General features: G+C 41.4%; 2 protein-coding genes across 2 annotated transcripts; one reads left to right on the top strand and one right to left on the bottom strand.

Annotated features, from left to right (window-relative positions):
• Positions 1-561: 561 nt before the first annotated feature.
• On the top strand, positions 562-4693 carry LOC102506525 (MAGE-like protein 2). The gene is given in 2 exon segments (XM_014566463.2): positions 562-2128; positions 2130-4693. Coding segments are annotated over 2 exon segments (3549 nt in total). The 5' UTR covers positions 562-671; the 3' UTR covers positions 4222-4693.
• Positions 4694-38808: 34115 nt separating this feature from the next.
• On the bottom strand, positions 38809-40913 carry MKRN3 (makorin ring finger protein 3). Its single transcript, XM_006195903.3, has one exon. The coding sequence runs from the start codon at positions 40787-40789 to the stop codon at positions 39287-39289; it is 1503 nt and encodes a 500-aa protein (XP_006195965.2). The 5' UTR covers positions 40790-40913; the 3' UTR covers positions 38809-39286.
• Between the last annotated feature and the right edge of the window lie 31176 nt (positions 40914-72089).

Genomic DNA, 72089 nt, shown 5'->3' with positions numbered 1-72089 from the left:
ACTCGACAATCTCTCCCCACTACGAGCCCCGCGACACCAGCGATTTCCCACTTCCCCGGGACAGCGACTTCTCTCTCACTCTTACATTAATTATAGCAGCTGCCTACTATGACTGTTGCATCGTGCAGTGTGTGTGTATGTATCTATATCTATCTATATCTATATCTATATACATACATATATATATTTTATATCCCTCCGGCCCGGGTTTTGCCATATCTGAGCTCAAACCACGCCATCTCCCCCCTCATGGACGCCTTCCATGTTCCCAGTGGTCTCTTCCCAACTCTATACCACAGTACAGTGATTTCTAAAACATAGGTCCGGTCCTGTCACTCTCCTGTGGAAACTCATCCATGGGCAGTCCGATTAGGCTGCAATTGGGGACCGGACAGTGCGGGGAGGGATCTTGTGTCAGTCAGGATTCCTGGTAGACGCCCCTCTGCACTATCCACTTGTGGTGGTCGGGGGCGGGGAAGGGGCGGGATTGAGCCCCCTTCCCCCCTCCTCCTTACTGCGGAAAGCTGCAGAGCTAAGGGCGCTCACTTCCTACTCACCAGTCAGCGGGGAGGAATCCTCTGAGCAGCCACGTAGGCATTCTCTTCTCTCTGGAGGAAAAGGCCCAGCAGCTGTCGGAGGAAAAGGCTCACCAGCTGTCAGAGCGAAGGGACATGTCGCAGCTAAGTAAGAATTTGGGTGATTCGAGTCCCCCGGCGGAGGCCCCCAAGCCTCCGGTCTATAGCCGCCCTACGGTTCTGATGCGGGCCCCGCCCGCTTCCTCCCGGGCTCCGCCAGTCCCTTGGGATCCACCTCCGATTGATTTGCAGGCTTCACTGGCCGCTTGGCAGGCACCTCAGCCTGCCTGGGAGGCCCCGCAGGGCCAGCCGCCTGCCCCAGTGGCTCCGATGGCCCAACCTCCATCCCTAGGGGCTCCGATGGTCCAGGCTCCCCCTCTGGGAGGCCCGATGGGGAAGCCTCCGACTCCCGGAGTCCTGATGGTGCATCCTCCCCCTCCGGGAGCCCCGATGGCCCAGCCTCCGACTCCGGGAGTCCTGATGGTGCATCCTTCGGCTCCCGGGGCCCCCATGGCCCATCCTCCTCCTCCTGGGACCCCGATGGCCCACCCTCCTCCTCCCGGGACCCCGATGGCCCATCCTCCCCCTCCCGGGACTCCGATGGTGCATCCTCCCCCTCCTGCGACCCCGATGGCGCATCCTCCCCCTCCCGGGACCCCGATGGCGCATCCTCCCCCTCCGGGGACCCCGATGGCGCATCCTCCCCCTCCGGGGACCCCGATGGCGCATCCTCCCCCTCCGGGGACACCGATGGCCCAGCCTCCAGCTCCGGGAGTCCTGATGGTCCAGCCGCCTGCTCCGGGAGTCCTGATGGTCCAGCCGCCTGCTCCAGGAGCCCCGATGGCCCAGCCTCCGCCTCCAGCAGCCTTGATGGCCCAGCCTCCACCTCCAGTAGCCCCGATGGCCAAGCCTCCTGCTCCGGGAGTCCTGATGGTCCATTCTGCAGGGTCGAGAGCTCAGATCGCCCAGCCTCCAGCTACAGGAGCCCCGATGGTGCAGCCGCCGGCCCCACCTGCTCAGCCTATGGCTTCTTGGGCCCCACAGGCTCAGCCTCTGATCCTGCAGATCCAGTCACAGGTTATAAGGGCTCCTCCACCGGTTCCCCAGGGCCCGCAGGCCCCGCCGGCGCCGCTGGCCACACCCCCGGGCTGGCAGGCCACCTCGCCGGGGTGGCAGGCCCCACCTCAAGGCTGGCAGGCCACGTCCCTGGGCTGGCAGGCCACGCAGGTCACCTGGCAGGCTCCGACCATTGCCTGGCCGGCGCCTCCACCTGTGCGCCAGGGGCCACCACCCATCCGCCCGGGCCCGCCACCCATTCGCCCGGGCCCCCCGCCGATACGCCAGGCCCCACCCCCAATCCGCCAGGCGCCTCCCCTGATCCGCCAGGCACCGCCACCCATCCGACCTGCCCCACAGGTACTGGCCACCCCACCACCACTCTGGCAGGCTCTGCCGCCCCCACCACCACTGCGGCAGGCCCCGCAGGCTCGGCTGCCCACCCCGCAGCTGCGGGCGGCCCCACCGGTGCGAGCGCCTCCACCAATTCGGGTGGCCCCCGCCAGCACCTCAGGTGCCCACGGCGCCTCCTGCTGGCCCCCAGGCGCCCCCAGTGGCCATGCCGGCCCCTCTCCCGGCCCCACTGCCTGCCCCCCAGGCTGCGCACTGCCCACCCATCATCTGGCAGGCCCCCAAAGGCCAAGCCCCGGTGCCACATGAGATGCCGACGTCGATGGAGTTCCAGGATGTGCAGCAAGGCCAGGCGCTGACCTGGCAGGCGCCAAAGGCCCCCGGGCAGTTCTGGCAGCCCCTGCCCACCCAGGAGGCCCAGAGGCAGGGCCCACCGTTGGTTCAACTGGAGCAGCCCTTTCAGGGGGCCCCAGCCTCCCAAAAGGCCCTGCAAATCCAGCTACCCCCCCAGCAGGCCCAGCCCTCGGGTTCGCAGGCAGAGCTGCCATCCCTGCAACCCCAGCCCTCCTGGCAGGGCCCCCCTGCAGCCTCGCAGGGCCAGCCCGGAGCCCCCTTAGCAGGGGCAAATTTTCCCATGGGCTGTGATAAATCATTGATGACTCCTTCAGGAGAATCCAGGGCCTCTTCTATAGACCGAAGGACCTCTTCAAAGGAACGTAGGACCTCTTCGAAGGAACGCAGGGCTCCTTCGAAGGATCGCATGATCTTTGCTGGCACCTTTTGTGCTCCAAGGGCAGTGCCGACTGCCCGGGCGCACCTGCCTACGCCCTGGAAGAACTTGCCTGGGGCATCAGAGACCTTTACTGCCACCCCGAGGGTCTTTCCAGCTACCTCCCAGTTCCAGCCTGCCTCTTCGAATGCCTTTCAGGGCCCCTCTGCCAGCTCAGAGGCCCCAAAGTCACTGCCATTTGCTCTGCAGGATCCCTTTGCCTGCGTCGAGGCCCTGCCGGCAGTTCCGTGGGTGCCACAGCCCAATGTGAGTGCCTCGAAGGCGTCCAAGGCAGTGCCCACCATCCTGCTGGCCACGGCAGCTGCCCCCAAGGCAATGGCCACCACTCAAGAGGCCTCGAAGACCGCCGCTGAGCCTCCGCGTCGGTCAGGCAAAGCCACCCGGAAGAAGAAGCACCTGAACACGGAGGAGGATGGCAGTGGCCAGATGCTGGGCATGCGCAACTGGCAGCCCCCTCGGCGCTGGGAGAGTGTGGACTTGAATGAGTGGGGGGTCCTGGGTGGCTGGGAGGGCCCGAGCACCTCCCATGGTCTGAGTGGCTGGGAGGGTCCTAGCACCTCCAGGATCCTGAGTGGCTGGGAGGGGCCCAGCACATCGTGGGCTCTGAGTGCCTGGGAGGGTCCGAGCACCTCCAGGGCCTTGGGTCTCTGGGAAAGCTCATGCAGCCCTCAGTCCTTGGTCATCTCTGAGCTCCCCAATCTGGCTCAGGGATTCGGTGCCCCCCAGGATGACCCCACACTGGAGAGGCAGCCACTGTCTCCCTTAGATGAGAGGGCTAATGCACTGGTGCAGTTCCTCTTGGTCAAGGACCAAGCCAAGGTGCCCATCAGGCGCTCAGAGATGGTGAGATTCGTCATCCGTGAATACAAGGACGAGTGCTTAGAGATTATCAACCGTGCCAACCACAAGCTGGAGTGTGTTTTTGGTTATCAGCTGAAGGAGATTGATCCCAAAAACCACTCTTACATTCTTGTCAACAAGAGTCACAAGGGGGGAGCGGGGCCGTCCTACCTGGACCGGCCCAAGTTAGGCCTCCTGATGGTGGTCCTGAGCCTCATCTTTATGAAGGGCAATTGTGTCCGGGCGGACCTGATCTTTAATTTTCTGTATAAATTGGGGCTGGATGTCCGGGAGACCCACAGTCTCTTCGGAAACACAAGGAAGCTCATCACCAAAGTGTTTGTGAGGCAGAAGTACCTGGAGTACAGGCGGGTCCCCCTCACTGAGCCCGCAGAGTATGAGTTCCTCTGGGGCCCCCGAGCATTCCTCGAAACCAGCAAGATGCTTGTGCTGAAGTTTCTGGCCAGGCTCCATAAGAAAGATCCACAGTGCTGGCCGTTCCAGTACTTGGAGGCTGTGGCAGAGTGTGAGTCTGAAGATGCTGATAAGGATGAGCCTGGCCCCGGTGATAACGCCGATGACCCCACCAGCAGCCCCCCTCCCAGCTAATGTGGTTTAGCAGCTACCTTCTCTCTCATTGTTCCTGTTCCTTTGGGTCCCCGGCCAAAGGCCACTGACAGGGTGGGGTGGGGGGGACGTTTTGTTTCTGGTGTTTATGTTCCAGTTCTTTCTCTGTGTAAGTTTGGACTTCAACTTGCTTTCGTATCTGCCAAAGCTTTGTACATTTTTCACGTGGTGTTGATTTCAATCAGCTACTGTTCTCTTTGGTATTTTGGCATCTGTATTTTTTAAGTGAGATCTGTGATTCTCCTGTTTTGTGTTATAATTGTTATGTTTTTTGGTATCAGAGTTGTGCTGGCTTTGTGAAATGAATTGAGAAGCTCTCCATCTCATTCTGGTACAGATGATGTAGCATCGAACTAGGCTGTTCTTTGATGTTAAAAATGACTCATCAGTTAAAGCTGTCTGCAGAAAAATAAATATCTATATCTATATATATAAATATAATTTCAGCATAACATGGAAGTGTTTGTCTTTATTCTAATTTTTATTCCAGATGGTGGGAGCCAAGTTCACCCTACTCTCAAAATGGAGCTGAGCATCAAGACAACGATCAGGGAGAGTAGGAACCATGGTGACAAAGCTGTTTTTCAAAGACAGTGCTACACGCATCACAGCGATGCAGTGATTGTTTTGGGTGGTGAGACGTAGGATTGCCATAAAAGCAGGGTGAAAACTTTACAAGTCAGCGAGGCTGAATCAAGAAGAGGTGGTCTATCTCCTCTGATCTGATCCTCGCAATGGTCCTTCAAAGTAAGCATCATTCCTATTTTCTAGGTGAGTGTATAAGGCTCAAGTAGATTAATTAAATGGGACATGTCAGTGCCAGGAAGGTCAGTAAATTTGTACTGTGAAGCATAAAATTTTCTTAAGGTTATGTGGGAAGGGAGGATCACATGCCTACAGGACTACAAGAATCCAGATTTGTTCGTCACATGGATGTCCAGCAGCTCAGGGAATTTGGGTTTATCAACACTTTGACACTGACATTGAAACATGCTCCTTGAAAAACATCCAGGTTTATAACAGGGAAGAGGAAATACCAGACTTCAATGAATTGGGGATCCTGCAGGGTGCTGGTGGCTGGTGGGGGGAAGGATGGGGACCACATGGGGGTCCAGCCTAAGCCCCTGGGAAGAGGTCATCAATCATAACACACTGGGGACGTCAGCCTGCGACGTCGGAGGCTTCTAAATAATGGTAGTTAGCCCTTGCGTGCAGGCCTGGTGTGGGAGGAAAGGTGATGGGGAAGTGAACCCACCTGAGTGTTTTGGAGAAAGATATTCATGCACACTTGACTGGGCTGGTGTATGCAAAAGGATACCCCTGAAGTTACTACTCTTTCCCGGTGGATGGGGATCATCAGCTTTGCTACTGCATCTCCACTGTCCTGGAAGGATCCAGAACCCCACCCTAACCCGCCCTTCTCTGGGTGGGGATGAATTTCCAGAGGAGTAAATGGCTAAAATGGTATTCTCCTGCCACCTAGTGGCACGTTACTGTTCTGCCGCTCCTGACGCCGCGCAGTGCAACCCGGGCGGCGAGGATTAACTTCACACCCCAAACATCTGGGTTTAGGTTAGTACTTGATTCACAACTTTCGCCCACAATTTTACCTACATTCCTGCCCAAACGTTTCCCTTTTTATGTCACAGGACAAGGTGAAACCTCTTCTCCAAGACCTAGCACCTAGGAAGTTGAGATTCCAGACGGGAGATGAACTCAGGATGGAGAGTCTGTTCTGAGCACAGAGCTGTGCTTTCTAGGATGACTGCCTCCACCCCAGGACCTGCCCGGCTACAGGCCGTCTGTGGCAAGTTGTCCAAGTGGTCTTCCAGAAATTCGGAGGCGGTTTCTTGTAAACTCCGCGGGTCTGAGAGTACCCTGCTTCTGTCCCAATCAATCTTCGGTAATTTTGACACCAACAAGTACCCATTGAAGTTAACAACATCGTCCCAGCCGAACACCATCCCCAAAAGAGGCCTTGCTGGGCCAGGAAATGGGCATGTAGGTCTGGTATTTCTCTTTGGTTTTTACTTTATTTATTGTTATTTTTTAAAAGAGTTTTCTCCAAATCATTTACTCATGGGGGACTGTTCATCTTTGTGGAAAAAAGTTTGGAAAGTGGCCTCTTATGACTTTGGTCCCATGCTTAAGATACAGTCTACTCCACGGCAGAAAGGCTCATCTCCCATTTGCAGTTCTCCATCTCATTTATCTTATAACCTGATATAAAGCAAATCACCTTATCTAAGCAATGCCAGGGGCTGAAGACCTGGCCTGAATTAAAATGTACTGAGAGATAAATTACAGCAGTAATAAAATTTTAACAGGAAAGAAAAGAAATCGGCTGAATAGTCAACTGAAATGTTTAAGAAAGAACTGCTGACATGATGAAATCAGGAGGCGGAAAACAAAAACCCAGGAAAATGTGAAAATACACGGTAAGAAGCAATGGGAGAAAGTCCGAGACCCATTATTTCAGAGTTCTAAAATGTAGCTATGTTTAGTATGAAGATTTTTATTATGAAATGAAGAAAAAAATAAAACCTCTGTAAACTAAATGGACAAATGATATCAGGTGACAAAAAAATATATATATATATATAAATGGAAAGTGTCATTGAAAACTGTTCCACCACAATAGTATAAAGACATAAATATAGACCAGTATTCCAGCTTTCATGTATTACATTGGTATAGGATAAAGTAAAAGCTCATGGAATATCCAGAATAAAGTTTTTATAAAACTGGCACCCTTATACACTACCGATGAAAGTATGCATTACTACAAGTTGCCTTGAAATAATTCAGCCAACAACATCTTCAAGAGATTTAAAAATGTTAATGCTGTTTTATCTAAACATCCCTCATAAGGGAATATATTGAATAGAAAACAAATCTGCAATAGAGGCAAAGGCTTTTTCACACAGAGAGGTGCTTAGGAGAGTGGAGGGGACTTATGATGAAATGCACACCTGTCCCCCCACACAAACACACTAGTGTCAGTCAAGGTGGTCCAGTGAGTTTTCTGTTGAAAAGACCCAAGGCTTCTTTAGAAAATGACTTGCAGTTTTCTCCCTCACAAAATTATGTGCTGCATATCAGAGATATGACAACCTGCACCTGGAAACTCTGAAAGTGGGTTCTAGTAGACCCCCAGCAAAGTGTGGACTGTAAATAAGTTCATTTATGTCATTGTTTTGGATTCCACATGTAAGTGATATCATATGATATTTGTCCTTATAAAATAGATAAATAAGGTCCTACTGTATACCACAGGGAACTAGAGTCAATATCTTGTAGTAACGTGTAAGGAAAAATTACGTATATATGTATAACTGAATTAGTATGCCATACAGCTGAAACTAACAGAAAACTGTAAATCAACTATACTTCAACTGCAACCAAAAAGTGCCAGGGAATAAGCTCAGTAAAAGCCATTTCATATTAAACTGTAGACTCTTAAAGAAGAGACATTTAAAGTGTTTCTCAGAGTGATGAAACCAGTGCACTGTTTTAAAGGATGTCAGTTATAAGCCAGTTAATATTTCAGGGTGTTTACCTAAAAATGATGCTCTGAATTTTAGGGTAATATTACTATAAATAAGCCTTTCCTCCCGAGAGCAGGAGAGACAAGGAAGCACCAGTTGCTTGTGCAAACCAAACATAAAGCTACGTGGTCAGCAGACAAGAATGCATCACTGCAGCTGGGATGAACAGAGGACCCTCTGTGGCATGTAGCACATTTACCCTCAGAGTTAGAGACACACCCACACCACGTGGCACCTTCCTGTCCATTGCCAGAATACTCAGAAGGACATGGGAGCAGCGCTGACTCTCCTGCCTCTGGGTACTGAGGTGGGAAGCCCCATGAAAAAGACAGCAGGACGCCCCAGACAGGGTCACTACCCTCCTACCAGCACCATTCGGTTCCTTGGCCCAGTGGCATTATTTCACTTTTTAAACTCTGGAAACACAGCTTACTTCTAAGAAAACGGAACTTACCCCCTAAGATTCTATTGGTTCCCTACGCTAACTCCTGATTGGCCCATTTCTCTCATTCCTAATTGGTCCATTTCTCTCACTTCTGATTGGTCCATTTCTACAAAGCTTGTTCCTAATTAGTCAGTTTTGTTACACCTTATTTGCATATGATGTTGCAAAGTGTAGACTGGGAGCCTATAAAAGCCTATGTAAATCTACAGATGGGGTCCAGGAGTGTTAACTCTTTTGGGCCTGCTGGCATAATAAACCTGAATTCTCCAACCCTCTGAGTGATGCTTTGTCTCTCACCCAGATCCAGATTGCTGTCACAACTGAGCTGTAACACACTTTGCTGCAACACTACCAGCACCTAAACTGGGGGCACCTTTTCCCCGTTTGGTCAGTCTACCAGACCTGCCAGTTTTGCCACTTCACATGGCCACTGTCCTCCCTTCTTTCCATTCCTGCAGCCACTATTTCTTGCCTGGATTTGGCAGCTGCCTTTGAGTGGCCCCTACCCTCAGCATTGCCTCTCATGCAAACAGCTGCATTGGCTGCCCAGATCATAACACTTTATTCTGTCTAAACCACTTGATGGCTCTGAATATTCCCCAGAATTAGACATAGCCCCTCCTCAGCTCATGTTCCTCATCCTGTGGGTCAAGGAGCATCAAGTTAGAGGTGGTTTCATCTAAATTGGGATTTACAAATGAGGCAATGAGGCCAGGGGTCCCTCTGCTGGGTAGTAAGAGGAACTCCTGTGTGAATTGTATTCTGCATTGACATCCAGGTGTGTCAGCAGGATAAGTCTTAAGGAGAAGACCCTGGCTTTTAGATTACAGAATTTCTGGTTTCTCTTGGAAAGTCCTGGGGCACTAGAGAGACATCTGGCTTCTCTGGAAAGAATCTCTAGGGAAGGAATCTCAGGAACCCATCTTTAGAGCACAAGCCACACTTCCCTGAGTGCAAGCAATTTCTTTCTTCCAAATTGTCCAGAGGGTCCCATTGTGAATCCCACGAAGAGAATTCTAACACTACTAGCCCATTGGTCCAAGCCCCTAGGGCTTTTAGATTCTGAAAGTTATACTGGCCCCTTTCTGTTTTGAGAGATGACACCTTCAATACTAGTCCCCTCCTGTTTGCTTGATGGCACTGCAGGAATCACTCTGGTTTCTCAGGGGGATACCCTTCTCGTTGCAAATGAGTTTACTCTGCCAACTGCCAGTGCTCCTCCCAGGGAGTCTGTCTGTCTTTCTCTGCCCTCATTTGTTCAGACTAACTTCAGCTTGAGAACCACACTTAACAGAGGGATTCTTGTTGTCCACCTAACCAGCAATGACCATGGAAGCATTTTCTAGATCTAGTAGACTTCCTAGGGTGTGCTGTGTGGTGGCTCAGAATCTCCTCTGAAATAGAGCTGGCTAGGGCCACAAAGCTTTGGGATTTGAGTGTTGGCTTTGTTGGCTTCTGAAAGACATCCTTAAAAACATTTTTTAAATAATTATAGATTCATAGGAAGTTGCAAAGATTATACAGGACAGTCTCATGCAGCCTTCGTCTGATTTCCCCCCAGTGCTTACATCTTACAGAGCATCAAAACACATTCAAACATCAAAAGGACAACATCAAAGGACACTGACGTTGGCAGTATGTGTATGTATGGTTCAGTGACATTTTATCACAAATGTGGATTCTGTAAACATCACCGCAATCAACATACAGAACTGTTCCATCACCACAAAGACTTCTCTCTTGCAATTCCTTTATAGTCAGCACATCCCTTCCCCTGCAAACCCTAATTCCCGGCAATCACTGCTCCCTTCTTCCATAATTGTGTCAGTTTGAGAACATTATATACATAAAACCACACCCTTGATGTTGGCGATTTTTCACTCACTATCATACGCTCCCTATCCATCCAGGTGGTTGTGTGTACCAATATGCAGTTTATTCCTTTTCAATGCTGAAAAACATTTACCTGTGAAGGCTATTTTGGTTGTTTCCAGCTTTGAGTTGCTAAAAGGTTGCTGTGAATGTCTGAGTGCACGTTTCCGTATGGACATACATTATCGTTTATCTGGGATAAATGCCTCTGAGTAATAGCTGAGTTGAATGGTCACTTTTTAATGAAACTACCAAAATACTTTCCAAAATGGTTGTAACATTTTACATTCCCACCGGCAACATATGGAGACCCAGTTTGTTCGTCTCCTCACCAACAATTGGTGTAGCCACTTAAAAAATGAAGCTGTCCTAAAGGGTGTGTAGTAAAACCTCACTGTGGTCTTAATTTACATTCCCCTCAAGGCTAGAGGAATGGAACATCTTTCCATGTTTTGTTGTTGTTGTTTTTGTTGCTGTTGTTATTTTTATATCCTCTTTGGTGAAATGTCTGTTCACCCTCCTTGTTTATTTCCTAAATGATTTTTTAAAATTTTTTTAATGTTGGATTTGGAGTGTTCTTTATGTATTGTAGATCTGAGTCTTTTTATTAGATAGGTCGTTTGCAAGAATTTTTTCCTATGCTGTAGTTAGCTTTTCATCATTGTCACAGAGCCTTTCACACAGCAAAAGTTTTAAATTTTATTGACTTTCAGTTTCTTGATTTCTTTTTGTCTGTGTATCATGCCCTTGGTTTCATATTTAAGTACTCTTTACCAGACCCTAGGTCCTAAAGATTTCCTTCTATGTTTTCTTCTATAAATTTAATAGTTTTATAGTCTATGTTTAAATCTATGATCCATTTTGAGTTTATTGTGTATAAAGTATGAAGTTTAGACTAAAAGCCTTTTCCTTTTTTTTGTTTTTTTTTTGGGGGGGGAGGTGCTATGCATGCACAGTTGTTCCTGTAACATTTATTGAAAAGGCTATCCTTTCGGGATCTATTTGCTTTTGCACCTTTGTCAAAAAAACCCACTTTGGCTCCACTTGTGTGGGCTGTTTCTGTCCCCCTGACCTGTGTACCTGTCCCTCCACCGATGCTACACTGTCTTGATTGCTGTGGCTCTGGAAGTCCTGGAATCCAGTGCAGTGACCCTCCCCACATTACTCTTCTCTTTCAAAATTGTCTTTAGCAATTCTAGAGCCTCTGACGTTCAATATCGATTTTAGAAGATTGTCTACGTCCACAAAGAATCTTGCTGGGATTTTAGTAAGAATTTAGTTAAACCTGTATATCAAGTTGAGGAGAATTAACATTTTCACCACGTTGAGTCTTTCAGTCCACAGACACACTCTCTCTCTACACTTATTTGGATCTTCGGTTTCTTTCACCAGCATCCTGTATTTTTCAGTGCACAAGTCCTGGATGTTGAGCCAGCTGGTGCCTGTGGAAGCCCTGTGGCCCCCAAACCTCCAGCCCTTAGGCGTCTGCCTGCTCCTCTTCAGGAGATAAACTGGTGTGTGTTTGCCTTGGCACCATTAACAGCCCTGGGAAATGGCTAACTTCACTGCAGCTCAGACTGACTTGTCTCAGCCCATGTCTCATCCTTATCGGAATCATAAATCCCACTGCCTTGCTTATGTCAGCCCATGTCTCCATCTTACTGGCATCATAAATCCATTATCTTCCTATGTACCAAAGTCCCTTACCTCACTTACAGGCAATCAGAAGCCTGTTCCCCATCCCTTTGTGTTCACAGCCCCTTCCCCAATAAAAGACCCTGCACATTCATCCCAGCAGACACGCAAGTACCTCTCGTCTGTGTGGCCCCCTGTTGCCTGCAGCAGCATAACTATTAAACTTTTTTCCTTTGTTCTTAAATCTCTCCTTGCCTTTGGTAAATTCTTTTACCACCCACACGCCAGCCCACCATGAGTCCCCCAACAGATATGTGTGTTAGATTAATGGCAAAGTATTTCATTCTTTTTTGGGTAACTGTAAATTTTAATGCATCTAAATTTCAGGGTCCACCTGTTCAGAGCTCGTGTGCATGAGTGCAGTTGACATTTGCTTGTGGCTCTTGTCGCCCGCAGCCTTGCTGAACTCTCATGGTTGAAGATACCTTAGGGTTGTCCATGTAGCATGGTGTCATCTGCAAATAGGGACAAGTTTTATTTCTTCCTTCCCTATTTGTATGCCTTTTGTTTTCTTTTATTGCTTTATTGAGCTGGACTGCAAGTAACGTGTTGGACTGAAGTGGTGAAAGCAGACACCCTGGCCTTGTTTCCATGTTGGAGGAAACACTCCATCTTTCACTGTGAAGCACAGTGTCACCTAGAGGTTACCTGACCCTCTTTATCAAGTTGAAGAAGCTCTCTTCTACTCCTATATTTCTTAAAGATTTTATCAGGAATGGGGGTTAAATTTTGTTAATTTTCTTTGCATTGATTGCTTTGATTGTGTGAATTTTTTTCCCTGTTTAGCCTGTTAATGTGATAGATTATATTCATTTATTTTTTAGTATTAAAGCAGTCTAGCATTCTTGAACTAAATCCCACTTTTCCACAGTGTATGTATGTGTTCTTGTTGAATTTTATTTACCAATGCTTTGTTAGGGTTTTTTCATATTCATGAGGGATGTTGATCTGTAGTTTTCCATTTTTTTCTTTCTTTCTTTTCTTCTTTGGGTGGAAAGGGGGCGGGGATATTGTGTTTACCTCATTTGGTACCAGGGAATTACTAATTTCATGAAACAGCCTTTCCTCTTCGACTGTCTGGAAGAGGGTGTGTACAATTAGTGCTCAGTCTTCTTTAGATAGGACTCTCCAGTGAAGCCATTGATTTTTCAAGAGATTATTTTCTACTGTATCTCTGCTTCAGGACTGAGGGGATTCTGCTGCATGTAACCAGCATAACGTTTGCTGGAGCTTTCGCAGAGCAGAGCTCAGCCAATCCCTCAAGGTGGTCCATGAATGGGTGTCACAGCTTCTCCTTGGGAGAACCCAGGGTCAGCACCAGGCCCTCCTGCTGAGCCCTGGTTGAGCACAGAGTCCCACCTGGGCTCCTGCTTACGCTTGATGCCTGAAATTCCAAGTATGTCACAGGGGTCCCCATTTCTGCTTTTGTTGCCAAGCAGGGAGCCTGGCCTTGGCCTTGAGCTCCTGCTCTTTCTCACCCAGCATGTGGGTCATTTTCACCCTCTTGATGAATTTTTTAGTTAAAAACAAGATATTCGCATCTTTACCTAAGAGAGTTGAAATTGTTAAGGATACAATAAGGAGACGAAAGGGTTAGCAAATATAATGGTGATAAAGGCAGTGGGTTCCATAGTCTGGGGCTTACCCACTGTCATTACACCAGCTACAATGTATTTTTGAGGTTTGCCTGTGATGAGTAGGCTGATAGCACACATTTGCAACTCCACACCATCATCCTGTTACCCAGTGGCATGTTTCTGCAGAAGTACACTGTATGTTTTGGCAAGAGGTGTATCAAGATGTCCGTTAATTTATTTCCATATTAACCAGTAGGTTCGCAGAGATGGCCAAAGGCAATAGTGGGTAAGCAGAGCTTATATCCAGATGAACTGCAATTCAAGAGTCTCGTGTTTCTGCTTCATGGGTTGACCACTCACCCTTGGAGGAGGAGAGCGTCTACTAGTAGTGTGTGCACGTGGTTCTAGGCAAAGCAACAAAGGAGTGGAGGCATGGACAAAGTTCCTGTTATCCCAGAGCTAACACTGTCATGAAGAGAGATGAATAGCAAACAGATGAGGAAAAGTCAGTCATGAAATGAGAATACAGTGAATTATACAGTAGAGAGGGCTCTGTGGGAGAGTGTGATCAGAGCAGGATTCTGTGAAGTTCCTGTCTGGGTTGATCTTTTAAAGACAGAATGGAGCCAGGCCCCATAAACATCTGGGAGAATAGTATTCCAAGCAGAGGAATTAGCTGGTGCCAATGTCATGGACTGGGGACAGGACAAATCTAAGTGCACCTGGAATGGAGTGAGTGCTTGCTTCTTGCCAAGGACTAGTATGAGTGCTGGCCTGTTTTGGGGGAGACTCATACCCATAAATGAAAAGAGCAACTTGGGAACATTGATTTGCTATGCACTCCCGTTAGTTGAGATAAGGGTTAGTGCACAGCATGCCTTTGCTTGGGGATTGCACGCAGGATCCCTCGGAGCTCAGCTGAGGGTAAGTGAGCCAGGTTTGCACAGCTGGCCTTCGGGTCACCTTTGCCACTTCTTTCAGGACTGCTGGAAGATGGATGTGACCATCACTTGTTTCTAATACAATGCACACTCCCTAGTAGTTTGGGGCCATCATAAAAAGGACATATTCAAGGGAGGAATTTCTTGAAGGCATTGAGAGAAGGCATTATTCACAACTCATAGCAGTTTCAGAGATGGCCACACCAGGGTGTGAGAAGGGTTGGATGTGGTCAAGTAATTCTAGAAGAAGGGATGAACCATCTCCCTTCGAGGTGCCAGAATGACTCCAGGTGTGTTATAGAATTCCCAGAAAGGTTTGTACAGAGTTCATGGAGAGGTGGACAGTGCCAGTGGCTTCCTAGACAGGAAGGCATGTAAGGATGGTGGTACTGATTGGAGTGAATTTCCGTGCTTCTGGCAACTAGGGGCCACCAGAGACTTTGGCGCCCTTCCTAGGGACATGCTGTGTGCTGATGTCTAGAAAGAGAAAGCTTTTTAAATTTCCAGTGCATCATCTCTGCCATTCTGATCCCTGAGATAACACATCTGGGGCTCCTCAGTCATGTTAAATTCTGTACATTTTGGTAATGATTCTTGACATCTAGCAAGTGCGGTAAAAGATATAGTTATAAAGGGAACCAGGAGTCTGCAAGCATGAAAGGGAAGCAGGTTGTGTAGAGGGAGAGAATCATGTCATAATACCAATAATTTCTGGTTGTTTCAGGAGACAGTGAGGTGAAATGAGCTGTCTGAAATCAAGGTCTTGTGAGAGCCCATACTACGCTTCCTGCCAACATCATACACTTTGAATTGTTTTTATGCATCTCCATCAAGGCAATAAAAAAAAATCAACATTTTGTTTCAGCCTTAAGGTGAAGATCTGGAAGTCATCATTCCTCCGCTTAAATGAAGAAAAATCTGGACAGACAGATAATCAGTAAGTTTTCTTGGATCTATCAGAGAACTGAGGTTGGAAAGCCAACCAAACATCCTGAAATGTAGCGAGAAGGAGACCCCAGGGAAATATAGGATGGATGTGAAATTCTGAGGCAGAAGCTCTGGATGCCAGAGATAGAGGAAAGCCTTCCCTGGAGAGCAATGCTGAACCCTCCTCCTGGCCGAAGGAAGGCAAGTCTACCCACTCCAGCCTCGCTCCAGCCTTCCTGTGTCATCTAAGGAATAAAAAACCAAAGCCAACAGTTGAGAGAGCTCCACAGAGAGAGGCTGGTAGTATCACAGCCAAGAAAGAGAGTAGGAGGTGGGGAAAACTCTAGGGGAGAGAGACAGACATTCATACATACACCAGAGACACTGTCCCCTCCAAAGACTGAGACTTAACCAGAAACTGAGAGAAACCTGCTGCCCCACATTCCACCGCCACCCTTGCAAACCTCCAGTAATAACAACAGTGGGTTAGCACAAGGGTTGCAAGTTGCAGAATCTCTCTGAGGAGCAGTATGAAGGGCCCTGGAATCCAGCACCCATTCATCAAAAATACTCCAGAAAAACAAGAAATAGAAGAGGCCTTCCTTAACCCAACAAAGTGTTTACATGAGAAACGGGCTGCTGAGATCATCCTTAACAGCTGGAAGTAAATGCTTTCTCTCTAACATCGGCAAAAGGATAGACACAGATCATTGGAACAAAAGAGGAAACCCAGAAATAGACTGTCACAAATACAGTCAATTGATTTTTGACAAAGATGCAAAGGCAATTCAATGGAGAAAAGAAAATGTACTTTTTGGCAAATGATGGTGGAAAATTTCAAGTCCATATGCAAAAAGTGAAAGTTGATACTAGCCTCACACCTTATACAAAAAGTAACTCAAAATGTATCATAGAACTGGAGAGAAGCAAGATGGTGGAGTAGAAGGACACTTGTAGCTCACCTTCTCCCACAAATACACCAAAACTCACAGCTACGGACCCACTCAGCCAAACAGAGTAGAACTCTGACAGAACATCCCCCTCTTCAAAAGACAAAGATGCCAAAAATCTGGTAGGAGAAAAGGAAAAAAGAAAGAAGAAAAAGCAAAACAGTGTGGGATTGGTCCCACAGGGAGGGAGTGGCAAAGGAGGAATAACGTTTGTTTTGCTGGGTCTCCCGTCTCCAATGGAGAGGCCAATGGGACGGAGTGGGAGCTTCCTCCAAGGCTCAAATCTGCCCCAAGCACCCCTTGACTGACAGAACTGAGTTAAACAGGCACAAAGGTCCCTGTGACACCCAGCCTGAGATGTAAGCTGGCAGCTGGGGACCAGGACAGGCTACCTGAGCCAGGCAGAGGACTGGGGCGGCTGCATTGAGGCAGCCCCTGGGGACTGCAGGGTGCTGCACACCGTGGCTGGGAGGGGATATGGAGCAGAAAAACCTCAGTCCCCCATAAATTGCTAAAAAAGCAAAGCCACACAGCTGGTGTGCCCTGGGCACCATAGCCTTTGTCTCCTTAGACATATGGTGCCATTACTGGTGCTTCTTGAAAGAAGAGAGGTGGGGATCAGCCACAGCCGCCATATCCTCCTGTGTGCAATGCCCAGGTAGGGGCAGGCTGTGACCTGAATCCGCACCTGGGGGATCCACAACCTCCTAGGCAGGACTGACACTTGTTTACAGCCCAAGGCAGATAGGATCTTTCTGCCCTGGCATCTCAGAGAACTCACACAGCCAAAACAAACAAGGAGCTGAGATTTGGCACGGAGAAGGGGCGGGGCCGTTCCTTGGTCTTCCCTGAGCCCGCCTTCAGAGCGCTGACCCAGGGAGGAGCGGGCAGCTGCACAGAGCAGTGGAGCGACCTGCACTGGGAGACGGTGGGCAGAAACCCACCTTCCTGGCAGGAACACAGCTTCTGACCACGGTGCTGGGAGGGGGCGCAATCCGCCCACCTGCCTTGCTGAAGTGCAGCATCTAACTGCAACATTGGGAGGGGGAGTGACCTGCCTGTTCACTGGTGCCAGAGAGATAGGAGCAATATGAAGAAGCAGAGGAACCACTCCCAATTAGAAGAGCAAGAGAAATCCCCTGAAAGAACAATCAAGGAAATAAACATTGATGGCCTACTAGATCAAGATTCAAAAAAGGACTGATCAAAGTACTGAAGGAACTAAAAGAAATAGTGTTTAGAGATATAAAATATGTCAAAACTGAAATAGAAGCTATAAAGAAGAACCAAGTAGAATTAGTAAACTCACTTGCTGAGATGAGAGCTGACCTAAAGGCTGTGCAAAGCAGGCTAGATAATGCAGAGGAATGAATAAGTGACCTAGAAGACAGGACAACAGAGAGCACCCAATCAGAACAGCTGAGAGAAAAACAAATAAAAAACAATGAAAACAATATAAGGGACCTATGGGATAATATAAAGTGTGCCAATCTACACATAATAGGGGTTCCAGAAGGGGAAGAAAGAACAAAGGGGATTGGAAAGGTATTTGAAGAAATCATGACTGAAAACTTCCCAAACCTAAAGAAGGAATCAGATATCCAAGCACAGGAGGTTCAGAGGGTCCCAAACAGGAAGAACCCAAACAGACCCACACCAAGACATATCATACTCAAGATGGCCAGAGTCAAGGATAAAGAAATGATCCTCGAGGCAGCAATAGAAAAACAAAGAGTGAGTTACAAGGGAACCCCCATAAGGCTTTCAGCTGATTTCTCTACACAAACACTACAGGCCAGAAGGGAGTGGCAAGATATATTCAAAGTCCTGAATGAAGAAAAGATGCAGCCTAGGATACTCTATCCAGCAAGGCTATCCTTTAGAATAGAAGGAGAGATAAAGAACTTCACAGACAAGCAAACACTAAAAGAGTTTAGCAACACTAAACCCATGCTAAATATTGACAGGTCTACTCTAAATAGAAAAGAAGCAGGATGCTACAAAAATGAGAAACTCATAACTGGAAAGGAGATAACTGCCATGAATCACAAAAAGAATAAACACAAAATTGTAAAAGAAAACATCTAAATCAGTAAGAGTGGGAGAGGGAAGCAAGGAAAGCCATTGTGGAAAACAGTATGGAGATTCCTCAAAAGAGTAGGAATAGACTTACCATATGACCCAGGAATTCCCGCTCCTGGGCATAAATCCAGAAGGAACCCTACTTCAAAATGACACCTGCACCCCAATGTTCATAGCAGCACTATTTACAGTATCCAAGATATGGAAACAGCCTAAATGTCCATCAACAGATGACTGGATGAAGAAGAGGTGGTACATTTATACAATGGAATACTATTCAGCCATAAAAACTGACAACATAAAGCCATTAGCAGCAAGATAGATGTTCCTGGAGAATGTCATTCTACGTCAAGTAAGCCAGAAAGAGAAAGAAAAATACCATTTTAGATCAGTCATATGTGGAATCTAAAAAAAAAAAATTAATTAATTAAAAACAGAAACAGACTGATAGACATAGAATACGAACTTGTGGTTGCCAAGGGGGCAGGGGGTGGGAAGGGACAGACTGGGATTTTAAAATGCAGACTAGAGAAACAAGATTATACTGTATAGCACAGGGAAATATATATAAGATCTTGTGATAGCTCACAGCCAAAAAAAAAAAAAAAGTGACAATGAATATATGTATGTTCATGTATAACTGAAAAATTGTGCTCTACACTAGAATTTGACACAACATTGTAAAATGACTATTACTCTAAAAAAATGGTCCATAAAATAAATGGCAACATGTTAAAAAATGTATCATAGAACTAAGTATAAAATGCAAAACAATAAAAAAGTTTTTAGAATAACACAGAAGGAAGTTTGCATGCTTTTGGGTTTGTTGATGGGTTCTTAGATACAACAGAAAAGGAAGATAATGATGAATTGGACTTTATTAAAAATAAAATCTTTTTATCTCCAGAGTCACTGTTGAATGAATGAAAAGACAAGTCAGAGCCTCAGGGAGTATATTTGCTCATCACATATCTGATAAAGGGATTGTATCCAGAAATACAAAGAGCTCTCAAAAGTCAATAAGGAGAAGTAGAATAACTGAACTAATAAATTGGTGATAGAACGTCTCACAAAAAAAAAAAAGTGAGACTTTTATCTGCACTTGTAGATAGTCAGCAGCAAGGCTGAGTTTTACACTTTTGTTTTTCATCATACCGTTCACTATCTATACAGCTTATAAATATGAGTGTACAGGAGGTACCCTAGAGGAAGGCAATGAGTTTTTTATAACTTTTTAGCTAAAGCCCTAAAGTAAGGTTTCCCACACGTGCACATTACTATTCCTCGTCCTAAAATGAGTACTTTCCGCCTCAGGAAGATCTCTTTTAATTCCAGTTTTGTAGGACCCTGTAGCATAGCATCTTAGGCTATGAACATGTTTATCTTTAGAATGTCTTTGAGGATTATTTCCTGTTCCCAGTAAACAACATCAAAGTTTTTTTTTTTTTTTTTTTTTTTTTTTTTTTAATACTGTGGAGTGTTCCGTGAGGTCGTGGGTCTGCCAAACTGCACACTTCATTCTGTCCTGTGTCCCTTGGTCTGGGAAGTAGGTCCTATAAGCGCCATCTGGTGGCCACAGGGTAAACCAGTGGCTTTTTGTGTTTTCTGTCACTCTGAAGAACTTATTAAGCTTCACTAAAGCTATACTGAGAAGTCTAAAATGCTGAAAACCAGGGCTTGCTACAGACTGTCTGTAAGTGTCCTGAACACTTAACGTAATTTAGGAACCATATGCTTTGTGAATGTGTCGATCGTTCTATGTGTCTTACATATAATTATTCCATAAATGTACAATCCAAATGATTTCTCTAGACTCAGTTCATTAAATGAATCAGTGCAATGTATCAATATAGCCTCTGCTCCTTTTCTACTACAAAAAACTTCCTTGTGTGAGTCCCTAACATCTCTTGCTGGAATGTTGTTATTACCTCCTAAACTGGTGTCTCTGCTTCCCTCCTCCAGGAATTGTCCAGAGTGGCCCAAATTATCAGAGTAGCCCAAATTATCTTTCAGAAACAAATGTATCATAATAAGGTCATGTCTTTCCCCTGCTTAAAATCTCCCAGTGATGTTCCATCATAGTGGGGTGTGAGCGTTCACCATCATCTACGGGATCCTATACGATCTGGTCTCCACCTACCCTGGCCAACCTCATCCTGTTCATCGCCTCTTCCTTTGCTAGAAACAAGATGCACTAGTTCCTTTCTGTTTCTGAAACACACCCTCCCAGACTGACTTTTGTATGTGTCGTTCCCTCTGCCAGGAGTGGTTGGTTCCTAGACATTTGCATGGCCTTGCTTTTCTCTAAAGCCATGGTCAGAGTGGGATTCAGATCAAATACCAGGCCCTCAGAGACAGCACCCCTTCTGGACTGCTGGGATAAGTTAACACTAGCTGCAATGACAGGGAGACCCCCAGACCTCAGTGTTATGGTTATATCACACTGTGTTACGTTACACAGTGACGTGTCTCATCATGACATAGCATAGGTCACATTATCCCTGACTATGCAGATTTCAGTATGGGTTAAAGAGAGTGTAGCTTGAGAAGCTCAGCTCCATGTAATTATTCCAAGACTCAGGCACCTACTTGTGACCCCTTTTCACTTGGTTTTTTAGAATCTATGCTATTCACCTGTCAGAGGAAGTGAGAGAGTGTGGACGATTCCGTCAGAGGCTTTTGTGGACTGGACATGGCTGTGGAATTCCTCATTTCTGTCCACACTCCATTAGTTGGAACTCAATCACGTGACCTCAACTAACTACAGCTGTGGCTGGAAACGAGTCCCGGGGAGAATAGGATTTGATGACGATGAGGTACTTTCTCTGCCAAGGTAGCCATTTGGCTCGTCAGATATTCACTTTGCTCTCTCCTCATATGTTGAGCAAACTCATTTCCCAAGGAGGACAACCCAGAGTTTACCTACATATGGATCCAGTTCAAAGCTGAGGATTTCTGAATGCTGCTGAGGCCCTGCTGTGGTTCTCTACAGTCATGGACATGGGTGAAGTTATTTTCTCTCCACATCAAATAGTCAGTCTGAGAAAGGGAGAGGATGGCCACAGGGAAAACCTTTAGTTGGAAAGGCAAAGGAGACACAACGGTCAGTGACCCGTAGGGACTTACGGGATCCCACTGACCCTGATGATGGCTGTGAGGCAAGTGGGAAGGGATATCCCAGAAGAACACAGATGTGGGATGAAATTCTAACTCCTGCCTTTTTGGGTAGAAAAGGTTAAAAAAGAAAAACAGAAGGCCTGAAATAAGAAGTAAATTTCTTGACATTTAAATGCTGAACAGAGAAAGCCATGTGGCTGGATTATATGTCGAAGTCTTTATCTGAGCTTTTCACTTTTGGTCCATCCCCCAGTCTCCCATTTCACTCTGAAGGTCAGACCCCACGTGGGCACACGTCATCTACATTAAAGGAGCAGCCAAAACCCTGAGTCCACAAGATGAAACTAAAGTCTGAAAAGAAAATTCAAAGACAAATACAACTTTGTGATCTTGGGCTAACTTTTTCAGTTCTTGATAACTGAAAGAGGACTTCAGAGATGGAGAGAGTATGTGGATGCAAGAGGGGTAGGGATGGATAATGCGTGATCCTGAGAGGTGAGGTGAGGGTGGAGGTTGATGGTACAATAAAAATGGGTGTTTGTTCAGGACACGGGTCCTTCTGTAGCACGGGTCCTAACAAGGGAATCTCTCATGTTTCCCCTGGGACCTCCCTTGGAAGAGGCCAGTCCTTTAGCCATTCAGCATCTAGTCTTCTAAGTGCTTCATTGGGTGTGTCCAAAGATTCTAGGAACATGTAATTCTAGGACAGAGGGTGGGTTACTTGGACATACAGGGGAATGGCAGCTTAATTAAGAAAGACTATCCAACCATGGTCAGTTCAGAAAGATTCACATAGAAACAAAGGAGGGAGGGAGGGTATAGCTCAGTGGTAGAGTGTGTGCTTAGCATCCACGAGGTCCTGGATTCAATCCCCAGTCCCTCCACTGAAAATTAATAAATAAACCTAATTATCCCCACCCCAAAACAAAACAAAAAGAAAAGGAGTATGTACATGTCCCTTGCTCTGGACGACACCTCATATTTGTTGGAGCTCTTTGATGACCACCTGTCTTCCTTACCAGGCTGCAAGCTTTACGACAGCAAGTGTGGTGACTCCTTTTCTCACTATTGATTTCTCAGCTCATAACACAGCGCCTAACTTTTAGTAAATTCTCAGTAAGTATGAGTTGAATAAATTAGTAACTTTCCTGTAGCCATTCACCATTAAACTGAATGAGAGTCAGGCAGTGAAGCCTCTATGTGCTCTAGGTGTGCACCCATCGCAGCTCAGAGTCAAATACCCAGGATGCATATTTGAGCTCCCTGTTGAGAAATAATTGGCTGTGCTGACTGTTGTATGACTCAGGTCTTTAGGGTTGACCGTGTGGGTGCCACCGAGTCTAACAACAAAACTCATTGTCATTATCTAGAATAGATCCCTGGGTTGGAGGATGGTTGTTGGTTCTCGGGAACAAAAATCTAAAATGTATATCACAACTGAGCTCTGGGGGAACAAACTGTATAGCCTGGGCTTACGTGCTGTGACCACCTCTTTGTATCGGTAGCAGTTAGATGGGGGAATGGTTATTGAGTGGAGAGACCACCTAAGAAGTGTATAAATTAGGATATACATTTAACAAAATAGGCATGATCCATGTCCCTTGGAGCTCCCAGGCTGGTGGGGAGAGAAGAGGCAAACTTGAGATGAGCCATTGTAATATAAGTTCAATGATAAGAAAAATACGGTGGATTATGCATCACAAATTAGGAACATTTACCAAATTTAAGGAGGTTAGGGGAGGACTCCCAGCAGAAGGTTTGCAAAAAAGGAAACTTGAAAGCTGAGTAAACGGTAAGACACTCAGGGCTCAGACATTCCAAGCAGGCTTCCAAAGCAAGCCCAGAAGCCTAGGGAAGGGATAAGAGGGCATTTGAGATTGACACAGAGAGGGAGGGAGGGAGAAGATGATGTATTCAGGAGAAAGTGTCCTGCAGTCAAAGGACTGAGGGAAGATTGCTGTTGCTGAAACGTCGTGTGTGTGTGTGTGTGTGTGTGTGAGTGTGTGTGTGTGAGTGTGCGTAGGAGCTGGGATTGGACAGTACTGAATCTGGACACATAAGCAGAAGGAATACTATGAATGATCTTGTACAGCATAATAATAGGTCTGCCCTTTAATAGTAATATGACACCTCTGAAGGAGGTTAATAAGGAGAATGGTGTAATCAGATTTACTCTTTGAGAGAGAGGGAATGACATCTGTCTTTCCATGCTGTCTATTTCCCCCACCTCCAAGAGTGCCTTCCATCTGGCTGAAAATCCTGAGGCTTAAGGATAATTCATTTGGGCAATCATAAGTCACTGTCAACGTTGTAGAGGCTTTAAAAAGTAACCAAGGGCCCGGAGGGGTGAATGCACGTTTAGCATAATAAGACTGTTACACTAAGCTGGGCTGGCTTCGATACCTTTCTATGGATTCAGATTCTCATGGGGAAAACCAGCTCTGGATTTGAAAGGAGACCCTTTACCGCCCATGGAAGGAGAGTATGTCTTCCCCTGTAGGGCCAGCTGGCAATGGAAAAAACAAAAACAAACAAACAAAAACTTAACCAGTCTCCTCTCCGCCAACTACTGACTCAAAATAAACTGAACTGAAGCAGAAGTGACTAAGGGGCAGTGGACATGTGAAGCAGCATGAAAAGGGTCTTGGGGGCCAGGACCCCATCAAAAGAGAAGAGAGGAAGTGTTAGAGGAAGAGAGGGCAGGCACCCTGAATAGGGCTGAGTTTCTAGGGAGATGACTGTGGAAGGACAGAGAAGGTGGGAGTTAAGAGGTGATGGAATCTTCTTCACGTGAGATCTCCTTTCAGATCTGGGCCATGAAGCTCAGGGAATTGATGGTCTCTGTCCCAGATTCAGAAGTCTAGATCACTTCGAGGGATTGGCAGAACTCTGCAGGAGAGAAAAGCTGAAACACGCTCCATGATTTAGCAGCTGTTTGGTTTGGAGAAGTAAGGTGAGAAGCCATCTGTGTCTGTGCCATACACATACATACACAAACACATACACACATATACAGATGCATACACACATATGTATATGTGTGTATGTGTGCATGTGTGTATGTGTGTGTGCATGTGAGTATGGATGTGTGTGTTTGTGTATGTCTGTATGGGTATGTGTGCATGTATGTGTGCATGTATGTGTGAATGTGTACATGTGTGTACATGTGTGCACGCACATATGTGTGTATGTGTGTATGTCTAGATATGTGTATGCATGTGTATGCCTGTATGTATAGGTATGTGTGTATCCATGTGTGCATCTGTATATGTGAATGTATGTGTGTATATGTGTATGTGTATCTGTGTATGTGTGTGCATTTATATATATGTGCATTTGTGTATGTGTGTGCATGTGTGTATTGCACATGTGTATGTGTGTATGTATGTGTGCACATGTGTGTACTGTATGAATGCATGTGCATATGTGTATGCATAGCTGTGTGTGCATGTACATGTGTGTGCATGCATGTGTACGTGTGTGTTTGTGTATGCATTACATGTACCTGCCCTTGGTGTATGTATGTACATATATGTGTGTGTGTGCACATTCACACAGGAATTTGAAATAAATGTAAAGAGGCCATATATCCAAATCTTGTCACTCATCAGTGAAATCATAGCATCAGCAATTTCATTTAAACTCTTATTTGAAGTACTGTCACAAATAAAATTAGCATGATAATAGTTACCTTACTCTGTTGATCTTAATAGTTTTAGCCTAGATTTATCAAATCCTGCAGCTTTGTAGATTCTTTCAGCCCTGTTAAAATTAAGGATTATCTCCCATTTCTGGGTCAGACTTTGCTAAGATTCTTTTAAATCACTGAACAAAATTTTCAGGTAAGCAAGGGTCTGACTCCATACAACGGTACCTCATTCTCCCTGATTCTCTTCAAAGTCCATTACCAAGCAACTCATTCATTCAACTATTTATTTATTCAATAAAATATATTAATTTTCTACTGTGTTCTGAGACCCCTGAAGTTCCTGAACCCTTTCTCCTAACCACTTTTTTGATGATTTAGTTATAACTAATCCCTATGAAGTTCCTTGAAGTTATGTGTTGAGCCCTATGGGATCCCTTTAGGTCTCTTACTTGGTCCAACTGTGTACTTATTCACGTATTTACATTTAAGCCCTTCTTCCATCTCCTGCAGCAGCTTCAGTTAATTGGGAGACACCTCCTATGAGGCTTAACCTTATTCTTCACTGTTTTGGGCTTACCTTGCACCTGGATTACCAATCACCCTGTTTGGTGTTGGTCTCACCCTACAGATAGTGACGCTGACAGCTAGGGATGCCTGGGGCACTCACTGGGCCTACACTGCTGCTGGCAGCCCCCAGTGGCATTTCTCCTGTCTGAGCCAACTTTGTGGCTGGACCAGCCCCTGTGGTTCTCATGATTGCAAGATGTGCCTCAGCTGCAACCACCAGGGAACTCTGGACAAACGAGTTGTATGACTCACAGGTCCTGGAGGTTACACAGCAAGGCCGTGGCCACACAGCAAGGTCACAGGTAGATGGAGAAAGAAGTGAAGACTGGGACTCTGCATTTTCAGTGGTCAAGGCTGGGGTCCCTAAGGTTTTGTGGGTTCACTCATTACTGGTGAATTTATAAACATATCAGCAGGAATTAAAGCATCAGAAGGGAGAAACAGGGTCAGCAAGCAGTCAGTTATCTGGTTCAACCACAGTGTTCCAAAGAGGGGAACTTAGTGGGTAGGGTGGCCTGGCCTTTATCTAGTGGTGTGGCTGGTGATAAATTTATTTAAGATGAATGTCTTTGAAATGGATGCCCTGGCTATCAAAAGCTTAATGTCAGGCACATATATTATAATTGAAAAAGCTAACTGTCAGTCCTGGTAGAGCAATGCTGAGGACTAAGTGGTAGTCAGTAAGTGTAGAAAACACAGAGGTTTGTGACCCGAGGGATAAAACTCCGTCAAGGAGACAGTGGTGCCAGATCAGAGGGCTGGGGGAGAGAACAGTACACTGGGTGAAAACCTTACAACATGGACCCCAATATGGTCTGAAGGCATAAATTCCCAGTGCACTCCAGCTAGAAACATGGGAAGTCCTACCCATCCACTGGGTATCTCTGCTACATCATCCTAGAGGGGCAGACAGATGCATCTGTGGGCCAAGAGCTGTTTGTCTGGGCATAGAATCACCAAGGTGGCCTCGAAGGCTACTCCCACATGACTCCATGAGGAACAGTGGGTCCATGAGAAGCAGTGGGGTGATGCCTGGGTGGGACATCTCATTGAAGGGAAACTGAGGGCAGAGATGCTATTGTGAGTTAAGGTTGGCTAAAGTTACATATATCATCAGACTAAGCATTCAAGGTAGGGTGTGGGCAATTGGAGGCCAAGTGACAGGCTTATCATTTCTGATTCCCACTGAATGGGTAGCCTTCTTACTTCATTGGGTGAAAATGCTGGTGGTCTTTGTGAAGCATCTGGCCAGTGTCCTGGGGAAAATATGGGGAAAGTGTGGTAGAAGAGACCATTGTAGCGTCTGGAGTAGTCATGGTGTGGGCTTGTGGTGGCCACACGCGTCATGGCTGGAGAGTCCCAAGTAAGCACACAGCACACGGAAGCAGAAGGCTGTGTTGAGCAAGTGAGGCAACAGTCTAAACGGGCAGTGTTTGCAGGAAAGGGAGCTGTCTGGCTCAGAATGCACCTTTTGGCCTGACACAATGGAAAAATAGGCTACAATGCTGCCTTGTCACGGGCAGGGGAAAAACTCACAGTCTGGCAGGCCTCTTGGTATAGGACAGGGTCAATAGGGAAGCAACAGGCAAATTCAGCAAAATGACCTTTCGGTGGATCCCATAATTCCATCAGGGCAGTACATTTAGTCCGTTGTTCCTAGAAAGCTGTAGTCCCCATTATGGCAATCCACTGCATCCACTGTAAACCGGAGAGTGGGGCCATCTGGGCAAGTAGTGAGGTCTGTGACATGGTGCATGTCCCCAGGGTGCCGTCTCTGCTGTAGGAGCTGTAGGCACCTCCAACAGTGAACCCGGGATGGCCCACTGTCTTCAGAGATGGTGTCTTCTCAGCAGTGAGTCCTTCTCACTCCAGAGTGAGGTGCTCTGGAGTGGTGGCCATCCAGGTTGTCGGCGACACTCCCATGTGGCTATGCGATCGTGGTCTGGGGTTAGGCCAGCCTGATGGAACTTGGAGGCTTCCCTGAGGACCAACCTGCATATTAGGTGCCTGCTGCTAGTGGAACACATTGCTAAGAGCTCCCTGGGGACATCCAGAGTGCAATTAGCAAAGGAAAAGGCAGCTTCTCTTTAATTCCCCGATGAGTTTGTCCACACTACATGAAGGTTATGGGCACATGTAAAGCCCTGCTAAGGAGGATCTTACAGAGGCTGTTTGGCCATTCACGGGACTGGCCCAAGAGGCTGATTGGCAAGTCCAGCTAGCTTGCAACAAAACTTGATGTACAGAAATCCGGAGAAGAGCATCACTTAGACATCACTTCCAGAGTGACCATTGCCTGTAAAGGAATTCAATCTCCTTGCCATAAGACTTAGTGGCCTGCTGGCCTGAGCCCTTCCAACCGGCCTCCCTGACACTCTCCACTTCTCACCCTGTGAAGCAACGTCCCTAGGGGCTGGAGCGGGATTGTTTCAGCATTGTGTCCACCTGATGGCTAGGCCTGAGGGGTCTACCAGTAACCCCATCACCCAGGCTTTACAAAGGGGTAGGAATAGCTATATCTACATAGAGTGTTGACATCTGATGAGCTTGGGTTGGGTTCCTCCTGGCTGAGCCACTAGTATGTTGATTAATAGCTGAGCCTTGATGCTCTTGGTGAGAAAGTAGTGGGTACAGCCAAGACTTGTAGCTTTCTCACCGTACTCTCATCTCCAAAAATGGCTTGCATCTACCAAGCAGAGGGTTTCCTTCCCTTTCAGACACCCAAACTGTGTCCCTGGTTGGTCCCGGAGCAATGATTTCCACTCCCTTAAATTGCTAGGGGACTTAGCTTAAATGAGGCAGCCCTAAATATTGCCTCTATATTTGGGAAGAGCAGTGAGCATGGGGGAGATTCCTTTCAAAGAATCCTCACTATCATCAGGGTTTCCAATAAATGATCTTTCACTAATGTGGTGAGTGTTTGGACTGGAAGGCATTCAGTAGTTGGGGAATGTATTGAGCTATCTGGCCGTGATCAGGTCACCAGGATGAAGCACAAGGCAAGAGGACTCCAAAATCACAGTGGAAGGGGGAAGTGGATCAAAGGGAAAAATAAAAGGATATCGTCTTGGAGGACAAAGGCTCGAGGCTTGCCAGAGAGGGCCAAAGTGGAATTTTAGAGGGTGTATAATAATTGATCTGTTGGGTATGAAGGCCCAGGAGGTGAGAGTTAAGTAAGATGAGGGCCTGCGGCAAGAATCTGACCTATTTCAGGGACCACTTGGCTGAAAGGGAGTTGAGGAGTGTCTCTTTCAGGAGGCCCTTAAGATGCTCAGTGAGGCCAGCTGCCTGGGGACTGGACTGCCTGGACCCTCCAAAGAAAATTATGTTGGAGAGCTCACTGTTGAGTCTCCTGAGAGGTAAAGTGGGTACCCTGATCAGAGTCAATGTCTGGTGAGCCAAAGGGAACAAGAATACACTTAGTAAGGGAAGAAATCACTTGTTTTGAAGAGGAATTCCAGGTGGGGGTCACCAGGAGTCCCGCATCAGTGGTAGTGACCACACCTGGAAGCTCCAGCAGAAGAGGACAGGTGGCCAAAGAAATCACTCTTCCAGAGTGCCGGTCTCCCCAGGGATAGGTCCCCATCTGGAAAGCCCCCACTGCTTATCCTTACTGCTTTTTTTTTTAATGCAGTATTTACTTTTTTAATGGAGGTCCTGGGGATTGAACCCAGGACCTCGTACATGCTAAGCCTGGGATTGAACCCAGGACCTCGTACATGCTAAGCTATACCCTCCCCCCCATCCTTACTGCTTTATAAATACAAAGGTGACTGATTGCGACGTGTTAAAAGTATCTACTAAGCTCGTGGGTTCCTGGATTTCCTGTTAGTTCTTTTGTCTTTGTATTTCCTGAGGCTATGTAATTATATCTATAAACATTGAATACCCTTTTAGCTTCCAGACACATTGAAATTTTCTCACCTTTTCTACTAACACCTGTGTCTTAAAAATTAAGTTTGAAATAAATAAATTTAGAAAATCTTTCTTTTGCATTACTTGCATTTAACCCTTAATATTACTGTTTACTTTCTATTCTCTTGCTCGTTCTATGTCAATTTTCTCTTCTTTCTTATCTTCTTATAAATTTATTATTTGTATTCTCCTTTTTCTACTTTTCAGCTATTTCAATAATTTTTCAAAAAGCATCTTGTTTAGAGAGACTGAGAGGAATACAGTGTATTGAATACAGAGACCCGTGCATCTGATCTGAGCCACAGATTGATTATTACATGACAATAGCACACATGACCAAGCCCTTGTCAGTAAAGCTTATCAGTAAACCTATGCCTACATCTGTGGGGTCCCTGAGAGGCAGTTCCGTTGCCATAGTAACTACTGACAATAGTCGTTGCTGGGTCCTTACAATGAGAGTGCGCTGCATTTGGCTGAAACCGTTTAAACGATTTTTCCTCATGGAGTCTAATCAATCGTATCTTTGCATCTTTTTTTCACACAACTCACACTCATAAAGGAACCACATGCACTAACCACCGACATCCAATTTTCAGCTCTGCATTTATTTTATTTTACATACATACATATATATGTATACATTTTCTCCTGTGTGCATATTTAATTATATAGATTTTACACACATGCATGTATATGTATGTATATATCTCTATAGATACATTCATATATATTTAAAAACATATGTTCTTTCACATAGAAATAATTTGCCAGGACATTTCTATGCACATATAAGCAAAGACACCAAATATAACTATATATATAAGCAAAGACACTAATATAATGATTGCTGCCTTTACACATAAGTGATGTAATTCCATAAATGTGTGTGTATTTAATTCCCATTGTTTAGCCAGCTGCCTGCTGTTGGATTTTTTAGTCATTTCCAATCTTACACTGTTATAACAAAGGCTGCAATTAACACCCTTGTACTTGATTGATTTCATGTGTGCAGAATATACATGTAGGTCACACTTAAATAACAGAGTGGCTGGTTGAGAAGTATGCATGTGTGAATTTATGATTTTAGTGATATTACCTAGTTTTCCTCCATGGAAAGTGTACCAATTACACTCCCACAAACAATATATGAGAGTGCCCATTTCCCCAGCTGTCATCAGAGCATGCTTTCAAATGTTTGGCTATTTGACAAATTGAAAGGAGACCACTGAAAATCCAGGAAGTTCTAATAACTATGATTACTGGTGATGTTTAACGTTTCCTAAAACTATCTGCATTTAATTTTCTGTGCAAGGTCAATTCATACTTTGTTAATTTCTTTGTTTTGCTGTCTGTCTTTTGTTTAATTGGATCACATTGTAATTTATAGAAATAAGCTCTTGCCCTATTTTATGAGCCCAAATTTTTGTTGGTAGTTTGACACTTTCTTCTGGTCTCGCACATGTCAAATTTGTTACGTTCGTTTCAAGGTGGTCACATTTGTAAAGCAGTGCAGTGGCTGAGAGGACAGGCCCCGGAGTCACATGTCACCATGGTCACATCTCTTAACCTCCCTGGACCACAGTTCTCTCAGCTGCTACAGGGGGATAACAATACATTTACTTCTTAGGATGGTTGGAAGAATTAAATGAGATAATATATCTCAGGACAGAACCTGGAACATAGTAAGTTCCTTACAGTTGCTACAATTATTGTCAAAATCTCCTTCATGACTTCCGTCATTCATGTCCTAGAAAGGCATTTTTGACTACAAGACTTTAAAAGAAAAAAACCTTACGTTGTTTCTGTATATTTTTGTTTCCATATTTGCATTTGAAACTTCGATCTAACTAGAATTTATACTGGTGTAAATTATGATATCTGGAGCCCATGTATTAGTTTCCAAGGTGACTCCTGCATTTATCCAACAATTTTTATTGAGTAATTCAAGTGATTTTTAATCTTTTCATAAACTCATTTCCCATATATGTCTGTGTCAATTTCTGGACCTTTTTAATACATGTTTTTGATCTCACCAATAAAGTGCCAATACTTAACTTTTCATTCTTGCATATGATACCATGTTTTAAGGTCTCAAAGGGTAAAATGACTGCTTATTTTCCAATTCTGAAATATTCAAGTTTTACTGTTTTTTTTTCCTTCACGTGAACTTTCACAATAGATTGATTTGTTTTTATTTATTTAAGCTACACATGATCTATTTTTACTAGTCTATTTGGGAAGCCCTGATGATTTCTGAGCAGCCTTTGTGGTTATCCTTCCCGTAAGAATAGAGCATTCGGACCCAAACAGCCCTTACGGTCCTATGCTGTAAAACCTACCACGTCTGACAGCCTTCATTCTGTCTCATCTCTGTTCCCTTCAGTTCAAACTGGCAGCGTTCCTGGCTGATTAGGTCCCTGGTTTACACCCCCACTAGCCTCCTCACAACCACACCCCTGATTCTCTCTTCTGAACATGCTTCCTTATTTTCTGTAATATGGACAGTCTGAGGATTTCCCAAATCCGTATATTCTTCTTCCATTTTCCCTGTCATTTCTGTCTTCGTCTCTGCTCACATTACAGAATCAGCCGTCAGGAGGAACCAAGCTGCCGGTGCAACACTCTGTTTACAAATCTCGGCTGCTCTATATCCATTTCACTGCACACAAGTTCTGTCTGCCACTTTGTAACAATGCTCACACTTATCCCGTTGTCAAAAACATATTCCTTTTTTTCTGTCTAAGACCTCATCAGAATGGCCATCCTTATTTTTACCAATATTCTGTATATGATTTTATTTTGGGGGTGACTGTATAAGAAAACAGAAGCTTTCCCACCAGTTACTCTGAAAACACTCCACCACAATATCAGTTTTTCTAGCACACGCCACACTACTCTTCTGGCCTCTACATACTACCAGTTCCACAACCACGTCTGCATTTTTAGGTATTTGTTACAGCAGCATGCCACTTCTCACTACCAATTTCTGCCTTACATCAGTTCAGGCTGCTGCAAGTAGAAAACCACAGACTGTGAGGCTGAAACAAGCAGCACCCATCTCTCACAGTTCTGGAGGTGATGCCGGGGTGCTGGCGTGGCTGGGTTCTCAGCGAAGCCCTTTTCCTGGTTTGCAGACAGCCACATTCTAGCTGTATCCTTATGTGGTGGGGAGAGAGTGATCTTTCTCTCGTGTCTCTTCTTTTTGGGGCCCTCATCCCATTCACAAAGGCTCCAGCCTCGTGACCAAATGACGGCCCAAACGCCCCCACCTCCAAATGGGGGTTAGGGATTCACATATAAACTAGGGCGGGGGGGGCACAAACATTCAGTCCAAAGCAGTAATTTATGAGGATTCTGTCAAGCACATGATGAACTTAAAGAACTGATGCACTGATGATGCTGACTTTCCCTACCAAGCTCCACGGTGTACATTTTCATTTCTTCAAGCATTCTCTCAGGATAATTGCTGTCTCTTGTTAAAGTGGGACTTTCGTAGCTTTTTCAGGTTTATTTCTATTTCTATACACTTTAAAGTATTGTTTCCAAAAATCAGGTCTTCATTAATTTTTCTGCATTTTTTATACACAAAACTATTAAATTTCTCTTGGCACCTGGGTTTCGGAAGTTTTCCAGATAGTTTTGGATTTTCAACATACAATATTATATCATCTCAGAGAGATGAATTTGTATCCTTATTTGAACTTTTTCTATGCCTCATTTGTTTTATTTTGTATGCAACTGCATTTGTTACCAAAATAATGTTAACTGGCAGTGAAGAGAGGGGGTCTACTTGTTTTTGCCCGATCAAAGAAGATAATTACATGATTACTGCCCTTTAACTTACTAAAAATAACAATTCTGAAATATTTTATTCTAATTTTACTACTATTTTTACAGTTTTGCATCATTTTCATAATAAATCATATTTTATACTATGAACATGTTTTTCATAAATAAATCATATTTCAATAAATCATTTGATCATTCATGTGTAAATGTGGGTATACACACTACCATGATTATACTTTGGTATAAATCTCATGTTATACAATGGAATATCATTCAGCCTTAAAAAAGGAAATCCTACCATGTGCAACAACATGAATGATCTTTAGGGCCATTACACTACGTGAAACAAATTAGACAGAGAAGACAAATAGTGTATAATCTCATTCATAGATGGACTATAATAAAACCAAACTCACAGAAACAAAGAGCAGATTGTAAGCTTCCAGAATAGGGGGAGTAGAAGGTGAGAGAAATGGGTGAAGATCGTCAAAGCATACAGACTTCCAGTTTTAAGATGACTAAGTTCTGGGGGTGTAATGGACAGCACGGTAACCATAGTTAACAACACTGTATTGTATATTTGAAAGTCAATAAGACAGTAGATTTTAAAAGTTCTTGCCACACACACACAAAATTGTAAATATCTGAGATGATGGATATTAACTAAATGTAGTGTGGCAATCATTTTGCAATACACATGTATCAGATTATTACATTCTGTACCTTAAACTTACACAACTGTTATACGTCAATCATATCTCAGCAAAGCTGAAAAAATGAATAAAATAAAATAAAACCATATATGTTGTCCTCCTTTCCATTTTCCATTTGGTAATAATTTCCAAATTGTGTAAAATAGCACTGATATTATTTGTTCTTTAAAGGTTTTATGAAAACCTCCATTTTTTTTAGGTGAAACTACACACTGTGAATTTATTTATTTTAAATGGTAGGTTACCTTTTAATGTATTTTGTAGCCAATGTTTAATTACTTACATGTATCTAGAAAATTATCAGTTTCTTTCAAGTTCTGCAATTAATTGGAATCTGATCGAGTAATGTTCTTTTCTATGTTTCTTTAATAGAATCTCTGTGCTGAATTTCTGTTAGGTAAGTGTGTGTGACTGTATGTGCATTATGTGTCTATGTTTTCCTCATTTTCCTTGATAGTTAGGTAATAGTTTATTTTATAAATTGCTTTAAAAAATCAAATCAGCCTTAATATTTAATATTTTATTTTTCTCTATTATTGTTACTTTCATCTCTTTTATTTGTTTTCTTTAGTTATGTATTTTGAGACTGTGTATTTTAAAAAATTATAGACATAAACTATATATGCATACATAAACACAACATATCTTATACATCTGTGTTATACCTAAAATTATATTGATCATGAATTTAATTTTTTTTTGGATATAGAAAGATGCTCATACAATTATTTCTTTTCATGTAAGATAAATCATTTTTTCATATTCTACCATCTTTTTTTTCCTGGAATATAACCCTCTCTTTCCTGATGTACTCTTCTACTGTTTGTAATTATCTCATCTGAGATCTTTTTGCATCAATATTCATAAATGAGACTGAGCTCTCGCTGGCTTTGCATTGCACGGTATTGGAGACATTTTTATACCAATGCTAGGTGTCACTCACACGCTGTGTCAGCGACTCCTTTCTTCTGCTCTCTGGAATAGTTTACACAGCACTGCAGTGTATTTAAAGGTTTTAGTAAATTTCTGGGGCTGATGTCTTCTGCTCTTCTCTTTTTTGGGGGGTCTGGGCTGTAGGCACATTCTCGACAACTTTAATCTCTTCATTAGTAATTGGTTTGGTCTGATTTGTCTTCTAGATTGTTGTTTGGAAAATTCGTTGAAATGTTAAAATTTCTATCATATTTTCAAGTACATTTTCCTCAGTGTAACAAAGATTTACCCTCCGTTACTTCAGCGTCTTATCTCTGGTCTCTCCTATTGTTTCCTGTTTTGTTTACTTGTACTCCCTCCTTTATTTTTGATTAAGTTAATGGTTTATCTTCTTATTTTTTTTCCCCAAAGATGCAGCTTTTATGTTTCTATTTTATGATCTAATTTTTGTTTTAATCTTTCTTAATTATTTCTGTTTACTTGTGTGTTTGTGCATTTTGTGGTTTAAAATGTACAGATTTGGATATCTATTTAATTATGTGATTTGTCTTTCTCAATATTGTGTTAGCATCTAACATTAGTCTTACTCTGAGCACAGATTCAGCACTATCCTAGCCTACGTACAAATTTTCATTATATTATTCTATTCTGTAACTGATTTTGAATTCACTCTTTCATCAAATTATTTTTGAGAGAGACACTTAAAAGTAATTTTCATGTGGCAATGGCTTATTGTATGGAAATCAGGTAATGTCACCTATACTACTAATTTCTCAATTTATTTGACAGTTCAATTGTGATCTAATAGAAAATCAATTACTTTTTGTTATTTTGTTATGTTTTATTATTTTGTTAACTAGCTCGTGATCAACACTGGAATACGTGACATGCTATATATTTTCATGGCAAAAATTCTGACATGTATTAATTTATTTTTTTTGCACTAGTGCTGGGTTATTTTCCCAACACCCCTTTTCCCCTCCCGACCCCAACTTCACTTCACACTTAAGCTGTAGTTTAGTATCTGCCAAATCCCCTACATGTTTACAAAAATGAAAAATGAAGCAGGATACAGGTGTCAATTATGAACTGAAAATGTCTCCTTTTAAATCACTGAAATTCAGTCAATGGGTTTGGTGACATGTGGGAAAAAGTGGTTTTCCTATGTTAGAAAGGAGGAGTACAAGGTAAACCTTGCATACTTGTAAGTCTTTACATCCACCAAATTTAGACACTTGAAGCATAAGACGATCAGACTTGCTCCATTCTTTGTGTGGTTAGAATCACACCCTCTGAAAGGGCCCAGAGGCTGAGTCCATGAACCGCCTGGGGAAGCGGCCGGCAGAGACTCTGAACCACTCACAGAGCTACCCTTTGTCTGGCTCAAGCTCTTTGTTCCTGACTGAAACAGAGGGGGCCAGCTGTCCTCATGAGCAGGCCCGTGGGACACACTGCCCAGCCCTGGTGGTGGTGACATCCTTGCTATTTAACCTCTTTCTGAATGAGCTGATGAGGGAACAGGAAACCCCATATTTTAAAATCTTATTTCCTAAGGTAGGCAACTGTCACAAAAAAATACATATTTTTTGTCATTTGCTAGATTTTTAGGAATTGAGTCATTTTTTAGTTTTAATTGAATTTTTAGTTTTAACTGAATCATTTTTGCTGAAAAAAATTACTTGGTCTTTTTCAAATTATGAACATAAAGGTAATATTCCCACTTCCTACAAAAACAATCATGAAACAATTTTACCTTAACGTAAGTTCCAAAGATTCCCAAAGAGAAAAACTTGGTGGAGTTTTAATTCTTGTGCAAGCTTTTCTCAAGGTCACAAACACATGCAAGTCCTCCTTTTACATGCACTGTTCTAAAAATATCACCTATGCTTCAAGCTCTTTGTCCAGATTACATTTGAGTGCCACAAAAGCCTTGTAAAATAGGTAATGTTATACCCATTTCTCATGTAAAGAAACTGAGGTACAGGACATTGAAGTATCTTGCTCCAGACTGCATGGCTGGTAAGAAGCAGAGTCAGGATTCTAATTATCTTTTGTCACCCAAATCATTTTATCTTCTATTGACCTTTTCCCCACTGTATCTCCTGAATTTTGATTGTTTGGTTCAAGATACTATTTGAATAAAAATGAGGTATTTCACAATGTTAGGCAGTGTATATTAGGACAAACTTTTCAAGATTTTCGCACTCAGCTTAAAACGCCTTTGTTGACAGCACAGCCACTACTCACAGCTCGTGTCTTGAGCCCCTGGTGTCAGTCAGTCTTTGAGAGTGTTCCATCTGGCCCTGTTCTTTGGTTGTTTGCTCATCTAAGCCCACTTTACCCTGCATGACTGGGGCAGACTGCGGGGGTGGAAACATGTTTGGATTTCATTTGGAATCACTCACCCTATGTGGCAAGAATAACCAGGCAGTTATCGCATCATGATAGAAAAATTATAGCAAGTACCTCATAGAGTGGTTCTGAGAATTAAATTAGAGATTAGTACATGGTATAAACATGTAAATGCCCTGTTTCTGCTGACAGTCAGGGCAGTCTGAATCTCCTATGACACAGGACCCCAGTATAATTTCAGCTATCTTAGCCAGGAGAAGAGCATTCTGCAGTTGGTATGCAGTGTTTCACACAGGTCCATTAGGCAAACTGTTAAAATTGTGCTACTCAACTCACATTATTTTTTTTCTTTCTCTGAATGTTCATTACTGAAAATAGGCCATTAAAACTGCCTACCAAGATTTTGTAGTTTTCTTTTCTTATCAGGTATTTACTTGCATATCTCATTATGTTCCTAAACAAAAAATCAGAAGTTTTTCCTTCCTGGTAAATTATAATTTAATGTTTACATATCACCTTTATTTATCTCCACTAATACGTTTATCCTTAATGTGAACTCTGTCTAGATCAAAAGCTACAACACCTCTGTTTAATTTTTCATCCTTTACTTTTAATATGTCTGCATTCTTATATTATAGGTGTGATTTTAAACAGCTTATTGTTTCATTTGAATTCAAATCAAGACTGATATTCTTTGACTTTGGGTTTTTAAAGCACTTTCATTTAATGTAATTATGGTGTATCTGTGTTACAGACCCTCCAAATTCTGTTGTATTTAGCTTTTGTTATTTTCCATACTTCATTTTTTATCTTTCCATTTTTTAATCTTTCCATTCTGATTACTTTCAATATTTTTTATTGTTCTATTTTATCTTTTATAATTTAGCCACTTTTACGTTGAAAACTTTTGTCAAAAGCCTCTTTGGAATGTATAGAGATAACGCAGAATACTGAATACAGAGAACTAAGTATCTGATTCCTGGATTGTTCCATTACAAGAAAAATGAGACGGTGGCTACACTGCACAAGAACACCCATTTCTGTATTGACAATAGCAGAATGAGCTATTAATGCCATCACAGGAATTCCTCATGTCCTATTTTGTCAGTTCTTTAAGATCTGTGTCTGCCACATTTGTCCAGTCAGTCAAATAGCAATTTTCACTAGACGCTAATCACTGAAGCCTGTGAAAGTGGCAGAAAGATTATTCACACACCTCATACTCACATAACAGCAAAGCCTATTAGCCCTTGACCTTCAGCTCCAACTCTGCATTTGTTTCATTACAATCACATTATATTATGGTGTAAACCTTATATATATATATATATTTTTTTTCAAATGGATAACTTTCATACACAATAATACACATATATATTATATATAATTCTTAAATATAGACTTCCAAATATAAATAGTTTCACATCAAGCTAAACAAGATAAAAACATGTAAACATATGCACTTGGTTCTGGTCAAGGAAAACACAAAACCACAAGGCAACCACAAGTCAAAGAGTGCACTTGAAGGGGCAGGGGAAAGAACGGACGTGTAAACAACAGAGATGCGCAGATGCACCACAAGGCCCCACGAGGGTCCATTTCTTAAGGCTGCAGTAGCAAAAAGCTCCTTGTTCAGTTAAGACTTCTTTCTCCCTTCACCCTGTCACATTTATTCTTGAGGGACTTCAAAATGAGTGTGGAAATTCTGTAAACACTAGACTAGAACTGAGTCAATCCTGTTGAAAACAGAGATGACAAAATAAACCGTAAACTGACATTCATATTAATTTCACCAAACAATAACTTTAAGGACTTTTTGTTACTTTTTGACACAGTGAAACACCATAATCCAAAGGGAAAAGAAATGGGAATGAGCAAGAGAACAGAGATGGATGTTCTATAAAAATGGTTTCAACAGCCCCTGTGACAGATGTGTCTATAAACAAAAACACAGGCAATAGCAGATGACAGAGCCTCAGCACACCAGACAACATGCCACAGCATAATGCCACAGATTCAAATTGAAATGTTCTTCCAGCTCACAATGAAGCAAGTCCCACTGGTCCTCTGAGAAGGGGAGTTCATAAGCGCCCCGTGAAAGAAAACACTTACACAACGGATTGGCCAGCCAAAGCATGACAAGCTCTTTTTTAGTGCTTTTAAAGGGCATGCTGCCCTCTCCCACCTGCGGAGGCTCCAAAAATAGACCGTGGCCACTGCCAGATGCCTCAGCACCCTGCTCTTGAGGCTCCTCTCCCTGGTCCTCAGGCAACTCATGCCTGTAAAAACAGGTCTCTTCAAATGGGCAGACCCTGCCTCGAGCAAAATACCTGCAGGTCTTGTCGCTCAGTGCCTCCGTGTACTGCTGAATAAGTCTCCGCTTCTCTCTCTCCTCCTCCACCCAGAACTCACTGGGAATGACAAAGGTGGAGACGACCCTGCACTGCGGGCAGGACTTGACGACCCTGAGCCCAAAATGTCTGGCACTCCTCCACCTGCGGATACACTTGAGACAGAAGGTGTGGTTGCAGCTGGACAGGATGCCAAAGCGGCAATCATTGGGGTTGGCTTTCTCATAGACAACCTCCATGCAGATGCCACACACTTTGTCCGCACTGCGTTGCACCGCAAATGAGAGTTCCATATCCCTCTCGTGTGCTTCAATGCAGGCCGTTATATGCTCTGCCCTCTGGGCATCATCCACGGGGTGCAAGACCTGCAGCCCACACAATTCGCACATGTCTCCATGGAGGTACATACAGTTCTCCCCACGAAAGCACTGACCCATGATAGCGTCGGGGCAAAGCTCCTCCACCAGGCCCTCAGCAAACTGCTCCCTCTCAGTCACTAAGCTCTGTAGAGGAGCGCCAGAGACAGAAGGAATGCTGCGGCCCCGATAAGGTTGCCCGGGAACAAACTCAACAGCACCCTCCCAGCCTTCTGCATCTGATCCTCCGGCAGCTTCTAGGCCTGCATTGTCTGCCTCGGCTTCAAAGAAATCCCTTTCAGGAGCCGAGCCAATCAGAGGCAAGGAGCTTGAGGAAGCAGCAGGTGGGGCTTCCGCCACTTCCTGAGGCAGGGGCTCCATGTGCGCAGCCATACTTGTGCCTTCACCTGCAGAGGTGTCAGGCTCACCGCCGTGGCCCTCCCTGGCCTCCTGCCGGCCTGAGGTATCATGGGAGTATTGACAATTATCCCCCTTCTTGCATAGACCATGCAAATAATACCTGCAGACAACTTGCCTTGTCCAGCTGCCGCTGTCCCGGCCAGGCAGCCATCTGGGCACGGCCCCGCCCCCTAAGGCCTGGGCGGACGTCGGACGTGACGGGCGGAAGGGGGCTGGGCTATGAGGCCAAGTTTGCCGAGAGGCCGGGCGCACGGGGCGGGTGGGCATGGAGACACCCTCCCCTGCTGCCTCGGCACCCCTAGGGGCCCCAGCTGCCTCCGAGGGCTCAGAGGGAGCTGCAGGCTCTTCCATGGCAGCTTCTTTGCCCCCAGATGGTACCGGAACTTCCCCGGTGTCTCTTCCTTTCAGGCTTGAGGCCCGGAGGCCGGCAGCCAGCTCGGGGTCTCCTCCCTAGGAGTTGTGCATCTTTTTTCTCGTTCCCCCCCTCTCTCCTTCCTGTATCTGTGTTCCTATTTCCTCTTCTGGGCAGGCGCGCGACGGACACTTCCTGTGGAGGCAACATGGGTCCTTCACCAGGTCTGCACGGTCGGTCCGTTCGAAACAATGCTCGGCTGCCTCCTTTGTTCGCCGCTGGCCGCGCTGCCCGCCTTCCGCTCCGGCGCTGCGCCAGCTCGATCGCACGCGGCTCCGCGCTCGTCCGCTTCTCTTCGGAGGAAGGAAATCACAACCTTTTGAGGTTTTAATTCAATCTCTTCCAGTGTTGCTCCAGACACATTGATTGGATTGCTCTTGCATCCGTTTCTATTCAAAACATCAGCATCCTTGTCTTTTTGCTGTTTCGCCGTGTATTTGAATTCATCTTGTGTCTGAAACATGTCACCCGTGAATTTTGTACATTCTTTTCTGTTCACTCCGTTTTGTGTTTCTATGGGTCTTATTTATTTATTTTTTTTTTGAGGTTATCTGACTGTCACTGCTGAAGGCCTTTTTTCATTTAGCTGTGTTGACAAGACCTGATTTTTCTGCTCTTTGTTTTTGGGAAATTCTTAACGGGCTTAGGTTGGAAACGGTTTTTGCCAGTGAGGCATTAGCAGGGAGTGCTTGTGATCTGAGGCCACTTTAGCGCCTTTCAGCTGTCTTAGGTTATTGTGATTTCTAACTCTCCCACTGTGCAGAAGCCGCAGGCTTCGTCAGGTCCTGATGCTGGCTTAACAAGCCACTGTCCCCTTTGTGACCCTGGCTTTTATTTTCTCTTGCTGATCTAACTCAGAGTGGCCCTTTGTTTCCCTTTCTTTCTTCCCTTCACCCAGTTGTGTGCGGTGTTATGGCGGGCCAGCCTTTCATAATGTATTTTCTATCCTTCGGCCCATAAGTTGTGATTTTTTATTTTTTACATTTGCAGATGCATTTTATTAGATTAGTAAACAAAATTATATATCTACATTAAGAGTACTTAGGGATGTATAGGGAATTTTATCATGTGGTTTTCTGCATTTGTTGAGAGATAATCATGTTTTTTTCTCTTTATTCTGTTATTGTGATTATTTGCACTGATAGATTTTCAAATATTTAATTTACCACTGTTCCTAGATTGTTTCTGAGAAGAAACCTTTCTGTGATATGGTTTAATCATTTTATATATTATTGGATTTTGCTTGCTAAAACAAGTTTCTTAGGTGGAATGTTATGATCTAAATTTATAATTTAAAATGGGAGAGAGTCTGACATGGAAATTAGATTGAAGCAAATAATAAAGATACGAATTTAATTAAAGAAAAACAAATATGAAATAGTGGGAATTAATCAAACAAAATCCTTTGAAAGGGTTATTGAAACTGATACATTTTGAATGAAATTTATCAAGAAAAAATGAAGGAGGCTCCAATAACCAAGATCAGAAATTTTAAAAGTGGCATTAATAGGATACATTAAAAATCACAAAAGGATAGTCTGAAACAAGCTTATGCCATTAGATTTTAAAATTTATGTGAGATGGTCGTATTTCTGAAACATATTTACTGATAAAAAAAGACAAGACCCCAAAAAAGAAACATAAATATTGATCTGTTAGATAAATCAGATCTCTAATTAAAAATAATTCCCTAAACGAAAGCCTTTAAAGCTTTCCACCTGAAATAAGTAGAAAGGCAAAAAGGTCTGTATTTACTACTAGTCAGTACAATAAAGCAAGCAAAGAAATAGAAGATGTTAGGATTGCAAAGGAATTATTAATGGAAGAGAGCAGAAAATTAAGAATAATTTACTGGTAAACTATTAGACTTAAGTACATTTAGCAGGGACATCAGATAGGAGTGCATTGTAAAATCATTTGTATGTACATATATAATCAATGATACTTAAGCATTTAAATTCATAATATTCATAACAACATTTAAAACTTCCTAGAAGTTAAACTAATAAGAGTTGTAAAAATTAAAGTCATTTTATTTCTGAAAACTCAGAGAAATTGAGGGATACTCTGATCATTCAGTAGAAGGTTCCATACTTGCAGAAGGTAAACTTTTCCTGCTTTAATAAATCATGTAAGAATGCTGCTGATTTTCCATTGTGAATATAGGAAATCTTGGTGATTTTATGTTTTCCTTCTTTATAGAGTTACTGAGTTTTGTATTTTGGCTGCCAGTTTTTGCAAAGTTTGGCTCACTTACATTTTTTCCCTTCTAAATGAATTAGTTAATGAATATTCCTTTGATAGCCCCAAAGATTTTTTACAGAAAAAGATTTGGAGCATAGATACTGGGCTTTTATACCAGGCTCTCCACAGATTCAAAAACATAAAAATCCTGAATGTAAATCTACTATTTGTTTAATGGTAATTTGTTCTCAGTGCTTTTTATAGACCAGAAGTGTCCAATAGAATGTTCCATGATGGTTTTATGTATATGCTGTCCAGCACAGGAGCCATTAACTCACACAGATCTTGAGTCTGTGAAATGTGACTGAGTAGCTAGTAGCTACTGTATCAGACAGTGATGTTGTAGATAGTATTTGGCCATCCCATTTCCTCAAATATGAAGAGATGAAGAAAAATAATATTTCTTAACCTGCCCAGATAATGCAGGTGGCATGGGACAATGTTTGCCTTCAAATCCCCACCTGTGTGGGTCCCCTCTGTGTTTGTGCCCAACAGTTTCACAGTGAACTGCACTTTCTAGTTTTATAGTGACAATATTCCATCTGACCTGTTAGAAACTAAAATTGTACCCCATGATTTTAAATATCACCTGAGACTGAATAACTGGAAATATTAGGCAGTGCATCTTGAAAGACGTAATCAGATATTTCCCATCCCAGTCCAATCTCTATTCTCAGAGAATTTTCTCTGTCAGAGTCCAAATTCCTATCCTGTTTTTTTTTCTTTTTAATGTGAGCACTGATGTTGCTCTCATACAGTTTCTGAGAATAGGCATCTGATCATATACCTATTTATTTGACTCAGCTAAGTCCTCTTCCCCCACCAAAAAAACACACAAAAAAAACAAAAGCAAAAAACACCGAGAACCTCTGGCCCTGGGACCTGGCTGAGGCCAGTTTGTGTACACAGCAGTCTGCAGGGCAGCAGATCTCCTGGCTGGTCAGCATTTGGCTGTCTGAGTGGAATAGATGCAAATGACGTTCCACTGGGCTGACCGCCTGGTCACCAGGGAGTAGACTGATGGGGGTTGGGGGGTTGCAGCCCTTCAGGGCTGAGGCACAGTCCAGGCAGCATAACTAAAGCCCAAGGGGCAGGAGGCTAGTTCTGAACTGGACTGTGGTGATGGGTGGAAAAGAATCAGAACCCCACAGTCTTTTATTCCAAACATCTCAGGTCTGCTGGGACCAGCCCTACGTGGCTAATAGGTCCATATTTAAAGGACACACTTTGTCTCAAAGCAGTTTCCTCCAGCACACACACCTCCCTGAGGGCCACTGTTTAGGCATTCCCGTGGAGCCAGGGGAAGGGAGATTAAAAGCTATTGTCCAGAATCAGGCATCAGGGGTTCAAATCCAGAATCCACCACTCTTTGAGGAATTTATCTTAGGCAAATCATTCATGTTCTTTTACCTCATTTGGCAAACAGTAACAGCAACGGTAATACGAGTGATCAGCTCACAGGTTTGTTGTATTAAATGAAATAATTCTCACAAAATTATCACAGCAGTGCAATACAGTTGCACAGTTACAAAGAAAACACTCTTTGAGATTGTGTCTTTTGTATTTTAGAATCACCCCCAAAATACCATCCCTAAAGTCTCTAGCCATGTCAATCCCCATTTTCTACTGGCTGGATACAGCAGTAATATACCTCTAGCATCCCTGGAAGTTCCTGGCACATAAGAGTTAGTGAATAAGTACTTCCTCATCCTGATGGACAGACTGATTTTTATTTTGAAACTTACAGAGGCAGTTTTCTCCAACTCTGGTTCAAAAGTCCAAACTCACCAAATGACATACATTAATTAGGTGCAGATTTTGCATATCAGTTATATTCAGTACAGCTGTTAAAATAACAAGTTGGTTTGAAGCCAGGCAAAATTAAATATATTATCAAAAAGAGAAGCTCCAGTTGTAGGTACTTCGTGCAGCACTTTTGGTCCTCACATCACTCATAATTGCACAGGATTCTGCAGGGGACAGGACTCCTCCAGTTTATCCTGGGAGAGGATGGGCTGTTTTAAGGAATCCGCATTTGGTCATCAGACAACAAGAAAGTTACTCAGAAGTGCCTTTCTAATTCCATATTTTAATATGGATAATAAAAGGTATAAATTATCCTAAAGCCAATCAAATGTAGTATCAGAAAAACTTCTGTGATTATGAAAATGACGACTGAATTACCTATATTGTAATCAAAGACCGAAAATTTCAGGAAATATTCAGAATGCTCTTCTACAAGTGCTAAGAATTCAGCTATGTGTATAAGTGCAGTGTAGTTAACAGAATTTTTTCACATTCATACTCATTTATTTTACAGACCTAAAACATGCTTAAATTTTAACCTCTGACCATAACTCAGATTAAATAGATTGTATAAGGCTGATATTTGCATCCAGAACAATCACAGAAACTGGATAAATATCAGAAGTAAATACATGTAAGACTTACAAAATAGCTAACGTGGTGAGAGTTCTAGGGGCAAAATCTGAGCACATCAAATAACCAAAATAACCAATGTGTTATAGAATAAATCACAAATAAAATGAAGAAATATTTCTCCTGCATGTTTGTGAAGATACAACATATGAAAACATTTGGGATGCACCCACAGCCATGCATAGAGGCAAAATGTGTGGCCTTAAATGCATTTATAAGGCAAGAAGAAGGCGTGTTTCCAAGAGGCAGGAATAAAAAGATGAAGACAGAGATGAGTGAGGGAGAATGTCACATAATAATGTTGGATCCTACTGTCTCCTCCCCTTTAGGAAGAGGACATAGGTGCTATTCTGTATATACACTCAGACCTGCATGCTGTGGCCACGGGGAAAATGGACAGAATTAATCAAATGTTGGTTCCTTGGAGAAGGAGTGCTATTTATATTTCGAAGTGAAAAAGTACACATATATTTTCCCATTATCTTTGCCCTGTGCCTTTCCCCCTCCAAAACATTGAGGCAGTTGTTAAAGGGAACTGTGAACACTCATGCCCACTGACCAGAAGTAAACTAGGAAGGGCATTAATGTCTCTATCCACTAGAAGTCTGGGATGTAACTGATTGAATAAGCAGAGGGGGAAAAATCCAGCAATGGTATAGATTTTGATATTCAATTAATACTACTGACCTAATTGATGTATGTAAAAACATTTCACTCACCAAATCTAGTTCTGTGCAATTTACACGTCAGACACTTATGACAGTTTACAACATATTGGGCATAAGATGCCTCGATAATTTCAAAGGATTGAAGCAATTCAGAATATATTCTCGGACCCCAGGCTGAAACTGAGCCAGGTATCAATAACAAAACATGATTAGAAAAACGATTTCTGTATGGGGATATTCATAAGTATATTTCTAAGTAACCCATGGGTCAGTTAAAAATATCATAAGGTGAATCAGAAAATACTATGATTTTATTAGTAATGAAGTGCTTATATAAAAGTTTATGTGTTGGATAGAAAGCAGTGCTTCTTGGGTAAAACTTTATAGATGGAAATGAATATATAAGGAAATGAGAAAATCTTATTTCTGATACAATCACTAAATGCAGGTGATTATAGGTGTACAATGCATTATAATATTGACAATAAATTTAACGAAAAGAAAATATATAGAGGGAAATTACAAAAATTAGAACAGAAACTAATATATGAAAGCAAACATACAAGAAGTGAAATAGTACGAGGTTGGTTCCTTAATAGGATTAATAAGGCAGATAAACCTCTGGTGTGCTTCACTGAGGAAAAACAAAATGAGCATTGCTCAACTAACCAATATCAAGAGTGAAAAACACAGGCGTGACATCCCTACTGTTTATATATATTTTAAAGAGATCATAATATATCATGAACAAATTAGGCTATTAAATATGAAAATGTAGTTGAAATGTTCAGCTTAGAAAACACAAATTATCATAAATAAAATGGAAGTAAATGGGAAATACGAATAGCCTTTTATCTGTTAAAAATTAATTATAATTAAAAACCTTCTTAAAAGTAAAACTCCAAGCCCAGATATATTCACAGTAAATTGTATGAAATGTGTCAGGAGGATCATTACAGACCCACATTGCTCACAAACTTTGATGCAAATTAAAGGGAAATTGAAAAATGAAGTTCATCAATTTATAAAAGGATAATATATAAAACAAAGAGGGGTCAATTCTTGTGATTTAAGGTAATGTCAATATTTGAAAATTGGTTGAAAAAAACAACGAACTTATGTATACAGAGAACAGATTGGTGATTGTCAGCGGGGGTTAGGGGTGAAGTGGGTGAAGGGGGTCAAAAAGTGCAAACTTCCAGTTATAAAATAAATAAGTTCAGGGATGTAATGTATAGCATGGTGATTTTAGTTAATAAAACTGTAGTGTGTATTTGAAAGTCATTTAAAGAATAGACCTTTAAATTCTCATCACATGAAAAAAAATGTAACTGTGTGGTAATGGATGTCAACTAGATGTATTGTGATGATCATTTAAAAATATGTACAAATATCAAATTATTTGATGGTACACCTGAGACTCATATAATGGTATATGTCAGATATAACTCAGTAAAAATATAAATGAAAGAGGCAATTCACAGACACATACACAACACACACACACACACACACACACATACAAAGGTGTTTCTCAGAACACTAATTGCAAACTGCAGTCATGTTTTATCAGTGAGATAAATGTATATCCATTCTGCTAAGCACACGGAGAATTTAAGAACACTTGTAATAAAGGTGTTTCTAAGATGCTTCGTGCATACTGCATTGAGAATATTGTTATATCAGTAAATGTAAGTTACACCCATTCTGAAATGCATATAGAGAAGTGTTTGAGGACACTTGTCTAAAGGTGTTTTGAAGAATGATGAAAAGAAACAATAAATTAATGTGAATAACCACATTAAAATATTAAAGGAGAAAATAATAAACTGTCAAAAATCCAGATTTTTAATGTTAAAACGATACACATCCGTGATAAACCTCTCAGGACACTAGGAATAAAAATAATAATAATTTCCCTGATCAATGTGTCAATTTCTGGTGTACATTAGATTTTAAAACCTGAGGATAACCCTCTCTGGTTTGATGCTGACCTTCTCCCAGTGAGAAGGAATCCTGCCAGCAAACTGTCTTTGGACTCAAACTGCAACACTTCCCTGAGTCTCCAGCCTGCCAGCTTACCCCATCAGATTCTGGACTCACCCAGTATCCCACAATCACCAGGATGTCACTGGGGTGGCAGTGTCATCTCTATGCTCTATGGATAGGTACATAACTTGTCAGTTCTCTGCAAAGGTCCTCCCAGAGGGTCCTGCTCTTAGGGGTCCCACCCCCTGGGGCCTTGACAGCTGACTGGACTATTGAAATTGAGGCAGTGGTCCTGATGAGCTCTGAATTGCCTCTAAGATCACTCTTCCCCTTGAAGGATATTGTGTATTTACAGGCAAAAAAATAGCTCTATGGTTCCATCTTGTGGAATCCTTGAAATCCAACAGTCTCCCTTCATTCCATTTTGTTTTCTCTGTTACCTTTAGTTCAAACTGGCAGTGTCTCTGCGTCTACAGTCCCGCCTCTATCCTCGACGCCTGCTGAGATGGCTAAGTAAGTCCACAGCTGCACCCGTGTAACCTTTCTCACATGGTGGTTCAGCTGCGTCTTTTGTGTTCTGTTCAGGTCATGCTTTCTCAATGTTTGTGACATGGACAGGCTGAGACTTTTCCAAATCCTCAAGTTCATTTCTGTTTAATAATTCCTACTTCAATCTACGTCTCTCCTTTTGTGTTTTACTCTAAGCAGGTGGGAGTAACCAAGCCACTCCTTCAATACTTTGCTTTAAATTATGCTCAGCTAAATATCTAACTTCATTGCTTACAAGGTGTACCTTCCACAGAATGCTAGAACACAGCTCAGCCAAGGTATTTGTCAATTTATAACAAGAATTGCTTTTCCTTCAGTTTCTAATAACTTGTTTTTTTTTTTAAATAATCTCATCAGAATTGCCTTTGACATCCGTATTTCCAGCATAGACCTCAAAACTCTTCCAGCCTCTACCCATTACCTAGTTCCAAAGCCACTTCCACATTTTCAGGGGTTTATTACAGCAGCACCCCACTTTTCAAAGCTAAAACATCTATTATGCTACTCAACCTGACATAATAAAATACCATAGATTAGTGGCTTAACCAACAGACATTTATTTTGCTCACAGTTCTGGAGGCTGAGAAGTCCAAGTTTTTTTTTTTTATTGAAGTATAGTTGATTTACAGTATTGTGTTAATTTCAGGTATGTAGCAAAGTGATTCATTTATATATTTTTCAGACTATTTTCCATTATGTTATTATCAGATATAGTTCCCTGTGTTACATAGTAAATCCTTTTGCTGGTCTATTTTGTGTGTAGTAGTTTTTATCTGTGAATTCCATACTCCTAATTTAACACCCCCCTCATTTTCCCCTTTGGTAGCCATATGTTTGTTCTCTAGGTCTGTGTGTCTGTTTCTGTTCTGTATATCAATTCATCTGTATTATTAATTAGATTCCACACATAAGTGGTGTCATATATTTGTCTCTGTCTGACTTACTTCACTTAGTGTAATAAGCTCTAGGTTCATCCATGTTGCTGCAAATGGCAATTATTTCATTATCTTTTATGGCTGAGTAGTATTCCATTTTACCACATCGTTGTAAACCAATCATCTCTTGTTGGGCATTTGGGTTGTTTCCATGTCTTGGCTATTGTAAATAGTACTGCTGTGAACATTGGGTGCATATATCTTTTAAAATTAGAGTTGTCATCTTTTCTAGATATATGCCTAGGAGTGGGATTGCTGGTAACTGGTTTTTTAAGAAACCTTCATACTGTCCTCCATAGTGGCTGTACTAATTTACCTTCCCACCAACAGTCTAGGACTGTTCCCTTTTCTCTACACCCTCTCCAGCATGTAATATTTGTAGATTTTTGAATGATGGCCATTCTGATTAGTGTGAGGTAATAACTTGTAGTTTTGATTTGCATTTTGCTAAAAATTAGCAATGTTGGGCATCTTTTTGTGTGCCTATTGGCCATCTGTATGTCTTCTTTGGAGGGATGTCTATTTAGGTTTTCTGCCCATCTTTTGATTGAGTTGTTTGGTTTTTTGATATTGAATTGCATGAGCTGTTTGTATATTTTGGATATTAACTTATTGCTGGTCATATCATTTGCAAATATTTTTCTTGCATTTTGTAGATTGTCTTTTCATTTTTGCTGATGGTTTCCTTTGCTGTGCAATGCTTTTAAGTTTGACTAGGTTCCATTTGTTTACTTTTGTCTTGGGAGACTGATCAACAAAATATTGCTACGATTTATGTCGGACATTGGCAGTTCTTGAAAGTGCTTGAACTAACTTTACATTGGCCGTCAATATGCGAGAGTCAGCACTTGATGTCAGTTTTTCTTAAAATTTCAGCCTGTCCAGTTGGAGTATACCTGTGCATTGTGGTTTCAGTTTGCACAGTCGTATTCACAGTGACTGACGATGCTGGGTATGCTTTTCATTTGCTTATTGGCTACTTGAACATTCCTGTTTCTAAAGTGATTATTTAAATGTTTTATCTAACCTTTTATTGGAATACATAATAAAGGTTTTGACCCTATTTAAAAAAACAACAACACTTTTATTATCTTACAGTTTATTTTTGAGTACAGGGAGGGCTTAACTGGGTTCTCTGACCAAGGTCTTATAAGTCTCCAGCCAAGGTGTTGACTGGGCTGTGCTCTCATCTAGAACTCAGGGCCTTCTTCCAATATCACCCAGGTCGTTTGCTGAATCAGTTCCTTGCAGTTGTAGATCGGGGCTCTTCCACGCCTGAGGCCACCCCCTTCTTCTGGGCTAGTCAGTGGTCCTCACAGCAATAAGGTTCCTTGCCTCCCAGGAAGGGGCCTGGTAAGGCTGCTGGGAGCCCTGTGAGCAGGGTGCCAAGCTGGCTTTCCATGGGGCTTTATTGGCTCCATGAGTCCACCTGGTCCCTTCAAGAATAAATATCAATCTCAGCAAAACTTAGCTCTTTTAATATTAAGAGAACTAGATTTACTTCAGTAATCAAAGACCTGCTAAAGACAACAAAGAACATAAGTGGTTATTCTGACAAGACATCAGATACTTTTTTTTAAATTTTAGGCAGATTACTTAAAGGTAAAGAAAAACCTTTCATAATCTCATTATCATAAGCAGAGCAATAGGAAAGAAATCTTTGTCCTTTTAACAGAGAGAAAATCAGTGTCAAAGTTTATACCAGTTTACATTTGATATTAAAATTCACTTGCTTAATTACATTTATTTAAATCTTGTCCAGTCTTGACCACACACATAAAACTCCTTTCCAAAAAGTCCTTTATTCATAAACCTTTTATAAACTTCTGTGTCCATTTTAGTTTGTCCCTTGTTTTCATTCCCATTTAGAAATAACCAGATTTAAGCCAAAATCACCCCCTTTTCCTTTACAAATATATCTCCAAACATTAAACCTTTTCTCACCGCAAAAATACATCCTATGTCTATTATTATGTCTGGTAGATTTAACCATGTATACTAATTAGAATTCTTAACATTTTTAAATTTTATCATTTTTAAGGGAAAATAAAGAAGTAAACAATTGTGAACTGTATTAGCATTTTGTGATTTGGCAAACCTATAAGTACGTTTTACAATTTTTTAGGAAAATATGCTACTTCCTGGTAAAATCTTTCAATAAATCACAAGATATATTTACTAATAGAGCCAAACCAACTTAGTCTATCTCTAGTAAGAGGCCAAAGGTAGGTAGAAACTTAGACTTGTTTAGCAGTTAAGGTTCCAGTCTTTTATCTTATTCAGAAATGATGTAGACACTCAATGAATCCCATCATTTAATTTTACAAACTCTAAGGAAGTAAATTACCAAAGAGACATAGGAAACTAGTTAAGTAGACATATCATAAAACAATTATTGTTTAAAGTTCACCTAAAACTTATTATCATTTACATCTATTCACTGTATTTGTTCTTAGTAATCATAGCCAGATTATTCATAAAATTTCAGGAGACATTAAAACAGTTAGTCATTATCTTATGTTTTTTATTTATTTTACTTCTATTTTTGCTGACAAATTTTACAGCAAAGAAAAACATTAGCTCATTTGACTAGTATAACCAGGTAGAACGAAAGTTGTTTATCTGTAGCATATAATGCTAATGCTGAAGACATACCTGTATTGATTAAGATAACAAGCCTAAAATTAACTTTTATTTGCTAAGTATTGTCCTAGATCATGTAAACTTAAAAAACACCTGGGTTAGTTTTTTTAATTATATTTTTGAGATTTTTTTATATAGAGTTTGTTGGTTTAAAGTCAATTAAATAGAGCTCTCTTACTAATTAATTTTGGCAGTACCATCTGGAGGTAACATACACATATAGACCTATAAACAGGCACAACCAGAGATCTCATTTTAAAACTTTAGTCATGATTCAGATACAATACAAAACTCACAAGTTTATAAATAACAGGTTATTCATTCAGATGGCTAAAGTCTTTATTATTTGTGAAAAAGACTTTTAAAATATATATTTATCTTTAGTAAGCAATTTTAAGGGGGCTGTGATTTATGAGAGTTTAAGCAAGAATCTTTTTAGCAGTTTGTGTTTGCAAAGTTCTCTCTTTTTCTCCCTATCTCTCTCTCTCTCTTTAGTTTCAGGTCCTACTGATTAATAAAATTCAGGCTCAGTCTTAGCAGATGTGGCTGTGTTTATGTTTTACAGGTACGATAAAATTTATACCTTTAAGGGACAGAGTAAGAAAATGTAAGATTTTGCCCCTAGGAGTTTTGGGGTATATTTGTCTATTATCGTAAGTCTTAGGATAATTATTATTATCAATTTTTTAAAGTGCAGGACAACTCTGCTCCAATATCCTCATCTTTTATAATATTGGCAAGCATTTTGAGAGGAACAGGCAAGGCCTTGGGACTGAAAAAAAAAGTGGGTCTTGGGTTGTTTCTAGAGTTATAATTCTTGTTTGGTAGAAATTTGCATGATAAAGACAGTTGTTTCTGTTAGTTGAATATTGTACTGCAGCTGACTTATTTCCTTATTATTTGTAGGAGGGTCTGAGGAATTGCTGAGGAGAGGAGGTGATTTTTAAGAAAGGAATTTATATTGGATTTTTGTTAAGTCTAATTTTCTGTTCTTTCACCTTAAAAAGTGATTCTCTTAAACTTAGTCATTAAACACTTTTCCCCCTTTTAATTTGATTCTTAAGTACCAATATGACAGCTGTTTATAATGAGAGTTCTCATTTTTTCTTTTAATATAGCCAATATAAAGGATCTATCATCTTGCCATTGATAAGTAGGGCTCAAACCAATATGCATTTTATTATGACTTAACCGATGGTGCAAGAGGCATCTCACAAAACAGTATAGGGCCCTCACAAGATTCAAAACACTCAAACCGAACATTAGTCTAAGACAGTAAAAACCCTTTCCTGCTACAGGCAGTAAGAACAGTGTCGTGAAAATGGTGTTTCCGTTGTCCCATAAAAATATGGGGCACCTCCAGATGTAAACCTGCTAATTTATGGCACCAGGCGGGTACTACTGGAATTTTTCCATCAGTAACAAGCAAAGGTTGACATGGCAAAGGCCCCTTATGGGCTGGGACTGCTTAGGGCAAACTCCCCTGGGAGCTGGCACAGTGCAACAAGAGAGGGCTGCTTGTGACTTTGGGCCTCCGAACCCCGGTCTCTTTGGTGGGCCACCAGTTGCACCCCAGTAAATACACCTGCCAGATGGCAGAGACCAGGAAGAGTGTTCTCACCGGACACAAAGCCAAGCTCTCAGGACATAGAAAAAGATGGAAGGAAAAAAATTCATCCCATTTTTACAGAGAGCCAACATCCAAGTTTTTCTAAGCAGATGCTGGTCTGGTGCGAACTGTTGAGTCTGGCTCTGACAGCAGGTGACAGGGCCCCTGCCCTATGGTTCTGCCCTGGGGTTCTTGTTCCTTATGGCAAACAACACAACAGACAGAGCCACAGAAAAACGGTGACCATCTCTGGGAGGAAACAGATCCCCAATAGTCACTAATCCAAGGAACTAGCTGCACAAATATTTTCTCCTGCTAATCTGAATTGAGTGAGTGAGAGAAAGAGAGAGAAAAGGATTCTCACCATTTTGCCTTCCAACAGGCTTGCGGGCAGAGATCTGGGAGGCTGACGTGGTACAAAATCTTACTTTCTGAAGGTCTTTGTCACATGTCCCTGGGTCCCTCAGCTGTAGCAGCCTCAGGGAGGGGGCAGGGTCCAGCCAGCCTGCAGCCTGGATCACCAACCATTGGGGAGGGGAAATTTCTCCCTCTACCCAGCTTGATTTTGTGTGGCTGGACTAATCAATTTGACATAAGACAAATTGGCAGGAGAAAAAGAAACAAATTTTAATTCATGTGCATGGAGGTGTCATAGAAACGGGACCCAGAAGTGCCCAAGGCAGGCAGCTTTCATATTTTTTAGGCAAAGAAGCAATACATTTGTGAATAATTGACAGGACAAAGAAACAGGCCCAGTTACTGAAGAAGCCAAACAGAATTTGGGTTTGGGGTAGTAAATTAAAGAAGTAACAAGGGTTGTTTAGATAGGCGTCTTGGTCCAAATTCCTTATCTCTGGCTGTGATCATGTCCTTTAACCTCCAGATGTAGGGAGGGCACCTTTCACATGAGAGATTTACTTCCTGCTTTCGTGGAGACAGAGAGGTGGTTCAGAGTGTCCCTCTTGCTTTCTTAAGTAACTAACTTTTTGGCAGCAGGGGAGGGAATTAGGTTTTTTATTTATTTTTTATTATTTTTTAAATTTTTAATGGAGGTTCTAGGGGTTGAACCCAGGACCTCTTGCATGCTAAGCATGTGCTCTACCACTGAACTATACCCTCCCTGCCTTGTTAAGTAACTTAAATTCAGAATGATCAGTATGCCACTGAGGCACATTTTGAGGGGGACTAGCCTGGGCTCCAATACTGTTTAAGATGTTGAATGCAAGGACTGTGTGCAGTGGCAAAGCCATGGAGGTCCTCCATGACTAGCCAGGTAAAGGTGGACTGTGACCATGTGGAGAGAAAAGCAAACTCTCAGAAGTTGTGAAGATAAGCACTTGCAGTGTCTGTGCCTGACAGTATGCTTTTTGTTGGTGATGCAAGTGCTTGATGTTGAGCTGCTAATTGCCAAGGCATCCATTTCAAGGGCATTTCCTTGAATGAGCATATTAGCAGCTGTGGGTCACAGGTAAGATCTAAACAGATAAGGAGCCAGGCCACCCAACCCATGAAGTTCCCCTTTCAGGAAGCCCCAAGTAACCTAGATAACTAAGCTTCGAATGACCCTGCTTTTTCCTTCCCAAACCCTAATTCCCACTCTTAGTTTTATGTATTTTGAATTTTATTTGATTGAAGTATAGTTGCTTTTAAATGTGTTAGTTTCTGATGTACAGCATAGTGATTCAGTTATACATATACATATACATATACATATACATTCTTTTCATATCCTTTTTCATTATAGGCTATTACAAGGAATTGAATATAGTTCCTTGTGCTACACGATAGGTCCTTGTGGTTTATCTATTTTATATATAGTAATGTGTATATGTTAATCCCAAGCTCCTAATTTATCCTTCCCCCAACCCCTTTCCCTTTTTGTAACCGTAACTTTGTTTTCTATATCTGTAAGTCTATTTCTGTTTTGAAAATAAGTTCATTTGTATCTTGTTTTTTTAGATTCCACATATAAGTGGTATCAGATGAATTTTTTTGTTTCTCTGACTTAATTCACTTAGTATGATAGTCTCTAGATCCATCCATGTTGCTGCAAATGGCATTATTTGGTTCTTTTGTATGGCTGAGTAGTATTCCATTGTATAAATATACCACAACTTTATCCAGTCCTGCTGATGGACATTTATGTTGTTTATATGTCTTGGCTATTGTAAATAGTGCTGCTATGAACATTGGGTTGCATGTAACATTTTGAATTAGATTCCCCTCTGAATATATACCTAGGAATGGGATTGCTGGATCACATGGTAGCTCTATTTTTATTTTTTTAAGGAACCTCCATACTGTTCTCCATAGTGGCAGCACCAAACTGCATTCCCACCAGCAGAGTAGGAAGTTTCCCTTTTCTCCACACCCTCTCCAGCATTTTTTTTTTTTTTTGATGATGGCCATTCTGACCAGTGTGAGGTGACACTTCATTGTAGTTTTGATTTGCATTTCTCTGATAATTAGCAATGTTGAGCATCTTCTCATGTGCCCGTTGGCCATCTGCACGTCTTCTTTGGAGAGATGTCTATTTAGGTCTCTTACCCATTTTTTGATTGCATTGTTTGGGTTTTGATATCGGGCTGTATGAGCTGTTTGTTTATTTTGGATATTAACTCCTTCTCAGTTGCATCATTTGCAAAGATTTTCTCCCATTCCATAGATTTCCTTTTCATTTTGTTGATGGTTTCCTTTGCTGTGAAAAAGCTTTTAAGTTGAATTAGGTCCCATTTGTTTATTTTTGCTTTTATTTCATTTGCTTTGGGAGACTGACCTAAGAAAATATTGCTATGATTTTTGTCAGAGAATGGTTTGCCTATGCTCTCTTCTGAAAGTTTTATGGTGCCATGTCTTATATGTAGGCCTTTAAACAATTTTGAGTTTATTTCTGTATATGGTGTGAGGGGGTGTTCTAATTTCATTGATTTTTATGTGTCTGTCCAGCTTTCCCAGCATCACTCACTGAAGAGACTGTCTTTTTTCCATTGGGTATTCTTACCTCTTTCATCATTGATTAATTGACCAAAGGTGTGTGGGTTTATTTCTGGGCTCTCTATACTGTTCCATTGATCTATATGTCTGTTTTTGTGAAAATACCACATTTTCTTAATTACAGTAGCTCTACAGTATTGACTGAAGTCTGGATGGGTTATACCTCCAGCTTTGTTCTTTTTCCTCAAGATTGTTTTGGCAGTTCTGGGTCTTTTGTGGCTCCGTATAAATTTTAGGATTATTTGTCCTAGTTCTGTGAAAAATGTGTATTTTGATAGAGATCCCATTAAACCTGTACATTGCTTTTGGTAGTTATGGCCATTTTAATATTAGTGCTTCCAATACAAGAGCATAGAGTATCTTTCCATTTATTTTAATCATCTTCACTTTCCTTCATAGTGTTTTATAGTTCTCAGTGTGTAGGTCTTTCACTCCTTGGTTAAGTTCATTCCTAGGTATTTTATTTTAGTCTTTGATGTGATTTTAAATGGCATTAAAAAACCACTTTCTCTTTCAATATTTCATTGTTAGTGTAAAGGAATGCAGCAGATTTCTGTATATTAATCTTGTATCCTGATACCTTGCTGAATTCATTTATTTGTTCTAATGGTTTGTGTGTGGAGACTTTAGGGTTTTATAGAGTGTTATGCCATGTGCATATAGTGGCAATTTTACATCTACCCCTCCAATATGGAAACCTTTTATTTCCTTTTCTTGTGTGACTGCTCTGGCTAGGACTTCCAATACTGTCGAACAGAAGTGGTAAGAGCTGACACCCTTGTCTTTTTTTCAGAATTCAGTGAGAAGGCTTTTAGCTTTTCACCATTGAACATTATGTTGGCTGTGGGCTTGACATAAATAGTTCTTGTTATGTTCCCTCCATGAGCAGCTGAGAAATTTTATCATAAATAGTTGCTGCATTTTATTAAATGACTTTTCTGTGTCTATTAAGATGATCATTTTTTGTCTTTCGTTGTTGTTGTTGCTAATGCGATGTATCACATTGATTGATTTGTATATGTTGAACCATCTTTGCAACCCTGGATGGAGTCTGACATGATAATGGCGTAAGTTCCTTTTTTACATATTGTTAGATTTGATTTCCTCGTATTTTGTTGAGGGTTCTTGCATCTATATTCATGAATGAATTTGGGGGTGTTCCCTCCTCTTCAGTCTTTTTGAATAGTTTGAGAAGGATAGACATAATCCCTTTTTGTATGCTTTGTAGAAATCCCCTGAAGCCATAGGATCCTGGACTTTTGTTTGCAGGCAGATTTTTTTTGTTTTAAATTACAGATTTTATTTCCCTTCTAGTGACCAGTTGTGATTTTTCCCTTTCCTCTAGGTTCTTGCTTCTTTCCTATTTAGAGAAGACCTTTCAATATTCCCTTTAGGTTAGGTTTAGTCTTCCTATACTTTTTATTTTTACTTGTGTGAGACATTCTTTCTCTCTTCTTCTATTCTAAATAATAATCTTTCTGGGTAGAGTATCCTAGGTTGCAGTTTGTTCCCTTCCAGGACTTTGAATATATCATGCCATTCTCTTCTGTCCTGCAAAATATCTGCAGAGAAGTCAGCTGACAGCCTTATGGGAGTTCCCTTGTAACTGACTGTTTTTCTTGCTTCATTTAGAATCCTCTATTTTTAAAGTTTTGCCATTTTAATGAAAATGTGTCTTGGTGAGGGTCTATTTGGGTACATCTTGTTTGGGACCCTCTGTGCTTCTACTACCTGGATATATGTGTCCTTCTTTAGGTTTGGGAAGTTTTCAGTCATAATTTCTTCAAATATTTTATCAGTTTCCTTTTTTCTCTCTTCTCCTTCTTGACCCCCTAATATACATATGTTGGCATGCCTTATATTACCCCATAGATCTCATGTGCTGCTTTCATTTTTCTTTTCTTCAAATTTGTCTGTCTGCTGTTCAGATTGGGCAGTTTTCATTATTCTATCTTCCAGATCACTAATTCATTTTTCTGCATTTTTAGACTGCTATTCATTGCTTCTAGATTGTTTTATATCTTGGAAGTTGAGTTGTCTTATTTTGATTGGTTCCTCTTTATAGTTCCTAACTTGTTGTTAGAGTGTCTGTATTTCTATAAATAGTACTTCTTAATTCCTTTGCTACTTTTATTACCTCCTTTTTGAACTCAGGGTCTGGTAGGCTGGTGAGCTCTTATTTCATTATTTGATCTTTCAGGGGATTTTTCTTGTTTTAACTGGGAGTCCTTCCTTTACTTTTTCATTTTACTTAACTTTTTATGTCTCTGTGAATTTAGGAGAAACAGTTATCTACTGTGGTCTCGAATGGGGTGTTTTTATGTGGGAGAACCCCTGTGTGGACTGTATGTGTCCAATATTTCTGTTGCAAGGGCTGTATTTCATATGGATGCCTGCCACACCTTTTCTCAGAGTGTTCTGTCCATTGTCCCTTTGATAGGGAGTGTGGTTGGTGCTGTGGTGACCAGAGTCTGCACCTCATGTTGGGCAGGGCCTCCTCTTTGCTCTGTGGATGTTGAGCCCTGTCAGGGGCAGGTCTCTTTCCCTGTTGTTGGGTAGAAGCCCTGAAGGTCAGGTTTGATAAGGCTCTGTTGCCCTTAGGTGTGTGCTCTCTCCAAAGCAGATGATTGCTGAAGCAAGTGAGGCCTGAGTGGTCACAGTAAACCTATACATGGCCTGTGCAGTTGTCCATGGTTCTCCCCAGAGAAAGGCCATGGTCACATCCCTTTCTCTGTTGTGTTCATCTCATACCTAGTTCTGGGCTGGTACTTGGGGTTGGGTTCTGTGGTTGCAGGAATCAAGGTGATTGTGCTGCCACCAGCTAGGAACTTGGATGCCTCTATGGCAAGGCTTTCTCACGATCTGCTCATCCAATATCCAGCTCCAAGATGTGGGGTTGGTAGTTGGAATGGGAGAGCTCCCACCGGGAAATGAACCACTGCCTACTTCTCCCAAGGGCTGTCTGCCAGAGACATGCATTTCTGTGGTGCCACCTGCTGGACACCCCTCCCAGGCCCACCCCCACCGTGCACACACTGACAATGGGCTCCAATGAGGGATGCACACCTGCCAGGCATGCTCGAGCTGACAGTGGGATCCAGGGTTCAGCCTGAACCACATCCCAGCCTCTCCAGCATGTCTCTGTGCAGCTAAACTAAGTCTTCTCCCAGGGCCCATCTGCTTGAGATTCAGGGCCTGGCTGCTTCTCATACTATCAGCCACACCTGGTGCACATTTTGAGCTGCAAAGTATAGTGAGGTGGCAGCCATATGCCTCAGTCTCTTTTGGTCCCGATTGCTAGCAAGCCTGCACATGTGCACTCCTTGAGAGCACAGTCCCCTCCAGCTCCTCTGTCCCAGTGGGCCTCCCAGAAGGCAAGGGGGCTCCTCAGGATGAAGGCCTGCATATATGGACCTTCCCTCCTTCACAGATCCCTCCCAGGGGCACTGATTCCATCCTGATCCTTGCTGTGGCTGTTCTGCCCAACTCAGCTTCACAGGGGTCTTTCATGCACCTTTATTTGGATAAAAAATCTGCCAGTTTCCAGTTGCTTTTCTGTGAGAACTGGCCCATGTGTAGATGTATTCTGATGTGTTTTCGAGGGGAGGTGACCTCCACGTACTCCTACTCTGCCATCATAGTCCTCTCCAAGACGTGATAAGATTCATAATTAAAGCAACAGAGAAAGAAAATGTAAGTTTTATCCTGGGAACTTTGGAGTATATTTGTCTCTTACCATAAGTCTTAGGGTCATTATTATTAAAAATTGTTTGAAGTACAGGACAACTTTGCTTCCGTATCCTGATCTTTTATAATATCCACAAGCATTTTGAGAAGAATAGATGAGGCCTTAGAACTCATGAAGATAGGTAGGCCTTGACCCGTTTCCAGAGTTGTCCTTGTAGTTTTGTAAAGATTGCTTTTCAATTCATTTTATGAGGCCAGTAATCCTAAAAATAAAATCAGAAACAGACAGTACCAAAAATAAAACTATAGACCAATATCCTGCTATATAATAGATGAAAAATCCCTTAGCAAAATATAAGCAAACATTTTTAATCATTAAAGAATTTGTATGGCATGATCAAGTGAGATTTCTTCCACTGATGAAAAGCTTGCTTAATATTCAAAAATCAATCAATGTAATGTACCATATTAACATTTCAAAGACGAAAAATCCAAGGATTACATTTATTAATGCAGAAAAGGCATTTGACAAAATTCAACATATATTCATAATTAAAAAAAAAAAACTCTCAGAAAGTTAGGAACAGAGGGGAGCTTCCACAACTTGATAAAGAACATCTATCTCAAACCCATACGGTAACATGACATTTAATGATCAAAGACTATACGTGTTCCCCTTAGGATCAGGAAAAGACAAGGATGTCTACTTCTCACAATTATTACTCAATATAGTATTGGAATTTCTAGCACGCATATTAAGTCAAGGGGAGAAAAAGCTATGTAGGTTGTAACGGGAGAAATAAAACTGTCTTTATTTGAAAATGACATGACAGACTATGGATAAAATCTCAAGGGATCTCCAAAATAATTCAACTAATAAGTGAGTTAATCAATAAATCACACAAGATCAACATATAGAAATTAACTGTTTATATACACTGTACTTGCAATAAAAACATGAAAAACAAACACCATCAAGAAGGTGAAAAGAAAAACCTACAGGATGGGAAAAAAATATACTTGATAAGGGACCTGTGTCCAGAATACTCAAAACAGCCTTATACCTCAACAATAGAAAGACAAACAGCTCAATTTAAAGTTGGGCAAAATATTTGAACAGACATTTATCCAAATAAGATACATAAATGACAAATAAGAAAAACGAAATGGTGCTCAACATCAGTAGTCACTAGAGAAATGCAAATCAAAACCACAGCCAGATACTACTTACACCCAACAGGACGGCCCTAACAAAAAGATGGATAATATCAAGTATTGTTAAGGACAAAGAGAAGCTGAAACCTTCATTGACTTCTGGTGGGAATGTAAAATGATGTGGCTGTCTTGGACAACAGTAGTTCTTCAAAAAGTTAAACACAGAGTTACCATATAGCAATTACACTCCTAGGTATACACCCAAGAGGAAAGAAAATGTATGTCCACACAGAAACTTGTACATGAATGTTCATAATAGCATTATGTATATTGGCCAAAAAGTGGAAACAACTAAAATGTCCATTAACTGATGAATGGATAAACAATATTTGGTATAAACATAAGACGGAATATTATTTGGTAATAAAAAAAGAAGTTTTGATTCATGCCACACCCAGGATGAACCTTGAAAACATTATGCTAATTAAAAGAAGTCAGCCAGCTTTCCCTCTTCCTTTCTAATCAGGATTCCTTTTATCTCTTTTTTATGCATATTATATTGCCTAAAGACTCCGATTTGAAAAACTGTGCAAAATTAAAATTTCCACTTTTTATTGAAGTATAGTCAGTTTACAACATTGCAATATCAACTTCTGGTGTACAGCATAATGTTTCAGTCATACATATACACACATATATTTGTTTTCACATTTTTATACAAAGTAATCACAATTCAATGAAAAATTTCCACGTGTACGAAAAACAACCAAAAATCCAAGAGAAAAAAAAGTTAAAACCATAGAAAATGCAGATAAAAATAATCAAATATGGCTGTAAAAAATAATGAATGCAACCAAGAAAACAGATTACAAAATAACAAATTTTAGCATAGAATGGGAATCAAAAAAAGTCAAATGGAAATTCTGAAGTGAAAAACATAACTGTAATTGAGAGTAGATGGGTTAAACAGCATATTGGGTGCAGCTACGCAAGAAATAGGTCAGTAGAAAATATTTCAATTTGCTCTGAAAGACAAAGAATATAAAAAATAGAATTAAAAGCCACGCTAACAGCATAATTTTAACTTAGTCACTTCTTTAGAAACCTATCTCCAATCACAGTCACATTGTGAGGTACTGGAGGTTGGGGCTTCAACATATAAATCTGAGGTGTGAGGGAGACACAATCTAGCCCACAACAGAAATACCAACAAAACCAATGAACATAACTGTTTGTCAAATGAATACTATATCTGCATGGAAAGGGGAAGATAAATAACTTATCCAAGAAATTTTTGAACTGGTATTAAGACTATGTAACTTCAGTCTTAAGGTAATAAAAACTGTACACAAATATTGAAAAAATACTGAATTACAGTTAGTAGATTTATTTTTCACAGGCATATGGGCTGGAAAACCTACTTTCTTGGTATTCTAGGATTGAGTAAATGAGTAAACATATTTGGGATAATGAGAGCCAGTTTTCTCATTTTGCAGAGTGGAGTTATAAATAGGGCAAGAAAGAAGATTGCATAGTGTCAGATTGGTATCTGTAGGAATGAATGGTTCTGAATATATAGACGGACATAGATGTGTATGTGCATGTATGTGGGTGTACATATATGTATGCGTGTATGTATGTTGATATATAGATTTGTCCACTGGGGGGTCCCGATAAGCAAAGACACTCCAATAGCAATGAGTACACACAGCACCCAGATTTGGTTTTTACAATCCATTCTTTCCTTAGAGGAACCAAGTCTCCTTGGAGAAATGGCTGATTCCAGGGCTGAGACAAGGAAAGCAAAGGATGAGCCCAAAACATCTTGTTATACTGTAACAGACATAAGGGAACACTAAAAAATAATAACAATGACAGGTACATGTCAAAAGGATACAGAACCTGGTTTGAATGGACTGCCAAAGAACAGACCTGGATAATTTAAGTGTCACAATCAATAATGATACTAACAGATTCTAACCCATGGACTAAAGTAAAGTTCCACAAGTTCTTTCTAATATAAATAAGTGGTAAATGAAATAGAAGGGAAAGCTCCTCCTTACAGAAAAAAAAAATAATAAATGTAGGAAGAATAATACAGATATAAAATCTCTATTATGCAGCCATCATTTTTACCACTGGTTTATGCAGGAATCATCACTGAATGCTGTAAATATTGTATAAATTTTTGATAAACAAGAGATTTACATAGCCTCAAAACATTTCCTATAAAATAATTACTAGTTACACTTAACACCTTGTGACCATGAACACTTTTATTATCTCTGAAAGATTTCCTCGCCTTCAAAATGGAAATAATCATCTACTTTTTGCAGTCCCTCTAGGACATAAATATAGGAATAGGTAAAGTGCCTAAAGGTACTGATAGACATTATGCTAATGTTAATCATTTTTTATTTCCCCAAAAGGAGCAAAGACCAGCCAACTCTGAGTAATTAGACAGCACTTCAGGAGAAAAATAAAATCAACCTACCTGTAACTGGGTCATAGTCTCCCTCTCTGGAGAAAGTGTAGAGAAGACAGAGCGGGTAGAGAAGAAAGAAGTCAGACTAGACTATTTCAGCCAGTCTGGGCTTCAGGAATAAAGTGAGCATTTCACTCCACTGAGACCATTAGCCCCGTTGTTTTCCTCACTTACCCACCCTAAAAGGTATTTTCCTCTTTCCCACCCCAGAATCTACTGTAACTGTCACCTCTTAAGACTCAGTCTTTTGGGTTAAGCTCTCATGGCCTCCCTCTTTCCTCTCCTTTGTGGTTATGGGATCTCCTCCCAAGCAACTTTTTCTTTTCTGGGCCGAAAGCTGAGGAAGAGAGCAGACACAGGCGTTCCAAAGAATTTCTCTTTTCAAACTCTCTAGGTTTTCCCTTTGATTTGTTGCAAGAGGTCTCAGGCAGAAGAGTCTCCTCTCAGAAAATATTCCTGCTGCCTAGGATGCTTCCTCCTTTTCCACTTCCTAGAATATGAATTTCCCCTATGTGCAGGGGCTGTGTGTGCAGAGACAACACTGCTTTTGGTGTGCATTTACCCTGAGGACCAAAATTAACTCTCCTTCACTTGCCAAATGACGAGTATTTACAAAATAAAGACGCATGGCTTTAGTGAACCTTGGAAACGAATGGCCTGGGCTGGTTCACTGAGGTTTGGGCAAATGGCCTTGGCAGGACCTTCCTAGCAGGTTCCACCCGCTGCCAGACTTACTGAGTCCTTACAGAAGGCCTGGGTACTTCTGATGACAATGCCAGTGGTGCTCAAGAAGAGATTCCAGGAATGGAAGTGGCTGGGAAAGGCTGTGCTTGGGACACAGGTCAGTAGTACACAACCTGGCTTCTAGGAGCTCGATTAATGACTCAGGTCACAGGATAGTGAAATTAGCCTTCTGTGAGAAGTAAAGCTCTTAATACGTTGTTGTGAAATTAGCCGTCTGATTTGTCTTCAGTGCTACATTTTTAAAACCTGAGCGATGCCAGCTCACAACGTTCTCAGGACCCTGGACAGGTCCCAGATGGGTAAGAGCGCGAACAGGTAGTTATGAGACCCGCCCAGGGAGCATGCGCAGCTCAGCCTGTGGCCGGGGGATACCCGCTTCTCGGAGCAGGCGCGCACTGGAAGGTTCGGCTTTCCCAGTCTCTCCTCTCCACTCTGCAACGCCCTCCCTCCATTCTGGCGCCCAGAACGCTCCCTACTCCTACGACCCCGGCTCCGAGCCTCGACACTGCCCACGTCATCCTCAGAGGCGGGTCAGCCTACCGCCTAAGACTCAAACATGGCGACCGGAAGCAGAAATTTTTGCCCGGAGGCTTCGTGGACTACAGTCCCCACAATGCCTTGGGCGTTCTTCCTCTTCCTGTGCCCTTTCCGCCAAGTGTCCGGACTCCCGGTGTGGGGAGAGGGCGGTGCTGGGACCCGCCGTGCTCGTGCGCTGTCCAGCTAATCTCTGAAGTCCTCTTATTTCATCCTTTGCCGACCTCGAAAAGGGAAAAGTGTGTTTATGGTGGCTCAAAAATATTGAGTATGCGTTTATGTTCATACTGTTTATATATTTTTACGTGATTTGCTTGTTTTACTACACGTATAAAGTTACAAGTGTACAGCGTTATAATTCGACATCCATATACACCACAAAGTGATCACCACATGTCTAGTTACCATCTGTCACCATACAGTTGATGCCCTTTGTTCATTTCGACCACGAATCCCCAGCCACATTACCCTCTGGTGACCACTAACTTTATATATTATATAGTCTTCTTATATCTTTATTTCTTTTAATTTTATGGCTTAAGTAACAAGTAATTCTTTAATGTTGACTTATTAAAATGATAAGTATGAAATTCTGTTATTTTTGTTGTTGCTGTTGATTTGAAATACCTATTTGATATAAATTTACTAATATTTTTAATAGTTTAATTTTAATATTTTTCTCATTAGTTCTGTGACCTCTTTTTTGGTATATTTTATATAATATATGCTGCTAATATATATCTATAGAAAAATTGAGAATATTTTTCTTAGACAAAATAAAATACATCATCAGTTGTAACAGAGTTAACTTTTTGTCATCTCTTCCTAGTTTACTTCTCCAGCAATGATATCCTTCTCCCCGAGGACTGATCTGAGAATTCTAAATCCTGATTTTTTGTCTTCTGATTACAGAGAGAACTCTAGGATACCCTGCTAAGAAACAGAAACTGAGCAGTAATAGTTACCAAAGTCTAGTTTATGTTGATGAAAAGTAACTCCCTTCAACCCAGTAGTTACTTCTACCCACTCTTCTCAACTAAAACTACTGTAATTTTTTTAATATTCATAAAGGCAACTACATATTGACAAGATATTACCAAACCAAGATCTCAAAGAAACCTATGAACCCGGAGACATAAAAGTGATACTGAAGCTACTTTTAACATGAAATATGCCAGTCCTGAGGCAACAGGGGTGGAATTGAAAACCCAGGGGCAGCCAGAGGTGAGACACCTAATAGGAGAACTACTCTATATTGAAATTCCAAAAGTCTAAAGTCACATAATGTATAGGAGTCTAGGTTGGCAGCTACTTTTTTTTTTTTTTTTAGCACTTGGATAATATTCTACTGTTTCCTGGCTTCCTTTGTTATTGGGAAACCAGTGGACAATCTAATTGCCACTCCTGTTAGAGTAAAATGTATTTTAAAGATTTTGCTCTCTGTCTTTGGTTTTCTGATTTAACACTATTAAGAGGTGTGCTGTGTTGTTTTATGTGATGGTCAGTCAGGCCTGGACACAAGAGGAGACACAGGAGAGGTTCAGGAAAATAAAATGCATTATGCTCACAGGCCCTGGAAATAGGAGGAGCAGCACACCATGAAGGACCATGGGAGAAGCACCAGCAGTGGCCAGGAGGCAGAAGAGGCAGGAGTAAAGGGAAGATCTAGGATGCAGCCTCATGTGGAGTTTCTGCAGGAAAGCCTGCGCAACTCAGGGTAAACAGTTTAGGACTAGCTAGTGTGAATAATTTCAGTGGGCTTTAAGCTACAGGGGAGGTCCCTAGTTGCCCAGAACCTAGCAGTGGCACAATTAAGGCAAAGGAATAGTGACTCCTGGTTGTAAGGATCATACATAGGAGGCATGACTCTGGACTGTTAATTTGTATATTAAAAGCCTGCTCCAGGCTGGACCCCATGCCATCTCTGATAATTGGCTAACCCTGGAATGGGCAGTTTCTGCCCAGCCAGGAAGGTTTTTAAGATTTCAAAACATTATAATACGCAGAAAAATTTAAAATATACACAATACAAATGGCGAAGTGTTGTTTCAAAATTTCTTTTTATCCTGCTTAAGACTTCTTGGGTTTCTTGAATTCTATTAGTTCTGAAATGTTCTCACCATCATCTCTGCAAATGTTTCTACTGAATCTACCCTCTCCTCTCTTAATGGAACTCTGAGTAAAGATGCTTAGAATGTTGCATCCAATCTTCCATATCTCTTAAAATCCTTTCCTCTATTTTTAAATCCTTTTTAATCCTTACATTGTATTCTGTATAATTTACCATGACCTATGTTATGTTCTCATTAACTGATTTTCTGATGTGCCGTGTCCAATCTCCAGCCAAATCTGTCCAATGTGTTTTTAATTTGGGTGATTACATGTTTGACTTGTAGAGGATGTATGTATCTCCCCCTTTAAACCTTTTAATCTTTATTTAGGTTCCTATAACTTTCAGATTTATTCAAGCTTGCCTTTTAATTCTTTAAATATAGTTTTATTATCTGAGAGTAATGATTCCAATATTGAATTATTTGGGAAACTATTTCTACAGATCATCACTCATAATTCCTCATATCTTAGTCTGTTTAATTATCTTTGTGTATACCTCACTGACTTTGAAAAATTATGTCTGAAAATTATCCAAGGCTTAGAATTAAGTTACTTTCCCCAAGGGGGAGCTACACTATTTCTTCCAATCTCTTCAGGGCACCATCAGTGCAAGATCACATTAAACAGAAAATAGAGCTGAAGCTTTTGTAAGTCACCCATGTGATCTAATTTTGGGCATGCCTGAGTGAGGTCTTATGTATACTTTTAATACCTAAGCTGTGTTTTTTCTTCTCTAGTAATTATCACCTTCTATTTTGCTCAGTGAAAGGCAACTCTTTCACAGTCATTTGGGTGTAGAGGATGAGAATTAATTTGTTTTGGATTTCTTTATATTGTATTTTAGCCTTGAATTCATTAGAAAAACAAACAGTCTGACAAAACAAATGGTAGCAGAAAACAGCACACTGTATCCTAAAAGGACTGAAAAAAGAACTACAAAAATACTACACTGAACAAAAACTCCATAAAAGGATGAGGATGAAATAGAGACATTTTCAGACCCCAAACAAGCAAACAGAGTAAGTGCGTGTTGTGGCAATCCTGCAGAGCAAATGGACTCTCGCTTAAAATTTGGTTAAGATGTCAGGACTGATGGTACCTCGCACACTCCAGCAGAATCTGAAATATTTATTATTGCAGGGTGAGGTTTTCTGGAAAGAGCAGGACAGGCCTCTACAGCTGGTCTGAAAACATCTTCAGAGAGCAAGGGAAAAAGCCTGGCTTGAGTTTTCTCAAGCCAGGGGTTAGGGCTTGGGTAAAGGTTCCTGTGCGCTATTTGAGATCCCACCTGTCAAAGAAGAAAGAGACGGGCTTTCTTACCAGCGTGCCCAGATGTCAGACGGGAGGGTGAAGCGCTGACCCCAGGCAGATATTAAAAGAAAAATCATAGTCAGAACCTTGGTGACAGTACATCACCAACCAACCGTGGCTGAAGGAAATTCCAGAACAGCAATAAAAATATCTGATGGGGTTAAAGAAAAGATACCTTAAAAAAAAAAAAAGACACCAATAGCATGTAATAGATTGAGTTGTTCCAAGTTCCTTGTATGATCTAGGAAGAAATTGATTGACTTTAAATCTTGAAAATTTTGGTAACTTCTTGTATAATCATTACAGATAAAAATTAATAATGTATAAATTATAGGAAATATATTAATATACAAGTATAAAATAGATATATACTATATTAATAATGTATAAATTAGAGGAAAAATTGATGATTAAACAGTGATCAATCCAAAAAATCAGGTCATAAAGGGAAGAAAAATAAATAGAAACACAGTAGTTTATTTTTTTAAATTTTTTTATTGATTTATAATCATTTTACAATATTGTGTCAAATTCCAGTGTTTAGCACAATTTTTCAGTCATTCATGGACATATACACACTCATTGTCACATTTTTTTTCTATGTGAGTTATCGTAACATTTTGTGTATATTTGCCTGTGCGATACAGTGTAATCTTGTTTATCTATTCTACAATTTTGAAATCCCAGTCTATCCCTTCCCACCCTCCACCCCCCTGGTAACCACAAGTCTGTATTCTCTGTCTGTGAGTCTGTTTCTGTCCTGTATTTATGCTTTGTTTTTGTTTGTTTGTTTGGTTTTGGTTTTGTTTTTTAGATTGAGAGATCTCAATATGGTATTTTTCTTTCTCTTTCTGGCTTACTTCACTTAGAATGACATTCTCCAGGAGCATCCATGTTGCTGCAAATGGCATTATGTTGTCGGTTTTTATAGCTGAGTAGTATTCCATTGTATAAATATACCACATCTTCTTTATCCAGTCACCTGTTGATGGACATTTAGGCTGTTCCCATGTTTTGGCTATTGTAAATAGTGCTGCTATGAACATTGGGGTGCAGGTGTCATCCTGAAGTAGATTTCCTTCTGGATACAAGCCCAGGAGTGGGATTCCTGGGTCATATGGTAAGTCTATTCCTACTCTTTTGAGGAATCTCCACACTGTTTTCCATAGTGGCTGCACCAAACTGCATTCCCACCAGCAGTGTAGGAGGGTTCCCCTTTCTCCAAAGTCTCTCCAGCATTTGTCATTTGTGGATTTTTGAATGATGGCCATTCTGACTGGTGTGGGGTGATACCTCATTGTAGTTTTGATTTGCATTTCTCTGATGATTAGTGATATTGAGCATTTTTTCATGTGCTTTTTGATCATTTGTATGTCTTCCTTGGAGAATTGCTTGTTTAGGTCTTCTGGCTATTTTTGTATTGGGTTGTTTATTTTTTTCTTATTCAGTTGTATAAGCTGCTTATATATTCTGGAGATCAAGCCTTTGTCGGTTTCACTTGCAAAAGTTTTCTCCCATTCCGTAGGTTTTCTTCTTGTTTTACTTCTGGTTTCCTTTGCTGTGCAGAAGCTTGTAAGTTTCATTAGTTCCCATTTGTTTATTCTTGCTTTTATTTCTTCTAGGAGAAAATTTTTGAAATGTATGTCAGATAATGTTTTGCCTATGTTTTCCTCTAGGAGGTTTATTGTATCTTCTCTTATGTTAAAGTCTTTAATCCATTTTGAGTTGATTTTTGTATATGGTGTAAGGGAGTGTTCTAGCTTCATTGCTTTACATGCTGCTGTCCAGTTTTCCCAACACCATTTGCTGAAGAGACTGTCTTTATTCCATTGTATATTCTTGCCTCCTTTGTCGAAGATGAGTTGACCAAAAGTTGGTGGGTTCATTTCTGGGCTGTCTATTCTGTTCCATTGGTCTATATGTCTGTTTTGGTACCAATACCATGCTGTCTTGATGACTGTAGCTCTGTAGTATTGTCTGAAGTCTGGGAGAGTTATTCCTCCAGACTCTTTCTTTCTCTTCAGTAATGCTTTGGCAATTCTAGGCCTTTTGTGATTCCATGTAAATTTTATTATGATTTGTTCTAGTTCTGTGAAATATGTCCTGGGTAATTTGATAGGGATTGCATTAAATCTGTAGATTGCCTTGGGCAGTGGGACCATTTTAACAATATTGATTCTTCCAATCCAAAAGCATGGAATATCTTTCCATTTTTTAAAGACTTCTTTAATTTCCTTCATCAATGTTTTATAGTTTTCTGTGTATAATTCTTTCACCTCCTTGGTTAGATTTATTCCCAGATATTTCATTACTTTGGGTGCTATTTTAAAGGGGATTGTTTCTTTACTTTCTTTGTCTGTTGATTTATCATTAGTGTAAAGAAATGCAACTGATTTTTGAATCTTAATTTTGTAACCTGCTACCTTGCTGAATTTTTCAATCAGCTCTAGTAGCTTTTGTGTGTACCTTTTATTGTTTTCTAAATATAGTAACATGTCACCAGCATATAATGACACTTTTACCTCTTCTTTTCCAATTTGGATCCCTTTTATTTCTTTCTCTTGCCTGACTGCTGTGGCTAGGACTTCCAGGACTATGTTGAGTGGTGATAGTGGCCATCCTTGTCTTGTCCCAGGTTTTAGTGCGAAGGTTTTGAGTTTTTCACCATTGAGTACTATGGTGGCTGTAGGTTTGTCATATATAGCTTTTATTATGTTGAGATATGTTCCCTCTATACCCACTTTGGCGAGAGTTTTTATCATAAATGGGTGTTGAATTTTATCAAATGCTTTCTCTGCATCTATTGGGATGATCATGTGGTTTTTGTCCTTTCTCTTCTTGATGTGATGTATTACATTGATTGATTTGCGTATGTTGAACCAGCCTTGTGTCCCTGGGATGAACCCCACTTGGTCATGATGTATAATCTTTTTTATGTGTTGTTGGATTCTATTTGCTAAAATTTTGGTGAGGATTTTGGCATCTATGTTCATCAGTGATATTGGCCTATAATTCTGTTTTTTTGTAGTGTCTTTGCCTGGTTTTGGTATCAGGGTGATGGTGGCTTCATAGAATGGGTTTGGGAGTATTCCCTCCTTTTCAATCGTCTGGAAGAGTTTGAGAAGGACTGGTATGTGTTCT

The sequence above is a fragment of the Camelus ferus genome, chromosome 27, assembly GCF_009834535.1.
Source record: "Camelus ferus isolate YT-003-E chromosome 27, BCGSAC_Cfer_1.0, whole genome shotgun sequence".
Classification (NCBI taxonomy): Eukaryota; Metazoa; Chordata; class Mammalia; order Artiodactyla; family Camelidae; genus Camelus; species Camelus ferus.
The sequence above is the reverse complement of the archived record's forward strand: the minus strand, read 5'-3'. Positions and strand labels throughout refer to the sequence as shown.

Bases quoted from the DNA above. Each gene is read 5' to 3' on its own strand.
- MKRN3 (XM_006195903.3), bottom strand. From the start codon at position 40,789: ATGGAAGAGCCTGCAGCTCCCTCTGAGCCCTCGGAGGCAGCTGGGGCC.